The 72,089-nt window shown below is 42.9% G+C and overlaps 2 protein-coding genes, 1 long non-coding RNA gene and 1 pseudogene across 3 annotated transcripts; 3 read left to right on the forward strand and 1 right to left on the reverse strand.

The window, feature by feature from the left end:
- Window positions 1-19,048: 19,048 nt before the first annotated feature.
- On the forward strand, window positions 19,049-23,287 carry LOC136944557 (metalloreductase STEAP4-like). The gene is made up of 10 exons (XM_067238365.1): window positions 19,049-19,611; window positions 19,870-19,977; window positions 20,113-20,183; window positions 20,269-20,356; window positions 20,699-20,977; window positions 21,062-21,156; window positions 21,260-21,370; window positions 21,587-21,629; window positions 21,899-22,063; window positions 22,564-23,287. The coding sequence occupies exons 1-10, from the start codon at window positions 19,411-19,413 to the stop codon at window positions 22,828-22,830; spliced, it is 1,428 nt and encodes a 475-aa protein (XP_067094466.1). The 5' UTR covers window positions 19,049-19,410; the 3' UTR covers window positions 22,831-23,287.
- A 671-nt stretch (window positions 23,288-23,958) lies between these two features.
- Window positions 23,959-34,561, forward strand: LOC136944768 (serum amyloid P-component-like). Its single transcript, XM_067238661.1, has 5 exons — window positions 23,959-24,092; window positions 24,302-24,359; window positions 32,663-32,765; window positions 32,902-33,196; window positions 33,763-34,561. Exons 2-5 carry the CDS (start codon window positions 24,302-24,304, stop codon window positions 33,982-33,984), a joined length of 678 nt encoding a protein of 225 aa, XP_067094762.1. The 5' UTR covers window positions 23,959-24,092; the 3' UTR covers window positions 33,985-34,561.
- Window positions 34,562-35,288: 727 nt separating this feature from the next.
- Window positions 35,289-59,777, reverse strand: LOC136944362 (metalloreductase STEAP4-like; annotated as a pseudogene).
- Window positions 59,778-65,325: 5,548 nt separating this feature from the next.
- Window positions 65,326-65,914, forward strand: LOC136944769 (uncharacterized). Its single transcript, XR_010876786.1, has 3 exons — window positions 65,326-65,460; window positions 65,547-65,649; window positions 65,850-65,914. It is a non-coding gene; the product is annotated as an uncharacterized lncRNA (long non-coding RNA).
- The last annotated feature ends 6,175 nt before the right edge of the window (window positions 65,915-72,089 follow it).

Genomic DNA, 72,089 nt, shown 5'->3' on the forward strand with positions numbered 1-72,089 from the left:
AGAAACTAACAAGTTCAGTAGATAGGAAAGTGTCTGAATACAAGCGCAATTGATTATTAGGAACAACACACAGTAATTGACAGCAAACAAATAAAACACACAGCAGCAGCAGTCAATATAACAAACCTTTGCCATAAGGTGTTCAGCACTAAATGTCAAATTGTTGAATGTTTCAGGCTGTGGACGAGCATGGCATTCCAGGCATGGATCGAGTGGATAGACTGGCAGAGTGCTTAGTGGAGCTGAGGCATCAGACCAACATGACCCTCCATAACCAGCAGGGCAGCAAGACATGCATTGTACAACAGATATTTGTTTATGTATTTATAATATATAAACATATATAATATATGTTTTCTTTCCTTCTTAGGTCAGCAACATTGTGGGGCTGTGGCAAGACCTGCTGGATTATGACAAGCAGAGGGTGGTGTTTGCTGCGCGGCACCTGGATAGGCTCATCAAGGGGCGGTTCCGCCACAAAAAAAAGGTGGAGTTCACGCCAGGTGTGGAGAGTGTGGAGAGGTGTGTCCTGGGGTCCACTGGTTCGCCTGCTCAGTGGCCAGACTGCTGCCGCCTTGTGGAGGCCATCTTCGTCCGGCTCTCGGACATCCACAAGAGTCCCAGGAAGCAGGGGAAGAACTGCATGTCCAGGTGGACTCTGATCCTGCAGGACTACCGCAAGGTCCGGCAGCTCATCCTGGGCAATGGGGCCATCATGCAGGGCACCACCCTGCAGCTGGTGGAGGTGAACCAGTCGACCCTCTCCCAGTGGTACAACCGCAGGATGAAGAAGCAGGATCTGGCTGTGTTGCAGCAGGGCATAAACTTGCCAGGTCCTCTGTCTGTGGCTGACGAGCCTCTCCTGCCTGCCAACGTCCGCCCTGCTGTTGCTCCACCTCAACCCCAGGGAGCAGCCCACACCTACCACCTGCCGCAGAGCACAGCAGGGCAGGCAAAAACCAAGAGGCGGCCAACATGTGCAGCCCCAGCACCACCTCCAGCGGTCCGACCCAGGCTGGCAGCCCAGAGGCAGCTCTTCCCTGGTCCTTCAGCCGCCCTTGGAGGCCCCACTCCCATCCCTATCATGCCCCGCCCTACCCCCATTGCCCCTCGCCCTACCCATATCGCCCCTCGCCCTGCTGCCCACCCTACTGTGCTGTTTGTCTCCCGAGCACCTGGTATAAGGCCACCCTCTGCCCCCTCTCCATTGATGGTCCCCCAAGCCCTGCGTTTTGTCCCACCCTCTTCCTGCACCACCCACCTTCCCCAGCTTCGTCCTGCTCCTGGTCCAGCTCCCCATGCCTACCAGAGGAGAGTGGAGGCCAACAAATGCTGGAGGTGTGGCCAGAACAGAACGGCAGAGACTGGCCACAGCCAGTATAAGGGGACTGTTTACTGCCCCTCTGCAGAGACTCTTTCCAGAGAGCAGTGGCTGGAGGAGCAAAAAAAAAAAGATTCTTTGGGCCTTTGTATATAGTTTTCATTGTTTAGATATAGTTAATGCTTAGATTTCCCCTGTGTATATAGTTTTCATTGTGTAAATATTGTAATTTAGCATATCATTTGCCTGTGTATATATATAGTTTTAATTGAAGTTGTTGTTCATATTTCTATTTTTACACTTGTGGATAAATGTTTCTATTTATCAACTATCTGTTGGTCAGTCCGTCGTTATTTCCCAATCACTACTCTTTCTAACCAAATACGGCAAGTCTACAAGAAGTAAGAGCAGCAAAAAGTGATTAACTTTACGCTTGCTTGCGCACATTGTTTTAAAATATTTTATATATGGATCATGCAAGTGTTGAAATGGTAAGTGCCGAAACCAAAAAGACAGAGCTTCAGATAAGAGCACACAAGCTCAGAAGCCACACAGTTTGAGCGATAGATAGATGGATGGATAGAGAGATAGATCTAACTATGAGTCAGGTGGCTGAGCGGTGAGGGAATCGGGCTAGTAATCCGAAGGTTGCCAGTTCGATTCCCGGTCATGCCAACTGACGTTGTGTCCTTGGGCAAGGCACTTCACCCTACTTGCCTCGGGGGAATGTCCCTGTACTTGCTGTAAGTCGCTCTGGATAAGAGCGTCTGCTAAATGACTAAATGTAAATGTAATGTAAACTAAAACGAACTAAAAACAGTACTCCTGTGCGGAGTGAATAAAAATAAAGGCAAATAGTGTAGATAACTACGTAAAATATAAATAATGCACTCTAGTGGATACAAATGTTTTTCAAATTACACTAAATTAGGATAACATAATGTTTTGATAACATACACACTTGGAAACTCAAGTGGTTGTTTATTAGAAATAGTCAAAGGTGCCGTAGGTGGGACGCGAACCGCGGACCTTCGGTTCCATTCTACATCTTCCCCAAACGATGTAAAATTCGTCATTTTGGGTGTTTTTTCGAATTATCTTAAAATGTAACGGGTTAAAAATGTTTAAACTATGAATGGGGACTTTTGAGTTTCCCCTTTCCTCTCTTTTTTCTCCCTTTTTCCTCCCTTTTTCTTCCCCCTCCATTCTCCCCCTTCTTCCCCCCTCAAACAGGCGATTGTTCCCCAGATTTAGCGGAGTAGGCTAAGACAGTGCACTGCAAGGAGCAAGGTCACAGGTTCAAATCCAGCCACAGTCTTTTGGCCTGTCATAATTGTTGGAATGCTGCTGAAGCATTCGAACAATTCATAATATTTTTAACATGGTTTTCCAATGGAGTTTTCTTTCAAATTCTCTCAAACTTCTTAAAACTTCCTCAACTTCCAAATCCTTCTTCTTCCTCAATCTTTCAGCTGGAGCCACCATTTAAACTTTAAAATGTTGACAAAATCTTAAACTATTTTTTAAATATTCATCTTTTTGATATCTATTCAACTTTTTTCTATTATCACTGATTATGTTTCATGAGTTTTTCAAACCGTTTCTGAGATTTACATGGGTTTCTATGTAGAGAGCTAGAGTGAGGCATTGGAATGTTGTGCAAATTCAGAGTGACAGCAGAGTCCGAAACCGTTTTTTTTTTTTATGGCACTTTTGCCCTCACGGCCACAATATTAACTTTTCAAGCTTCATTTTGGATCAAAACGATGCCGTGCTTGTGCTGGTCGGACTCATATGGGTATGGAAACCCACAGTTATTTACTTTTTGCGTGAGGAGCCCGAGAGTGAGACAAAGTCTGTCTCAAGCCCCATAGAGACCAATGCAAATGTTGGGACAAATTTGTCAGAGAAAGCAGAAAGTAGACGTTTTTAAAACTGCCGGTAGAGTCGTATTTCTGACCGCACAGACATATAAAGGACATCTCTGGTTTCGGCAGTCTTGGGTCTCGGAAAATATCCTTATTTTTTGGATTGGACGTATAGTTTTGCGTCTAGGTTAACTTGTTTGAGGTGTGGATTCTAGCTACATTTCTGTTATTCTCTGCCCTCATCGCGTTAGCAATCATAGCTGCACCATCACCGTGGCAACGACAGACACACACCACTCAGTCTCTCACACAGGTGATTTGTATTAGCTGATTAGTGGAGTCACAAGACAGAGCTATTCAGTCAACTCGTCTCATTAAAAGACTAAGAGCACTATAATTTCAGCTACTAAAATGAATATACTACTTCTACAGTTTAACAGTTCAGCTTTCAGCTTCTCCCGCATTGTAGGCTATTTAAGCTCTTAGCTTTGTTAGATGATGCAGTTCAGCTTCCACACTGCCTCTTGAAATTCTACTATTTCTTCGATTGCTTCGCAACGTTCAAACTTATTCTCCCGCATTGTATTTAAGCACTTAGCTTTGTTAGATGATGCAGTTTAGCTTTTTCAGCAATTTAAAAACAAATAATTCATCTTTCAGCATTCCAACGGATTTTCTGGAGGAAATGCACTTTCTAGTTTTGATTATCTGTTTAGTTAAACAGGATGACATCATTCTGAAATACCATGTGCAATTTCACCTTGAAATGTCAACCGTTTCTTAACATTTGTCCCAAAGCTAATACTCAAATCACAGTCGGAGCACAGCTAGATAATCAGCGTCAGCGCCCCTTAGGTACCCAGCATGCAGTGCGGTATGTCAAATAGGCAAAGACTTGTGGAAAATAGTGCGGTTACAACAGCCGTGCGAGGGGATTTCAGTTGTTGTGTTTGTTCAGTTAGATGTTTGTAATGTTATTGTTTCTCAGTTAATATAATCTTGTTGGTCACCCTGATTGTGCATGTTGTGTATTTTAATGGGACCAGAGAGTCGGCTGCTGTACTGCCATAGGCTATTCTCGCAAGGAGCTGGACATGAGTTCTGCCCCAGCCCAGTTGTCCACATGACTATTGTTAATTGTGCATTGACTGAAAGAGAACAACTCAAGGAGAGTTACAATATCTGTGGTTATTCAGCCATCTTGGGGAAAGTTTGAAAAGAGTACCGTAGTTAAAATGTGTCAATTGTGGGAGGCCTGCCTTGGCATGACCTGCGCTGGGAAAGAGGGAAACAGCATGGATGGAAGTTGTGTGTGGGCAGATGTGTCTTTATATAGGGTGAAATGGAATAAGAAATGCAATACAAAATGGCTGAAAGGGGTGTATTTATGTAAATGTCCACATTGCCTCAATATGTTTGTGTCAATAAAGCAAATATAATTTTGACTGATGGTTTTTCAAACCTTATTGGCTTCGAGATGACATCATTGGGAAGTAGTATAATATGCAATTTCATGCAATTTGACATTGAAAGGTTAAGAAACGGTTGACCTTTGTCCCAAAGCTGACCAAAGGTAATACCCTGCCATTTCTATTCATCAAATCTCAACAGTTGGTGTGTAGCAGAGAGGATAGACAGACTGACTTGTAACCTTATGCTCATGAGTTCAAATCCCCATTCAGCCTATTGTTGTTGGCCAAACATGAAGTAGTTTTGCTCTCTTGTTGTCCAAGTCTCAATCTTCTACAGTGTACATGTTTATAATATTTTGCCATTTTGCGGAGGAACCCGCATCGCTGCTTGCAGCTATATTTATTATTATTATTTTTCTTCTTCTCCGCTAAATGGCTCAATAGCTCAAAAAGTCCTTGGCCCGATTTTTTCCAATTTGGCCCAATGATACAACAGGTCACTCACTACTCCCAGACCGCTAATGGCCCATGTACGCCCATAGGTGGCGCTATAAAACACGCTCAAAGTCTACGTGATTTCTCCAGTGCCCCATTAGCCCAAAATGCCTGTAAATTGGTAGACATGCTTTATTTCTCATGGGGAACAGAAAAGCCTCAAGGACCCATATTGTCAGACTTATGAATTTTCTTGTACTGTCCAAATTTGGTACAACCTTCAAAACCCTTCTCCTCATGAACCATAGATCCAATCAAATTTCAAATCATCATTTATTTGTATAGTCCTTTTTACACGCAAGCATGTCACAGAGGGCTTCACATACGCCCATAGAACTGCCCCTCAACCAACCTAAACCCTCAAGGAAGACAAGGAAAAACTCCCAGAAAAACTCAACAGGAGAAAAAATGGAAGAACCCTTGGGAGGAGCAATTCAGAGAGGGATGCCCTCCTCCAGAGACGGTTGGTGAGAGAGAGGAGCAGAACACAGGCTAAACATAGTCATACAGTGTCGATGGGTTTTGAAACACCAAAATCCATTGTTCAACTTTATAGATGTAGGACAGGACCAGGAGACTCGCGACCAGGTCCAGCGTTGGCTGACCGACGACCAGGCAGGTGCTGACAACTCAAACCCCCCACACCACAAGGGATGTGTGTGGGGGGGACAGAGAGAGGAGAGCAGGGATTAGAGAATGCCAGGAGCAGCTAACAGTTAGTCATAATAGAATGAGATCCCCACCAGTCAAGTGTGGACTGGTGCAGCAATTTAACAGAGCAAAAAAGGGGTATTTGATGCAGCCCCACACACCAAGACAGCGACAGCCCCCCTCGGTTGGAACATGAAATCTGTTCCAGGGGAAGAGAACTCTAAAATAAGTTATACTTATAGAATAAGGATGGAAACAACCCGTCCCCCGTTGCCTCCAACTAGTAACATACTTACCTTTTAACAGTCGTAGAATTGACTAAACAATAACGTTTTTAACCTAATTTTAAATGTCGAAACAGTATCAGACTCCTTAATTGAGACAGGTAATTTGTTCCAGAGAAGAGGTACTTTATATATGAGAACGCCCTACCTGCAGCTGTTTTTTTCTTATTTTGGGAACCACCAGATAGCCGGTATCTTGAGATCTAAGTGTCCTTGCGGGGCAATAGGGTGCAAGGAGACCGGAGAGGTACAGTGGTGCCAATCCATGCAGAGATTTGTAGGTTAGTAGTATAACTTTGAAGTCCGCTCTGGCTTGGATAGGGAGCCAGTGTAGAGAGACGAGTAGATGTTATGTGATCAAACTTTCTTGTTCTGGTCAATAGTCTACCAGGAATAGTCCAATCGGGACGTAACAAATGCATGTATTCGTTTTTCAGCATCATCCTTTGAGAGAAATTTTAGTATTTTGGCAATATTACGTAGATGGAAAAATGCAGTTCTGGTCATTTGCTTAACCTTTTAACGAGTGAATTCAAAATATTACCGATGCTTCCACCAGAGTGAGTTATTTTTCCAAAACGGAAGCTAGCTAGCTTTAGTTAGCTTCCGTTACCTAGCAACCTAGCATAATACTCGTAGCAATGCTACTACCTGCTAGTGTTACTTGTTAGCCTCCTAAGTGTAAATTTTGAAACCATGCTATAGCGTTTGTCATATAGTTTTTGTGTATCGGAAAATAGTCGGTTGGAATGTTCAGAATCACACGTGTGATGGTACTCTGTGGGGCCCGCTTTCGAACGATCACATATATGTGACGCTACTCCTTAACGGGTTAATATGGTACTCAAACGAAAGGTCTGGATCCATTGTGACTCCTACATTTTTTACCAACTGGCTTTTTGAGACTTTGACGGCGTCTAGGTCTAAGGTCAGATTGGAAAAATTATTTCTATATTTTTTAGGACCGAAAATTTTAACCTCGGTTTTATCAGAATTTAGAAGAAGGAAATTTGAAGTCATCCAAGCTCTCAACCTAGAAACACATTTTTCCATAGCATGTGGAAATTCTCCAGACTTTATAGACATATATAGCTGAGTATCATCTGCATAACAGTGAAAATTTACCCCAGAGCTTCTAATTATGTTTCCTAAAGGCAGCATATAGAGTGAAAATAACAGAGGGCCTAGAACTGAACCCTGTGGTACTCCGTATTTTACAGTGGAGCTCCTGGATGAGCAGCCATCATAGTGGACATATTGTGATCTATCAGATAGATACGATCTAAACCACTGAAGTGACGTACCCGAAATCCCAACATAGTTCTCCATAAGTTCCAAGAGAATCTCATGATCCAACGTGTCAAAAGCTGCACTTAGGTCTAGAAGAACCAGGACAGAGATAGAACCCGCGTCAGAGGCTAACAGTAGATCATTGACTACTTTGGCTAATGCAGTTTCAGTGCTGTGGTGGAGACGAAATCCAGACTGGAGAGGTTCATAAAGCTGATTTGAGGAGAGGTGCTCAGTGAGCTGTTGTGCCACAGCCTTTTCTAAAATTTTGGAGAGAAATGGCAACAGAGACAATGCAGAGACAATGCTGAGTTTAGAAAGGAAAAAAAAACTGTCCTTTACTGCTTTTTATAATGACAGAAACGATTTCAGACAAAGGAAGAGATATCATATTATTCAGCAATATGCTCATTACCAAGCATTCAGGGTAAGACACAAACAACTAATGAGACAACAAATGGAAGCCAGATATAAAAGCAATACTACATATCGGAGTATGCAGAACATGAGATGTGCCATGAAAATAAAAAGGAAATACAGAGGGATAAATAGACAAACAGAAGAAAGTGACAACAGTTTGATCAAAGAGGCCATATCTGTTTTCAGATCTCAAATAAAAGCCGGCCCCCCTTATGTGTGCACCGTTTGTCATAAAGCATCATTTCCAAACCAAGTGAAAACTTGTAAAAGGTTAAACTATGTAAAAAATCCACACATGGTTGCAGCATGCCTGACAGGAAAGTACGTCCATGTTTGTGATAATGAGTGCAGAGATGAACAACAGTGCAATGTGCCCGATGAGAGAAGGGAAGAGTGGATTTGTCACACCTGCCATAATCATCTTAAAGATGGAGTCATACCAACACTTGCTGTAGCTAACAACTTGGAGCTCGCTGACATTCCACCTGAACTGTGTCCAGCATGACAATACAGTTGAGGAAAGGAAAGCCAATGACTCGAGATGGACGAAAAATAACTTCTGGCATGCTGCAAAATAAACGAGAGGTTGAGAAACTGGTGAGGAACAAAGATGCAGTCAGATTCATGCAGCCACTAAGAGGGACACCAGCCTATTGGGAGAAAACCACAAGAGATCTTTTTGCCATGATCAGACAGTTGGGAACTCCCACATTCTTTTGTACATTTTCAGCAGCTGAGATGCGTTGGCCTGAAGTGATTGAAGCAATAAAGAGACAACAAGGTAAAGAGGTACATTTTGAAGGGCTTGACTGGTCAGCAAAGTGTGACATTCTGAGAAGCAATCCTGTAACAACAATGCGCATGTTTGATAAGCGTGTTGAGGCCTTATTCAGAGATCTGCTCTTATCTCCTGCACAGCCTCTTGGCAAAGTTGTTGACTACTTTTACCGAGTTGAGTTTCAGCACAGAGGAAGCCCACACATTCACTGTCTCATATGGGTAGAAGGTGCACCTGTGTTTGAGGAGGAGGATGATGATCAGACTGTGTCAGATTTTGTGTCCAAATACATCACTGCTCAGCTGCCTGACCCACGCACACAACCTGAACTACAAAAGAAGGTCACAGAAGTGCAAATACACAGCAAAAAACACTCAAGGACATTTTTCAGAAGTCCCAGCTCTGGTTGCAGATTTGGATTTCCTAAACCACCTTCCACAAAGACAATCATATCAAGACATGGTCAAGACATTGATCCACTGCAAGTGCAAATAGCAAAGTCAAAGCTCCAACCACTGAACTTGTTGCTGAATGAACCTGAAACCGCCTCACTAAGTTTGCAGCAGCTCCTAGCTCAATGCAACTTAACACTCGAAGAGTATGAAGGATGCCTCAATGTTATCAACAAATCCAGTGCGGTGATCCTGAAACGTGAGCCAAAAGACTGCTGGGTAAATGGATACAATCCGAATCTTCTTGAAGCCTGGGATGCCAATATTGATGTTAGTTATATTCTCAATGCAGACTCGTGCATCATGTATCTCAGCAGCTACATAACCAAAAAGGAAGCTGGACTTTCTGAGTACCTCAAAACAGTCATTGACAATTCCACTAGAGACCACGTCAATGAATGTGATGAAATGAGGGAAATCATGCAGGCTTACTCTAAAAAGAGAGAGGTCAGTGCTCAGGAGTGTGTGACTCATGCATGTGGAATAAACATGAAGAAGTGTTCACGTGATGTCATATTCGTACCAACAGATAACAACGCACTGAAAATGAGTCGCCCCATGTCTTACCTGGAGAACACAACATCAGAAAGTGTAAATGTGTGGATGACATCTTTGACTGACAAATACAAAGCCAGACCAGAAACACCATAGTTTGAGCAGATTTGTTTGGCTGATTTTGCAGCTACTTGCAGAATTGTCTATGGCCAGCAGAAAAAAGGTAGGGATGTGTTGCCCCTCCTCAATGAGATGGGATTTGTGCAAAAGCGTAAAAACGATAAGCCTGCTATCATCAGATTTTACCGCTGCTCACAGGAAAAATGTCCTGAGAAGTTCTATAGCACATTACTGAAACTGTACATTCCTCACCGATCAGACCAGGAACTTAAAAGACTGCATTTCCCCACATACGAGTCCTTCTATAAATGTCGTTGTGTTCAACTACCAGGTTCTAACCATCATGAGTATGTCAAACACATAGTGAAACGAAACAAAGACAAATATGAGAAAAACAGCAAGGAGATTGAGAAAGCAGTCGAAGAATTTGAACAGAACAGAGGAGTAATTGATGGATGGTGTAATCTGGCTCCAGAATCTGAAGTGGACAGGTTGGAATGTATAGAAGAACTGGAGGCAAGAGAGCCAGATCATGAAAATGTACAAGAAAATGTTCCAGAATACACTAATCAGGCTAATGTTGCAACAGAAGCCAGAGCCATCAGAGAGCCTCCTGTGTTTGACCCCACACTGTTACGGCAGATGTATCAGAACCTGAACCAGAAACAAGTATGTGTATTCTATGCAGTTAGAGATTGGTGCGTAAAGCGTGTCTGTGGGCTAAATCCTGAGCAGTTTTTCTTTTACATCAATGGTGGTGCCGGAACAGGAAAGTCACATCTCATTAAATGCATCTACTCAGAGGCATCTAAGATACTGTGCAAATTGCATTCTGAGGAGGTTGACATATCAAACCCCACTGTCCTGTTGACAGCTTTCACTGGAACTGCAGCCTTTAATATATCAGGATCAACACTGCACTCTCTGCTCAAGCTTCCACAAAGTCTGAAACCTCCATTTCAAGGACTTGGTAACCAACTGGATGAAGTCCGATCAGAACTTTTAAATGCTGAAATCCTCATCATTGATGAAGTGTCCATGGTGTCAAAGCCCCTGTTTGCTTATGTGGATGCGAGACTGAAACAGATCAAAGGTAGCCCCAGACCCTTTGGAGGAATGTCAGTAATAGCTGTTGGAGACTTATCAGCTACCACCAGTTCGACAGTCCAAGACCCTCTGTGTGTACGAGCCGTGTGAGATTGATCTATGGCAGGAGCACTTTCAGACAATCACCCTGACTGAGATCATGCGGCAGAAGGATGATGTTGCCTTTGTAGAGATGTTGAACTGGATCCGTGTGAAAGGAAAGTCAGATGAGTTGTCTCAAGCAGACAGAGCCTTGTTGTCACAGACTATCACTGAACCATCACTTTGGCCACCTGATGTCCATCACATCTTTGCAACTAATAAACTGGTTGATTCACACAACTCAGTAACATTAGCTCTGCTCCATTCTAATATCACCAAGATCGATGCAGATGACTACAAGAAGGACCCACGAACTGGAATAATGGCTCGACAAGCCCAACCATACAAAGGAAACAGAACTGAGTTACCCGATACACTAAACCTAGCTGAAGGTGCTCGAGTCATGCTCACCAGAAACATAGACATGTCTCAAGGATTGGTTAATGGATCTTTTTTTTTGCTACACTTGTCAGGGTGATAACCTCAGAACAGAGTGGTGTTGCACATGTCACTATGCTCGGGCTTAAGATGGATGATCAAACGGCTGGAAGGAATTACCGTAATAGAGCATCAGGCGGCCCTGATGACGTGGTGTACATAGAGAGAGCGGAGGATAATCTGAAACAGAAAGGAGTGGTACGCAGCCAGTTTCCTGTTAGACTTGCATTTGCCTGTACGATACACAAGGTTCAGGGTATGACAAGGACATCAGCTTTAGTGTCACTGAATCACATTTTTGAACCTGGCATGGCTTACGTAGCTATCAGTAGAGTGACCTCTCTCAGTGGACTGAACATGCTGGATTTGGATGAGAGTAAAATCTATGCCAACCCAGAAATCACTGGAGCCCTCGAGACCATGAGACAAGTCAACTTGGACGACATGATGCCTCTTCTTCGTATTACACAGACATCGAGCAGACGTGACACTCTGACCATTGTTCACCATAACACGGAAGGTTTGCCTTCTCACATCAATGACATCAGGAGCCATCATGAACTGTGTCTTGCAGATGTTTTGTGTCTCACAGAAACTCACCTTCAAGGTTCCTTTGTTGCAGAGTCTCAATTTAGAGGGCTACAACATGTTCAAACGCAACAGACACCTTTCCTACACAAATGTTCAACAAATAGCCAACAGAGGTGGTGGTGGAGTTGGACACAGTTCTATGTGTCCTCTGTAAAGATACTTTCTTTACAGAGAATGACGCCGTTTAGTTTGAGAGCTTTTGTCTGAGAATGACAGAGGTTTTTCTGAGACTGAAGCCGTTTTGCCGGCTCAGACCAAAAGTCGTCAGAACTTTTGGTCTGAGCCGGCAAAACGGCTTGACGCCTTTTCGTTTGAGTCTGACACTTGAGTCTGAGATCTGAGGATGTCCTAAAATGAACACCGTACTACGGTGTTAATACAGTCTGTAAAAATACCACTTTGACACACTTGCAAGATGATCCGCTGGTTAGATGTAGCATGATCTTATTTACTACCCACAATAGTTCAACTTTTTTGCAGCAGCAGCATTTTAATCAGTTAGCTCCAGGTCCTCTCTAAAATACATTTCAGACCTTTTGAAACCTGAGCAAATGACTTTCTACTAAATCTTCAAATTCTTCTGAATTATTTCTCTTTTTGCATTGTTCTCTTTTCTGTAGTTTTATGCCTTCGTCCAGCTCCTGCCCCTTTCAAAAATACCTTTGGGGCGCTTTGAAGCTTCAGCTTATAACTTTCTACTAAATTTTCACTATTTTCAGCCTTTTTAGCATGGTCAGCTATCCCCATTCAGGTTTTCAGCATTCTCACTGCTGTTTTGCAGGAACAGCCTTTTATAGTTCTAGTTGGGTGTGCTCAAGCCTTCGGCGAGAGCACAATCTTTGTTCTCTCACATATATGTTTATTATTATTTATTTTTGCCCCCCTAAGCCTCAGTCAATATTTGGACTACATAGACAACCTAGGTGTCAAAAGTTTCGTCTTGGTAGCGATTGAGTTGCTTGTATTTTTATTTACACTCCGTTGCACAGTTTAGGAGGTTACGTTTTTGTGGCAAAAAGTTTCTTCTGTCAACGAAGGGTACCAGTGCTAGCCTACGTCACTACGTCAGCACACGTTAGCAACAACGCATGGATACAACGTGATAGAGACGTTCTAGCACGCAAATTGGAGCTTGGATTATGAGTGAAAAATGCCAACCACCAAAATTACCAACCATTGGGTTTTGTTGAGAAAGCAATTTCGAGTGGAACGGCCATCTCAGATTTTTTCTTTAGGTCGTGAAAGTCTTTGTAATTTGAGCGAGTGCGCGTCGCCGGTGAGACTGCCTAGGCGGCAGCCATGCAGCGTCATAGTAGTTAAGTATTTTCGTAATTTTATAGTTCGGTCAATTCTACACCAAAAAACAGAAGGAAGGCAATGTTATGACGATATGACTATTGTGAAGACAGCCAGGTGGTGAGATTTTAATGTAGGTTGCTGTAAAAACTTTGGTTTGCTTCGTGAGAGCCCCGTCAGCCTCCGTTGACGATTGTGTCAGCTGTTGTCGATCTCTGATGAGTATTTTCTTAATTTTGTACCAGGGTCAATTCTACATCAAAAATCAGAAGGAGGGCAGTGTTTTAAAGATATGGCGATTGCGAAGATAGCCAGCGGGTCAGCATATTTTTGTGATTTGTGTAAAACTTGGAATTTGAGTGACACCGCGGCTTGTTTTGACGTTAGCCTCAGTCAGACTCGGCTCGCCCACTGGCAGTGTGTCGTACTGTCTTCAAAGCCACAGCTAAACTTTATGTCAAAAGAAACGTTCTCATTTCCGGTGCTTTCAAACAATCAGTGAAATGTGGAGCAACAGCAGCTAGCTTGCCTCTAGCAAACTTATTTTGAATTAGCCATTTCCCCCTACATTAATGTCAAACTTATTTACGTTTTGGGGGGCATATTTTCAGTTAGCAGACGGTACTGTTTGAATCGCGATTCCACACTGCCAGTGACAACGTTGTTACAGTAGCTTGTTTCAAAGGTGGTTCGCAGCTGTTTCAAAGGGTGTTCTTAATGAAATATGCAATATGAGTAGGCTAAATGCTTGAAAATATCACTAGAAGGGAAAAACTTAGAGGACGGACCCACCTGCAACCGACGCAAGCAAGCACACCCTACAATTTCCCCAGAAATTGTACCCTCTCTAGTTAGCTTAGTCATACGTCAGGAGAGGATTATAAAACCGCGATTCGATGTGCTTTTATTCCCGGATGAATACCTAAGTTAACGTTAACGTTTCCCGTCACACTCCGTTATTTATTTTAGCAACATTCTCAGCCCTTACATCGCTAATGTTACACACGTGCACTCAGAACCGACCAAATGCTTTTTGGCACTGACAAAAAGACAAATTATTGAAATTTAATTTGGTCTTCTACAAATATAAATTCAACAACGAGTATTAAAGGACTGAAATATTGTGTGTCTATTCCAATATGTAATGATAGTATTCAATGACACAAATCTGTGTTCTAGAAAGAGTGGTCTGGAGTCGCAGAGGTCCGGTAATATCAGCTTTAATGCAGCAGTTGGAAATCAACAAGTACAGAGCTCTGGGGTTGTTTACGTTTCCCTACCCGCAACAGAGTTTGGGCTGGTTCACAAAGTCCAACTGGCTATCTGTCCCTCCCCAGCATATATTTATACAGTGCAATTAAAACAGAAAGATGAAAAAGGGTTGAGCTTGTTCTCTCGTGCATCAGGGAGTTGTTCTTGCCTACGCGTCCTACCTGCTCGGGTGCCGTCTCCACCCGGTTTCAAGGTTGTTTCTGAAAATGAAGCGATAGAGACACAAAGAACAGCCTGCTTCCCACACCCAGTGTGAGACCCAATGTTTAAGCCTGAGCACACTAAGTTCATAAGACAGAACTTTAATAAGCACAACGCATAACTTTACTAAGCACAATATATTCTTTAATCTCTCTTTTGATCTCTGAAAACACCAGAGATCAATCAACATAGCCCGGACCCAACCACCGCCTCCTCGTCCTGGTCAGCCAGCCCCAGCAACGGCATTTGGAACCCCGTCTTTGGGTTCTCCACAGCCGAGACAATGATCCAGTTGCACAGGGACATGTTACACGGGATACAGCAACAATCATGTTGATATTGATATAGCACACTCTTAAGTAAAATAGCGGAAACATTCTTAGTCCAGTACTATTCTAGTGTGGTCAAGCAGTATCACTCTTGACCTAGTCGTAACCCTCTTTTCCGGACTCTCACATTCGTAGCAATAGCAAAAGGTTCACTGGCCCTTCTGTATTTATATAGGCTATTGTTCCTACAATTAACATTATTCACCTGTGACCATGCACCCTCCTGTAAATGAGCGAAGCAAGTTCAGTCATGGCACTCGGGCAGCGCGCTTCATATCACCCATCGCCGTGTTCTTAGCCCATAGGCTTAGCTCGATAGGCGGCGCTATAAAGTCGCACACATGCACGCACACACATCCTTGATTACCTCGAGATGCGTGTCCACTACAGTGGAGCGGGCGGCGCATTGACGTCAGCTTCCAATTAATTTTCAATGAAACCGGGGGTTGGCGCTCCAATTGCCAATGCTCTACGCGAGCGTCAACCCCCGGTTTCATTGAAAATTTATTGGAAGCCGACGCGCCGCCCACTCCGCTGTAGTGGACACGCACCGTTAAAGGCCAAATTATACTACTCCGTTTTCACGGAGACGGACACAGGGAACACCCTGTCCGATGGGGAACCCCTCGGAGAGCTCTACGTGCACCTCCTGATTTTCCTGACTATCCGTCCGCTAGTCCGTAATTTTACGGATACCCATGGCTGTGATTGGTCCGCAATTGGTTCCACACAAAAAATACGTCATGTGCAGGCTTCTCTAAGGTTCAAATACGTTGCTCCACCGACTTTTCTGGCGGTGAATTGTTTTCAGCACTCACAGCCTTTGGAGTACTAAAATTCAACGAATTCGTCCGACTCCATTTGTCCGTCTGTCCGTAACGGAGTCAGATTAGTATAATTCGGCCTTTAGTGTTCTGAGCTGCTGCCACCCACCACCATCCCCTTCTCCCCATGTTTGTCTGTCTGTACTCCCCGTGGGGGATTTAAGTCGTTGCTCCCTGCCTCATGTCATGCATCTATGCTGCAGTGAAGGCAGGGAGAGATTCCCCATGTACATCCATTCCGCCAGTGTTAAACCTATTTTTCATGTAGGCTATATGAATAAATGGTGATATCAATCACGTGAGTGTCTTGACTGAACTGGTGTTCCAGCAAATCTATTTCAAGATTAGCCTTTATTCTTCTGCCCAAGTAGGCCTACACAATCTTTTGGTCAGTTTTTGGCACTTGCTTCATGAGATGTATTTTGTACAACTCATTTACTGGTAACTGGGAATACATGAGATTACATTAAGTTCCACATGCAGAATTAACCTGCAATTACGTAAATGAACATCTCACTGGTACAGCATCCATGCTCTGTTCAACAGGATCAGAATGTGCAAATCGTTTTTCTATTCATTATTCTCTTAATGTCAGTGTAACTGACAATTCCACAAAAGTCTATAAATAAAAGGACATGGGGAGAGAACTACCAGTAGCTCCCATACATAGGCTTCTCTGCAACCATTTCTATGGCAGCAGTCAACGTCCCTTTATCATCTTAATCATCATCATTATCCTGTGATGAAAAGCATTATCTTGGGGGTTGCTGCTACTACAATAGGCACCAACTGATATTTAATTTGTATCATGTCGAATATGATTAAAACCAAGGTGACGTAAAGGCTACAATCACAAACTTATAGGCCTAAGCAAAATATGCCTCACCTGTTCATAGTATGTTTTTATATTTAATATAACAGTGCGGTTAAATGTTCAATGTATGGGCTACTGCATTCAAATGAATGCATTGACTCGGCCAGCAATTGCCTCCCACGCCAATTGTCTCTACGCTGCTACAGCCGTATTGCTTTTTTTCGGAATATGTGCTCAGACACGTATTAACACTTCTATCTGAAGTGTTGTGAAGTACGACAACGTTTTTGCGTCGACAGGTGCCATGGTGAATCCTAGTATCGGAGCACTCCATTGATGTTGGCTTTCAATAGCTCTCAAGCCCGGGTTTAACTCAGAGTGGACGTACTCCGAGTTGATTTAACACATTCAATTTAGGTTTTCTGGAACCGAAAAGTCGTAGTTTCCCATTTTAGGGTAAATCAACTCAGAGTTCAGGGTTAGGTTCACAGTTTGTTGAACCCACTTTCTGGAGGCCTCAAGTAAACAAGCAAGAAAGATAACTCTGAAACATAAACAACATGGTCAGCTGCACAGTAAACACAAAGGAGACGTCAACAACAGAAAATTGAATCTTCACCCTTGGTTCACAGATTTGCCAAATACCAATCAATGTTGTGAACTTTTTTTCTCAGGTCTTGGGTTGTTGTGTAGAGTTTGGTTTCAGCTGATATGGACAGAGGAACCCACGTTGACATGCCCTGGTAGCCAGCAGGGCATGATGGGAAGGAGAGGGTTGCAGGTACTGGTTGCTAAGCAGCAGATTATAGTTATTACCACAGAGGGTCAGGACCTATCAGAGAGATTTTAAAAGTGTTTTGGCAATGAAATATTTGCATTCAGGAGTTTGTGTGTTCTTGTGTGTGTGTGTGCATGTGTGGGAACAACTAACGACTTTAACCTGAGGGTGTCACATACAAGAAAGACTCAATTCAGTGCACACACAAACACAAAGCATGCCACCGATAAAAAACAAGCCTTAAATGATTATACATCGGTGGAATTGTGACTGACCTAAACCAAACCACCAGAACTCTTAATGACAGTGCTCTGGGGAGGCTAGGGAGGGGTGCGTCCAGGCAGGAAACAGACTGGCTATATTAAGAGGTGAAGCGTGACCTGAGGGAGAGCATCTGCAGGCCCTAGATTAGCATCTGATTGGTGGGTCTGCCTGTGCACCTCATGAATCAGACAAAAGCGGTCACCTAGTCAAACATAGCCCACACATACTGTACACGCATGCATGCACACACATGCACACGCGCACACAGACATGCACACTCAGATGCAAGAGTATGCACACACACAGACATGCACACACACTTTAAACATAACTGCGCTGATATTTTTTTGTTTACATTTTACATTTTAACCCTCGTGCTGCCTTCGGGTCACATGACCCAAAGGTTCATAACGAACCATTGTTGTGTTTACCCAATTTTACCCAATACAAATACAAATAATTTTCTTTTAACCATTCCAATGTGGGGGGTCTGAGACAGCCCGACAGTTAAAAGAAAATGCTTCACTTTGTTTTTGTATGAGGTAAATTTGTCGCAATACGACGGTGGGTCACAATGACTGATGGGTCAGAATGACCCGAAGATAACACAAGGGTTAAGGAGCAAAGATGGTTTGTTTGGTAAACATGTATTGATAATTTAAATTAAAGGGCATTCCACTCCAGTTTGTCTTCACATGAACAACATTAGGTCCAGCGTTTAAACACAATGTTAATTGGCTTTCCACAGCAGAATACACTGAAGCAAATCTTGGCAAGTAAAAATATTGTAACTCTAACTCGGCAAGAAAAAGTATTGTAAGTTAGAAAAACATGATCAGCCATTGACAGTGTTGTCCAGTGTAGACTTAACGTTAAAACTTCTATGTTTCGATTTTTCACTTTAACTTAAAGGTTTCAAGAGTGTGGAATGATTGTATGAATGAAAATTTTGCTTGACTGGAACAATTACGTCCCAATTTGATACGTTTCATAACATTTTCTTAAAGTATTTATTCAACCTTTTGGAGTTCCCTGTTTGCTGACCAAAGCAATACAAAAAAAATGCCCATGGCCCATCACGACCCCAGCAGGAACCATCCTGTTCCCTCCGTCTGGGGTGATGAAATCCAGATGGAGGGTTGGGGGGGTTGTCATGGCCATGCACTGGGACAGCAGCTGTAGCATTTTATAGCTAACTTTTCAAATGTAGTTCCTAACCATTTGTTGATCTAACAAAGCATGTGGGCAGATGGCTCTTTTTGATTCTCATTTTATGTGTGTGTGTGTGTGTATGAAGACAGTTGCAGTTGTTGGTGGGTATAGCACAGATTCCCCTAATCCTGGAAACCCCCAGTGGATTTGGCAGGTCGCCGTGGCATTCCGCAGTTGCACAATAGCACACTCCTTCCCAGAACTGCATGTCCTCTGAGACACTGGCTCATAGCAACAGAGGGGGAGCACACACACGCACAAACACTCCCTTTTCTTCTTAACCTGAAAGACTTCCCTCACCCATTTTAATGGGCTCAAATACTTGCCAGACAGTGAGAAGAGAGAGAGATAAAAGAGAGAGACACACACACACAAGCTCCATAGACGCAGGACATCTTCAGACCTCTGGAAAAACTACAGGAGACCTGCAGGAGCTGACAGGACTCTGAGGACTATCATTTGGGAACTCCGGACTTGTCATTTTGGGACTAACTAAGCTTTGCTTTTAAGATTCAGTCCCACCTGAATTTCCCTGTCAGACTGTCGAGTGTCAACACTAACATTAGCAGACATCTGCCCTGTCTGTCTCTCTCTCTGAAGACATCACACCTGCCAGCATGCACATGGAGGAGAAGACCGAGTGTGTGTCACTGTCTCCGCTGGGCCACCCGACCCCCTCTGAATGTGAGCTGGTGTGCATCTTTGGGACGGGGGACCTGGGCCGTTCTCTGGGCCAACGTCTTCTCCAGGCAGGCTACAGGGTGGTTTTTGGTAGCAGGAGACCCCACAACTGCGGCCCTCTGCCCCAAGGAGCACAGGTACCTGTCTGTCTGTCTGACTGTCTGCATGTCGGTCTTCCTGGCTGTATGTCTGACTGTTGGTCTGTCTCTGCCTGTCTGTTGGTGTGTCTGTCTTTCTGTCTGCCTGTTTGTCAACCTCTCTGTATGTTTGTCCTGAATGCCAGACTGTCTGTTTATTTGTTTGTCTGTCTCTGCCTGTCTGCCTGTTTGCATGTCTGTCGGCTCACTGGTTTTGTACTTTGCGTTTATGTCGACATGTTACTGATGTACTTACAGGTTAAGGGTCATGCAGCAGCTGCCCAGTCAGCCCAGCTGGTCTTCATAGCTGTCCACAGAGAACACTATGACTTCCTGGAGTCTCTGGGACCACAGCTAAAGGGGAAGGTCAGCCCTCAATATCCTCATGTCCTCCTCATGAATATTCATTGACTGATATTATATATATACCTCATTATATTGATGAAGATCATCTTTTTTTGATTTGGTTATCTGATGATTGATATCCTGATTGGATGGCAGGTGTTGGTGGATGTCAGTAACAACCAGAAGAAGGACCTATACCCCGAGGCTAACGCTGAGTACCTGCAGAGGTGCGGAACACACCAGTGTTTTAACTAAAGAACGGTGTGCAGAGTAAAGTTTGCTGACTGAGAGTGTGTTGACGTATCTCACCAGACTGGTCCCTGGAGCTTCTGTGGTCAAAGGCTTTAACACCCTGTCTGCCTGGTCTCTGCAGAATGGATCCACGGACGCCAACAGACAGGTAGCACATGCGTGTTGTACCCACACACACAAACACACACACTCATGTGCAAGAACACAAACATTGACGTATATTTTAGTTTTATTTTCAGATCCAGTAAAATCATAGAGGAAAGTGAAAACACATAGGAACGTTTTTAGAGCACCATCAGCAAATGTATCACACACACGTGGATCACACACACATGGATCACACACATACACACATTGCTGGTTTCCCACTAAAATTAGAACCCCTAATTCAGTTCGAAAGGGGTTCTAGAAACTGTGCATGTGTGTGTGTTTTCCAGAAGTATACAGTGATTGCGTAGCTGACGCCCAGCGTCTGTGTGTGTGTCGTCAGGTGTTAGTGTGTGGGGACAGTGCGGAGGCCAAGCAGGGCGTGGTGGAGCTAGCCACCAGGCTGGGCCTCAGCTCACTGGACCGGGGCTGCCTTTCCTCAGCCAGGGAGCTGGAAGACATCCCCCTGCAGCTGTTCCCTCAGTGGAGGCTCCCCCTGCGCCTGGCCATCGGCCTCACTGCCTCCTTCTTCTTCTACCTGCTCACCAGAGATGTCATCTACACATACGCCACCCAGGGCAAAGACGTCTCCTTCAGAATCATGGTCTCCCTGGCAAACAAGGTACCATGCAGCTACATTCTGATTTAGCTGACTGTTTTCCAACTTGGTGATCTAATCCATGTGTGTGTGTGTGTGTGCGAGCAGGTGTTCCCCATCGTGTCTCTGATCATGCTGACTCTGTGTTACCTCCCTGGGGTTTTGGCAGGGTTCCTACAGCTCTACAGAGGGACCAAATACAGGTCAGACACCTGCTGGATGCTCAGTATTGATAGGCTGTAGGCCAGAGGGGAGGGGCACTTTTCAGACAGGGTATTGTTTAGAAAGTCTGTGATGTATTTGCAGGCAATTCCCTGATTGGCTGGATCACTGGATGTTGTGCAGGAAGCAGCTGGGTCTGCTGGCGTTGTGCTTTGCCTTCCTGCATGCCATTTATACCCTGATCATACCCATTCGGTAAGTGATGTTCACACAGATCAGGCAAGACTCAAACTGGCACACCAGTCATACTGGGGATAATATAGCTCAGTGGTGGAGCATTTTAATGCAGATAAAGAGGTTGCAGGTTCAAATCCCACTCCTCAACATTGCTTTGGTAGAAAATGTCTGCTAAATTAACACATTGTTATTTTGAGCATAGTCCATGTTTCAGAATTGTTGATTGTTTTTCAGGTATTATGTGAGATTCTGGATTGGTGCAAATATTGTCACCCAGGTAGGACAGACATTCCTTGAACTGAGACTCAGCATGGTCATCAGGGAAACACACCACTAGCAGTACAGTACACAGCTGCTACTAGTGTCTTGTCAACAAAACAGCATGACTGCATATATACTGTGTGAATAACATTGATGAACACTGTCATTGTGGACAGGAGGGAAGGCAGACAAACTTTTTGGTTTCTCTCTCCCCCCCTTTATCTCTCCCACTTTCTCTCTTTATTTCTCTCATTCACTCCCTTCCTCTCTCTTCCTCTTTCTCAGTTAAAGGAGAACAGGACAAGTGAGTTTGACAATACTGTAGCATGGCGTTCTGACTCCTACTACTCCCTTGGAATTCTGGGACTTGGCCTGTTCGTGTTGTTGGGGATAACATCCCTCCCATCAGTTAGCAACACCCTCAGCTGGAGAGAGTTCAGCTTCATACAGGTGTGTGTATACGTATGTGTGTATGTGTGTGAGAAATTGCTTACTTTTTAGAGTTTGTTTTTCACAGTCTGTGGATGTGTAGAAGAGTATATCACCATCACCATAGGGAACACACTCATTCATAAATGTAACTAGGTCACATCAAGCTCATTTTCTAATTCATTCACTCTCCCTCCTTCCTCACCACCAGCCCCCCTCCCTATCGTCTTCCCCAAATTGGAGCTGTATTTTAAATGTTAAGTTATTCATTAGCTGTAATTTAGGAAGCATGCATTGAGTAAAGCCAGGAACTGTGTGTGCGTTTGCAAACGAGTGTGCGTCTGAGAGTGTGTGTATGTGTTAATTTAGGTCAAATTCTTGTCTCTGCAAAGGTCAGACTGTCTCCTATCTGATCATTAAGCGTTACATGGCAATTACGTTTTGTGCCATTATGTGTAAGTGTGTGTGTGTACGCAAGTGTGACACCCACAATACTCACACCTCTGTCTCCTCCCCTGCAGTCCAAGTTGGGCCACCTGACCTTGCTGCTCTGCACAGCCCACACCTACCTGTATGGCTGGGACAGGTTCCTGCGTTCCTCCTCCTACAGGTGGTGGACCCCTCCAGGCTACATGCTGTGTCTGGTGCTGCCCACCATGGTGCTGTTGCTCAAGCTGCTGCTCATCAGCCCCTGTGTGGATCGCAGCCTCAGTCGCATACGGCAGGGCTGGGAGAGGGGGCAGTCTGGGGGGCCGGCAGGGGCCGTAGGGACGCCCCTGTTGCTTTAGACACAGATGGTCACACAGCTCTGACTGCATGCACACAAGCCTGTCTTGGTGGTTTTGGCTGATAGCTCTAAGAGTTGTCAGGTCAAAGACTCAGATCTGCTGCTGAGTGTGCTGTACTGTATATTGGGAAATCATTTCCTGTTTTGTCTTCAAAGAGGAAACACATTTTAACTTTGAACTTTAAGCAGCTGCAAAGTTTACTGATCATTTGACAATGCAAATATTGCTCAACCAAGTCAGTTCTAACTAATTTCACCTTGGGTCACAGAACACAGCACCGGCAAATATTATTTTATTTCTCTTTGTTGAAAGCATGCTTGAAATAAACTTTCTGGAACCTATATTACCCACCCACCTTCCAGCCTGTCTCAGCACTTATCAAAGTAAATCACACCTTTTCCATTCTCATTTTATAATTTGCTTTTTAAAATGTACTTGAATAAACAGTATTGAAGACAATTCATTTATGCTGTGTTTTCTGTGCCCACCTCACCCTTACCATGTATCACACCATTTCCCTTCAGAGAGACAAAAAGCCCTATTTAATTTGTCATTTCAGACCAATCTTCAGGGCTGGCCAGAAATGTTGCTGTTATTTCAAGAAAGCTTCACTCGTTCTCACTAATGTGAATGCTGTTCAATGATGCTGAAGCCAAAAGCCTCTCCTAAGTGAAAGCTCTTCTGTCAAAAGACAGATGTTGTCTGGGGATGGAACTCTACTGGTAGGACAGGAAGCTAGGGGGGCCAAGCAGGCAGATAGACTCAGGTTTTAGCATAACGCCCAAATAATGCCCACAAACTCAGCTGTGTGTGGTGCTATCTGGCAGAAAGGATACCAATAACTTGGACAATGTTGTAACCTTCGAGCAATCTATGGCACGAGACTTTCCTTTTGGATTAATAATGTTTTATCTTATCTATTTATGTTAATCAACAGGTCTGGGAGAGGTTTTGCATGTGTTAGCAGCCTATTGTCTGAGGGCCTGATCTGGACAGGTTGTGACAGACTCCTTTGACAGGAAGGAGAAGGATGTGAGGCTGCTTTGCTAAATACTGGAGAGAAAGGAGGAAGTGACCAGATTAATCAGCAACACGTGTGAAGTTTCGTACACACATGAACACACATTCACACGCACCAGACATTCAACAATACAGACACATGCTGACACAGACTCACACACAGATAATAAATTTGAGTTTAAATTTGAACGAACCACTCTCACACTATCTCATAATTTCCAGATGAGAACACAGTCGACAAGGTAGGAACGAGACATAATATTCTTGTGATTAGTGTGAGTAGTGTCTCACTACTGTTAAACAACATCTTGATACAACAAAACTTGGATAATCTGAACAACATGGCACCGTTTTCTACGGTTTTCAAATGTTTGCATAATGTAAAGTGAAATAAATGTGTTTAAATATTTTTTTGAAATATATTATAAATCTTTTTTTTTCTATACTGTAGATGAAGAAGCTTATTCTTACACTTCTGATGTTCTCATCCGGCTATTCTGAGCCTCGAGGTATTACTATGTAACTATCTATTAACCACTCTGTTACTACTCTATTACCTATTTACTACTCTGTTACTTCCATTTTACTACCTATAATACTACTCTTCCCTGTTACTACCTATTTACTACCATGATACTGCTCTGTTACTGCCTATTTACTACTATGTTACCACTCTGTTAGTACTCATTTACTACTGTTACTACCAGTGTGCGAAATACCTGTCAATATTCGGGGGGGGGGGGGGGGTCCCCATCTCTCGATTGTTGCGCAATACCGATCAAAATTTGCTCAATGTGCAGAGGGCAGGAACGGACTGGAAGTAAAAATAGGCCTTGGACTTTGATCCAGACCGGCCCTCCAGAACCGGCCCCGTATACGCCACCAAAGTGCCCTGCTAATGTATGCACATTCTGGGTTTGATGTGATGCTAGTAGGGAGTTCTACAGTTAATGCGAGCAAAATATTTTGGCTGATTTGAGCGGAAAAAAAATTTGGGAGCTTTATGTAAAATAAACATGGCAATACCGATGGTCAGTCCGCTACTGGCAGTAGGTATAACATTACAGTAACTATTTTATGGATGCAAGCCAAGACAATCAGTCTATAGCCTACATGACAACACACACGCACACACTTAACCATTTTTGATAATCCGATATGCTATTATTCTAGTATTCTACTATTATTCTATATGGTAGGCTAGTATTCGTAAAGCAACACTGACATAAGAGGTTGCATTGGCTAAAGTTGTTAGAATGCACGTTGTTTCATAACAAGGAGGCAAAATTGTGCATTACAATGCAGACATGACAATGATTGGCACCAATCTGGCGCATTTACAAGAGCAACTAGAGAGGGTACAATTTCTGGGGAAATTGTGAGGGTGTGCTTGCTTGCGTCGGTTGCACAGGGGTCCATTTTTTAATGACATTTTTTCAACTGATATTTCTGTATATTTTATATAAAAATGCATACTTGTTATTTATAAAGATTACATAGATTTAAAAGCATCTTTTTTGCTGCTCATTTACAACTCAAAATACGAGTGAAGTGTAGAATGAAATAGATGTCTTCTCATTTCCCCTGCAAGAGGCAGCCTCATAGCTGAATCAAAACGAATACATTTGGCAGACCGGTGTAAAAATTGACCTAATCTCTATGACTTAAACGTCATTTTAAGTTTTTCCCTTCTCGTGATCTGTTCAGGCATTTAGCCTACTCATATTGCATTCATTCATTAATAAAGAACCCCCTCTGAAGATTATTCTACGACGTTACCAGCAGTAGAAGACGGAATCGCGATTCAAACAGTACCATCTGCTAACTGAAAATATGCCCCCAAAAACGTAAATAAGCTTGACATTTATTTAGTGGAAAATCGCTCATTCATAAAAAGATCACTAGTAGCGATCATTGTCAGTAACAACGCAAAATGCGATATAGCCCTGTGTGGAGAAGCTGCCCCGGTAAATCGTACTACTACAGTACACTAGACTACTGCTGTGTTCGTCTTGGTAGCGATTGTGTTGGTTGAATTGGATTTAACGTTCCTTTGTACGGTTTAGGCTGACATTAATTATTTTCATGAACTGATTGACAAAGTTTAGGCTGTGGCAATGAAGTTCAGGTTAGTAGTTAGATAGACTGATTTAGTAAGGGGAGTGCCGAACATGTTCTGTCGCCGTTTGACTTCCTAAACAGCTGTGTAGATGTAGTTTGTAGTGTGTCTCGCGTAAGCTACAGCGTTGCAGTGAGCAACACTGGTTTGAAACCACAGGTAATGATAATTTCACCAACAAATCGTTTACTTGTAATGTCATAATAAATCCTACAACGAATGTTGACAAATGTATTTGTCATATGTATTTGTCATATGTATTATGACAAATGTATTTGTCATATGTATTATGACAAATGTATTTGTCATATTATCACAAATGTATTTGTGAGAAATGTTTATTTTAACGATTGAAAACAGATAGACCACTGTGGTATGTATTGCCCGGGCAACAGAGGCTAATGTCATGCTAATGCTTCAGTGAAATAGTAGACTACTGTTTCCGAAAGTAGATGTGGGCCTACTTCCTTAATAATATCAGCTAATATTGTACATTACATTTCACAATTGTGTTTCACATCACAAAGTAAAGTGAGTAAATAGTTTTCACCCAGCTGGCCTCTTTGCTTGTGGCGTTTCTGCAGCTGCCTTGCAGTAAAACTATAGTTAGCCTAGCTATCCCCCAAGTTAACAGATGCGAAACTAATGTTCTGCTACAGGTAGTCACGCGTGTTTTCGTGACGTTAGTGACGTAGTGACGTTAGTAACGTCAGTGACTGTGGCTAGCAAATTAGCCACCGTTAGCTTCACATTTCGCCACAAAAACTTAACTTGAGCCTAAACCATGCAACGGAACGTAAATCCCAATAGAAGCAACTCAATCGCTACCAAGACAAAACTTTTGACACCTAGGTTGTCTATGTAGGACAAATATTGACTGAGTTTTAGGGGGGCAAAAATAATAATAACTAGAAACGGCTGTTCCTGCGAAACAGCAGTGAGAATGCTGAAAACCTGAATGGGGATAGCTGACCATGCTAAAAAAGCGGAAAATTGTGAACATTTAGTAGAAAGTTATAAGCTGAAGCTTCAAAGCAACCGAAAGGTATTTTTGAAAGGGGCTGGAGCAGCATTCCAACAATGATTTGAAAGGATTTACCATTACTTTTAAAGGGAGAATAATTTGCACAAAAACCTTAATATTTAAAAAAGTATAAAAGTGATAAATGAGAAAATACCCGCAAGCTGAAAGCTGAAATTAATTTTAAAAATGTGTGAGTCACACAAAAGAGGCAGTGTGGAATCTGAACTGCATCATCTAACAACGCTAACAGCTAAAATAGCCTACAATGCGGGAGAAGCTGAAAGCTGAACTGTTAAACAGAAGAAGTAGGCTAGCTAGTCGTAAAAAGAATATTATCGTTTTAACAGCTGAAATTATAGTTGGGATAGTAATAGCAGTAGCAGATGTAGCCTACCATTGAGTGTGTTTACTCGGCTTTCTTAGTAGGATTCAATGTGTTGATGGAATGAAACATACAGCAGTAGAGCCGATACAGGAAGACACGGCGCCACTTTGTTGCAGAAGGATGATGGTGCAAGTTTTGGCCGTGGAGCATACAACGATTAATAAAAAAGAATCATGTAGACGCGTTTATTGAGTAATCGCATAACTAATTACACATGTAAACGGAGTAATCGTATTATTGGTATAAACCGACAATTGCTAGTAATCGGGTTTCTCATGGTCAAGTAAACGTACCAATCACCTGTGTGAGAGACTGAGTGGTGCGTGTCTGTCGTTACGGTGATGGTGCAGCTATGATTGCTAACGCTCTGAGGGCAGAGAATAAGAGAAATGTAGCTAGAATCCACACCTCAAACAAGATAACCTAGACGCAAAACTGTACGTCCAATCCAAAATATAAGGATATTTTCCGAGACCCAAGACTCTGCCGAAACCAGAGATATTCTTTATATGTCTGTGCAGTCAGAAATACGACTCTACCTGCAGTTTCAAAAACGTGTTCCTTTTGCTTTCCTGGTGCGTGTTTGTTTGGTTGCCACGGCGATGGAGCAGCTGTGATCACTAACGAGCTAGGCAGAGAGAAAAACGAACATTTACCTAGCATCCACACCTCAAACAAGATGAGCTGCAGGAAATGTGAAAACTTAGCAGAAAAACAGTTGCTGAAGTCTGGGTTGAACGAACTTGAAGGTAAAAGGACAACACTGGAATGACTTGAACTTGCTGGAAAAACGTAGCAACCGTTGGTCATTGGCAACAGACTGCCAACATTTCTAACCTAGAATCTAGGTTTCAGGTTCAAGAAGGAGGAGAAACTAATCACGTGTGCCTGCACACCCAGTCCTGTTCAGACACTTAATTTAAGATGACATCAAAATAATAATTCATAGTAGGGTTGCCAATGTTGTCGTTGTCCCTGGTGAGTTTTTTTAATACTTAAATAATAAGATCATGCTACATCTAACCAACGGATCATTTCTTGCAAGTGTGTCAAAGTGGTATTTTTACAGACTGTATTAACACCGTAGGCTTGAATAATAACCGAAGGCGTGAAGCTAGAGAGAGGATGCAATGGAAAATTTCCTACATAAGCTAGATCTACTGCTTCAAATTGAAAACGGAGACCATCTTTTGATTAAAGACAAGTTTCTTAACAACTGTTCTCAATATCGCCAATAAAAAGTAAATACTCTTCAGTTACGAAGCATTTGTTACATGTTACATTTACATTTAGCAGACGCTCTTATCCAGAGCGACTTACAGTAAGTACAGGGACATTCCCCCGAGGCAAGTAGGGTGAAGTGCCTTGCCCGAGGACACAACGTCATGTGGCACGGACGAGAATCGAACTGGCAACCTTCAGATTACTATCCCGCTTCCCTAACCGCTCAGCCACCTGACTCCCTGACTGTTTGTAGCTAGATAATGAATGATAGTTATTAGACCGTATGTGACCTGGTTTCGCCGTTCTATTAGCAGCCATGATGACAGTAGCGTCACTAGAATGGCCATATAACTAACAAAAAATCAAATATCGAATCTGTCCGCTGTTCTACATTGGCCACATAATTACGTATATTTCATTCCAAGAAACCATAGATATCCTTTATGTGTCTGTGCGGTCAGAAATACAACTCCTTTGGCAGTTTCAAAAACGTTCATGGTGCGTGTCTGTTTGGTTGCCACGGTGATGGCGCAGTTGTGATAGCTAACGAGCTAGGCAGAGAGAAAAACTAACATTTACCTAGCATCCACACCTCAAACAAGTTGACCTAGACGCAAAACTACACGTCCAATCAATAAAATTAGGATATTTTCCGAGACCCAAGACTAGAGATGTCCTTTATATGTCTGTGCGGTCAGAAATATGTCTCTACCGGCAGTTTCGAAATCGTCTTCCTTCTTGCTTTCTCTGACGGATTTTACCCACCTCTCCATTGAAGTTAGTGAGAGAATTTGAAAGGCTGCTCTCACTTCAAGGCTCATAGCTGAAAATCTGTAAATGTGAGCTCTTTAGTAGTTACATTGGCTGAAAGAGGACAATATTTCCTACATTTTAAGGTATACCTTGTTTCTGTAAGTTAAACTATATGAAAGTTAGAGGAATTTGTTTGACAATTTAGTTGAATATCAGAAAAAGAGCAGGCAGCAGTGTGCCACTCTGCTTGCTGCTCATTCATAAAAATCAAGAAGGAGCAAACATTTTAATGTATTTCAAATTGTCATAATTCAAAATTGGCTGAATATTTGAAAAAACTGAATCATTTGGGAATAGCTGAATGTCTTGTGAACATTTTAAAGGTTGAATGGTGTCTCTAGCTGAAAGTATGCTGAAGTAGTTACGTTTGAAAGAGGAGGAAGCTTTTTAATGATTTGAAAGGATTTACCATTACTTTTAATGGGAGAATAATTTGCACGAAAACCTTAATGTCTTAAAAAGTATAAAAGTGAGAAATACCAAAAGTCATAGCCAACATCTCCTGAAGGAGCTGAACGTTTTGATAAAAAAATTGTAGGAATCGATGAAAGTATGCAGGACTAGTTGAAGGACAAAAAACGGCGGAAGAACTAAGAAGTTGGAAAAATAATAGTGAGACTCTGCCGAAACCAGAGATGTCCTTTATATGTCTGTGCGGTCAGACTCTACCGGCAGTTTCAAAATCTTGTTCTTTTTGCTTTCTCTGACGATTTTGTCACCAGATTTGCATTGGTCTCTATGGGGCGAGAGTTGAACTTTGTCTCGCTTTCGTGGGGCTCTGAACAAATGTGTACGTCTGTTGGATTCAACAGACAACTGTCTACGACCAGCACAAAATTAGCTATTTATTGATCCAAAAATGAAGCATGAAGAGCGAAAATTGTGGCAATGCTGGCAAACTAGAAATATTTTTTCAACGACATCCGAAGCTCAGGCCACCACTCTAAGCGTTTCACTCTGCACTCTGGGCTTTCACGTACACACCCATGTAAATCTCAGAAACGGCTTGAAAAAGTCATGAAACATAATCAGTGATATTGAAAAAAGTTGAATAGATATCAAAAATCTGAATTATTTAAAAATAGTTTAGGGTTTTGTCAACATTTTAAAGTTTAAATGGTGGCTCTAGCTGAAAGATTGAGGAAGAAGAAGAATTTGGAAGTTGAAGTAGTTTAAAGAAGTTTGAGAGGATTTGAAAGAAAACTCCATTGGAAACCCATGTTAAAAATATTATGAATATTGATTTATATTAATTCAAGCATAAGAGGTACAAAGCTGAAAAGTCATAGCACCCATGGCCTGAAACTGCTGAATTTTTTGATAGCTGAACGGTTTTAATAGCTGAAGATTTGAAGGCGCTGAAAGGTGCCACGGAAGAAATAGAATAAGAAGAATATGAAGTTGTTGGAAGTTGTTGGAAGTTGTTGGAAGTTGTTGGAAATTAAAAAATAAAGAGAAACAGGAAAACAACAGCATTCTCACAATACACTCTGGTTAGCTTTCGCTTGCTAGCCATTGACTTCTCAACGTTTCTGTTTGGCGCACAGGACTGGCTGGCTCCGCTTGGCAAAAAAATGATGAATAAAAGTTTTGATTTCTGAATACTTTAGAGATACTTAAGAACATTTTAGTGACCATTAGTGACAATATTAATTTATTTAATTTGAAAAAAAATATGAGACCCCCTTCAAATTTTGCTTTTGAGGCTTTCAGGGGGGCTCATGGGTTAATCAGGGGGTTGTGTCAAGAATATTAATCTATCAAGCATTGCAGTCAGTCGGTGAACAAGTTTAAGAAAGCTTTATTGCTTGCGGCCGGCCCACAAGGAGACAAAAACATCACACGCCATTGTGCTACAAAGTTTGTCTGCTAGCATGTTGCGCTAGCTACCTATTTAAGCAGCCCCGCTCTTTACAGTCATTGGTTAAGACAAAGGCATACAAATGTGCCATGGCTCTTCTTCATTGGCTCCTTGCATAGACCTGGCGCACGTGTGTGCGTGCGTGTTTACGTGTGTGCGTGTTTACGACATCAACCCTGATTGAAACACAACAACAGGATCTCCGGTCCTGGGGTCGTAAAAGCTCCTTCACATAGGTGTCGAGCAAATGGTCACCAGACCTTGTGTCTCCACCTATAGTCTTTGTCACACAGTATCTCCTTAAAACAACCAAAACCCCCCTCTTCTTAGTCCTCAGCCCCAAGATAAGGGTCTTGTATGTTTACCCAGAGTTCAGATTTGGGGTTAGGCCTCTCTTTGCACCCAAGGAATACTGAACACAGAATCATTCTTATACAGAATAAATGTGTTCCATCTTCAATTTTTCCAACAGGTCGATCCCCCCCCGGAACCCCCCGTATTTCGCACACTGGTTACTACCTATTTACTACTCTGTTACTACCTATTTACTACTCTCTTCGTATTCTGTTTCAGAATCTGATACTTCTCCAGTGTCTATTTACCGCTCTGTTGTTACGACCAGTGTGCGAATTATGGGGGGACTTGGGGGGGTCTGACCCCTCCGATTAAGGCTCGGACCCCCCCAAAAGAGGTAAAAACCACAGGTCGGGGGGGTCGATACATTATATATCGTTCTTACCTGTAATCGTAAATATCACAATATAATTACCATATTCATTCAATAACAGGTTGGCGATACACATAAATGTTGACTTTATGGCAGGGAATATCACACACTATTACACTGACTGCCATAGTCAAAATTCACTCAATAAACTCAGCGCGAGTGACCAGTGCCCAATAAAACTCAAGAAACACCGCGCGCGAGTGACCAGGCAGTGTGCAATACAGAAGCTTGTTGAATCACCTCAGTGTAGCGGTGCGTTCTGCGTCGTGATAAAGTGAAAGAAATGCAAGTTTGCTATCTAATACCCCAACAATCTTTCACGAATGTATTTGTAATGGCAATTAGCTGTAGAATATTCACAAGAATGTTAATGATAGAAACATGGTTAACCACCAACTTAAAAGATAGCTATCGCTAGCTCTATATCAAGCAAGATAGCTTCATTTGTCTGTATCATTGCTTTTCAGAATCTGGAGAGATTTCCAACAACCTTATTTTGTGATGAACAGTCAGATATGTTACTCTGCAAATTTTGAATTAAGTATACTGAAAACAGACACATCTACCAGGTTTAATGTGTGAGCTTGAAACGAACAATAAAAACTGTGAGACATGATGTTTTCTAACGATTCACTGGGATTGACGTCTGGCTTGTCTAGACCTATCAGGTAAAGTGTTCACTTTTCCTCTGGAGACCAACACAGCACACGTGAGACTGACAACGTCCAAAGAGACTTTCACCTCCATGACCGTGTGTTTCAGGTGGGCTTTTTTACAGTAATAGGTGGGATTCTTTAAGAAACATCAAATAGACACTTAACATCCAGATATTGTTGCAGTAGTATGAATAGTGTAGGGTATGAATACCTCCCTCTCCCTCCATCTCCTACACCTACAGGTTTTTCACAGACCTCTCCAGGAACCATGCCCTCTTCTCCATGGCCACGCGCTCCAGCGACAATGCCTTCCTGGTCTTCAAGAGCGCAGCTGATGGCCGGATCCTTCACTATGTCCAGAACAAAGAGGCCCGGTTTGACGGGCTTGACTTCTTCTCCAACATCTGGCAACCATTCTGCTCCACCTGGGCCTCTGACAGCGGGCTGGTTCAGCTGTGGTTGAACGGCAAGCCGAGCTCCCGCAAGTTCACAGAGTCAGTTCCACTCAAAGGGACGCCCATAGTGGTCCTGGGACAGGTAAGGTTGAAATATACTTCACGTGTAGTACGTGTAGGCATACGCTGAAGGGCTGCGTTTGTTTGGCGTGTACATTGTGCACGTCTCTCTGGCCATTAAATGCACGCATATGCAAGGTGCAATGCCAACAAAAATCGTGGGGCAGTATGCCAAAGATTCTCTGACGTGCTGCGAGATAAAATTAGGAAACAGCGAAGAAGTAGTAGTACACAAAATTTTTAAGAGCAAATATGTGAGCTGTTTCGCAGTTAGACATAAAGACATACCTCCTCCTATGTCGCCATGGTTATTGCTGTTGTACAAAATCTGAAGTATTTGTCAACGTATTTAGTCACAAAATGTTTTGCCGCTGACCTGCCTCCTAGTGGACACAGCTTTCTATGTTGACATAAAGAACGCAGGAAAATCATTCTTATGAGTTGGACAGTAATTCCACGTCCTGTGCCATTGTTTGTCAATCTGTAGATTATTTATAAATAATCTATATATTCTAAATAAAGCATCAATAAAATGGCTAAATTACTGTCAACCAACCCTTACCCTGACCAGTACCACCTCTCCTTTAGGAGCAGGATTCCCATGGCAGTGGTTTTGCAGCCGACCAGTCTTTCGTGGGCATGATTTCCAACGTTCACATGTGGGACTATGTCCTCTCGCACTGTGAGATTCAACAATTCTCCAGCGAAATGAGCTTCACCCCTGGGAACGTGATCAACTGGAGAGCCCTGGAGTACCAGGTGTCTGGGAAAGTTCTGGTGGAGGACAAACACCAGAGCTGTTCCAATTAATGAACCCTGAAACATCAACATAGTAATACGGATTGTCCTGTGTACAACATACAATCATCCTAGCTACATACCCTGTCCTGTGTACAACACACACCTAGTAACACGAGTCAGAAGTGTGGTCAAATCAATTGTTTCATAATTCTGGAACTAAGACTAGAAATCTGTTATTCATTCAACACTTGGGACCAGTGTTTCAAACACAGTATACTACGACTGTTCTGGTACTGAGTCATACGACAGTCTCAAATACCTTGTCATATTTTTACATGCGTAAACACCAATTGTTTCAGTCGTGCGTCTCTGCTGCCAGTGGATTCTGTTAGGCAGGACTAATATAATCTGGTTATGGGTGTCAGAACTCCTTTTGTGTGTGAAATTAAACATGACGAGAAACATGATTGTGAGGCTGCTTGTTTCACAGTATTTTGCAACTTAAAACTATCCCATAGCTACTCAGTGATGCCTCAGTGCCTATATTGGTATCCAGTCACTCCCCACTGCACCATGCAGCATGAAATGGGCCCAAATCATCATCTGCTGTAACAAAAATGAGACCAACTCTTGGTGCAAGAGTAAGTGAGAGACTGTAGATCATCTGTGTAGATCATGTTAATAATAAATAATAATAAATAATATTTATAATGCACTCAATATTTAGACAATCTCTGAGTGCTAAATTTTAGTCAGAAGCTGGATAATACGGTGTCTCTGATATTCAGCTTGAGACGAGACACTGCATAGTTAACTATGCTAGCACCAGAATGTTAGTGTGTGTGCGTCTGTGAGAGAGCCCAATGATCCCAAAAGTTAGTTGATGTACGGTTACTGGGGGTCTTTGCCATGTAATGAGGCATATTTCTGACTGTGTGCATTTCACCTTGATAGTTTAAAAACACAGATGTCTTTGGTATGCCATGACAACTTTTATTTATAATTAAACACATAGTATAAAATATGTTATTATAATTCCATCGAACTATGACACGTGATTTAATGTATTTCCATATATAAGAAGAAATAATCAGAAACTGATAAGATCAATGTTTCTTGTTTACACACAGTGGATATGGTTGTGTGTTGTATGTGAGTGTGTGGATGTGTGTGTGTGTAGGGGGGGTAAAGGATAGCGCACCAAAGATGATGCATTCCTCCCTTGTCCAGTTGAAACCCACAAAATCTCACTGGAAATGTCCCTGTTCAGTGTTTCCCATACCATTATATTAGGGGGGCGCCCCAGCTATAGCTGGGGCTAAGCTGTAAACCTAGGGGAAACACTGCTGTTACTGGGAATGGAGGCTGGTGTCTTAGAGATGAATGCTCTTCCCCGGCCCTCCAGCAACCTCCCTGGGCACCCCCCCAGACTGCCCCCTCTCCCAGCCCTGCTGTATGCGACTGAGGTTGCGATCCACACAGGGGCTGATGAGCAGCAGCTTGAGCAACAGCACCACGGTGGGCAGCACCAGTCACAGCATGTAGCCTGGAGGGGTCCACCACTTGTAGGTGGAGGAACGCAAGAACTTGTCCCATCCATACAGGTAGGTGTGGGCTGTGCAGAGCAGCAAGGTAAGGTGCCCCAACTTGGACTGCAGGGGAGGAGACAGAAGTGTGTTTCACAAATAACTCACACAGGTATATGTCACAAACACACACACAAACACACATGCACGCAAGCATGCACATACACTCAAATGCATGCACACACACATGCACATGCACACACAAACACAAATACCCACATGCACACACACTTCTCCCAACCTTTTCTCAGTGGAACTGACCTTCAAAATAGTGGAACATGTGACCTGAGTGAACAGTCTCATGATCTGATTTTTCCAGGTACCATAATTCTGCTTAATGAATGAATAACTTAGCATTTAAAGTACAAAGCTACAGTTGGCAGACATTTCCCATCCTGTCTGAATTATAGTTAACTGGTCACTGGGGATAGTGAATGTCAATTACGTATTTGCTTTCACTGTGGTTTAGATCAAACTTGACTCACTTTATTGACGCTAGCGCCAGCCATCTGCATTGGAGTTGTTGATAAATGGAAGTAGCGTTGGGGTTCAATTAAGAAGCTTAAAATCACATACACTATTTGCTAATGAGATAACTGTTTCAATATTGTATTCCTCCAACAGATATAGGTTTTCATCTGGTTTAAATGTATCAATCTCTTGCTGTTAAGTGTCGCTGTTTTGTCCGCCATTTTTCTTTTTTCGCTGTCTTATTTTACCCACAATGCAAAGCGCAACAGGCTATCTAAGTCAGTCTTATGTTAGTCACTGATAGTGAAGCTTTATGCAACAGGTAAATTATAGTGTCTATGGCAATTCTAACATAAACTTACATTTAGTCTGAGACTAGGTCTATTTTTATGCAACTGGCCCCAGTGGCGGGCTGTCAGTTAATTCAACTCGGAGTACGGCAACTCAGAGTTTAGCGCGTGCATGAATACTACCAAAAGCCAACATCTATGGAGCTCCGATACTAGGATTCACCATGGCACCCAACGACAAAAAACGTTGTCCTACTTCACCACACTTTAGATAGGCTATAAGTTGTATTTCGTGTTTATCCCTGTAAGACCCCTTGTTGTAATATTACAACGTCACCTTTAGCTCTCCAAAAAAACACGTTTTCCCCAATTTGTTTTTGTTGAAAGACCACATTTTCATAGACATTGGCTCTTATTGTATTGCCTTGCAATGCCCTTGGATACTAAATGTGTATATAGATCTGGCTATAAGGCCATGAATCAATCCACCAGCCAACTTTCCTGGAAGCGAATCTCCTTGTTTAATTTGACTGGATATATCAACATTGAAGTATGTAAATTCCATTAAATAATTTTTTGGGTGATTGTTAGAATATGTAGTTAATGTAAATACTAAGTTATTGTGGAATTCATGCATCACATTTGATTTTCAGCTTGTTTTGTCTTTGTTGTAATTTTACAACGTTGGGTCAAAATGGTAGCTAAAATAGCAATTGCACCTTGCACTCATAACACATAGACAAGACATAACACTTTTTGAATGTTCAGATACAGGATAAATACTTACAGAAATATAATGTATTTGATGATTAACACTTTACAAATGGGTTATTTGTTATCATTTTCAGTTTAGACCAGATTTGAAGATTTCTAAATCAATGTTATTTCTATGTTAGCAGTGAAATATAGTCAACTGTTTTTTTAAATCTGGACTTGTTGTTGGACTGCTTGTTTGACCAAATATCTGCTTGATGAACAAAGCAGATACTGTTTGTGGAATGCTTTGGAGGATGGTTGTTCAGGGACAAGTGTAAATGTTTTGGAATGTGGGGGTTGCATGTATGGTGCATTGTTCTGGGACAGGTGTAAATGGTCAGCAATATGGGGATGTAAGAGATCTGGGCTGCGTTTCCCGAAAGCGTCGTAAGCCTAAGTTGATCCATCGTACGATGGATCTTAGTTGTACGGGCCGTTTCCCAAAACCATCGTAGCTAAAGAGGCATTTGAAAATCCTCGTAGATTAACGAGAGCTCCAGAGCAGTCGTAGATCGCTAAGTGCATCGTAGCATAACTCAGTGGAGACACACGTAGGCAGACCATGAAAACCACATTAGACTAATGCTGAAAATTACTTCCGATGGAAAATAACATTACTTTGGTTCTCTTTTTACACCAGTTGCGATGGAACTGGGATATTTGTTAGTGAACCATACAAGTTTAAGTGCCAAAACAATATCAGAATCCGGTTTATTCTCAAGTAAATTTAGGTTACACAAAATAATTTGATTTGGTGGGTTTGGCGCATGCAATAAACGAAGGTAGATTTAACAAACAAATGTCAGTCTTATTCAAAATACTATAACATTGAAATATGGTTGTAATGTGCAATAGTAACTAGAAATGCATTAACGTAACGCTTTTACGAGTGCAATAACACAACAACAATTGAACATTGAAGATGTTTATTAGAATTATAGGGCTGGTAGCACGCCAAACCCGGTGGATGAAGAGGCTGGTGGCAAAGCCGAGCCTGAAGTTGGGGAGCCTAGGAGCCTAGCGTCCTGTGAAGACAAGAGTGTCATTCTCTAGAATATGATCAAGACTGAATGAAATGGGTAAGGATGAGATAGTTACCGGGCTGGAGGTGTGGTGGAAGAGTCCTTGAGGGTCACGACTGAGCAGAAGCACGAGCAGATCCCCCTGGCGTGCCTGAGAGAAGCAGAGGGTGGGAGGGCAAAAAAACATGTAAGCATGCAGACAGGAGGAATAGTGTGTATATGCGGGAAACAATAGCCTACCTGGGAAGAGGGAGGTGCAGTCCAATTCTCCCGTACTTCATTTGGCCTGATGTGGTATTCTTTTCCTGGATTCAAGTTATGCCTAATTCAATTTAGACATGAGCCAGTGAGAGTTGGAAGAAACTGTTCCTTGGGCGAGAGGTTCTTGTCCGGGTAGACCGCAGCCTCCTGCCCGAGGGGAGTGGCTGGAACAGTGTGTCCAAGGCAGGGTACCATATGGGGATGAAGGGAGGTGAAGATGCACTCAAATATGGTACCCATCATTGTAAGTACCCAATACTGCACCATCATTGTCTTTGACAGATCAACTTCTTCAGTTGACACAGGAAGTACATCCTGTTATGCCTTCTTGGTGAGGGAGCTGATGTTACATTTACATGTATAAGTTTCTCAGATGCTTTTATCCAAAGCGCCTCTAAGAGAGAGATTTACAAAAAGTGCTGGGAGATGGTAGTGCCCAGGAAATGGAAGGATTCCACAGTGTTGACTGGGAAGTCACACAGGGTGAAGAGGCTGGGAGGGAGTGAAAACTCATACAAAAATCATAAAAGCCATTGAAGAAAGCCTAAGTCCTGCACCGCTGACTTGTCCCCTCTGGATGTGGGGAGTTGGATGTGGTCTGGGATGTGGCAAAGTAATGCAGTGGTGACAGCCTGCACAGATCTTGACACTGAGGCCTTGGAGAGCCTATGTCCATCTCCAAGAACCTCCAGAAAACATCCAGTGGCCTAGAACTTTAACACTGCCAGTAGGGTTGCAGGGGTCAGTGCAAAGGACCTCCTTGTTAGCCTCTGCAGGTCTGCTTGTATGAGGTTCAGGAGCATCATGATATCATGATGTCATCTGACATATCTTACACTCATAATGAGTATAATTGATCAACCATCAGTTAAAGTAGAGTTGATTATTCATGTCAGAAACAATGATTCCATGTTGAAGACGTGGGGTACTCATTACTTATGTGTTTGTCATTTGTCACAATGCCATTTGTGGCCAATATGTGAGAATCATGAGATTGCAAACATGGTCTTGGAAAATTGTTGGCCTATGCAAGATTGTAGATATAGTCAACACTAGAAAATAAGACAGTAAACATGTTGAATTGAGATGCTTGTATTTGTACATTGAATTATTTAGGCTGCTAGCTGGGACATGCCATGTGTGATAGCATTTATATGCATGGTTTTTAACCTTGTAGTTCAATCAAGTAGTAAATATAGGACTCATATATATATATATATATATACCTATGAGAAGTGGAGTACCAAGAAGAGTTAAAAACCAAGGCACAAGTAATTTGAGAAATAGTTGTTTTATGGGAGTTTGTTCTACCTGCTCCTGCTCCTCACATGGATCTATAAAGTAAACTGTAAGGATGTAAAAATGTAAGGATTGGACAGGCAACACTGAATATATGATCCATCCATCCATCATCTTCCGCTTGTCCGGGGGTCGGGTCGCGGGTGCAGCAACCTAAGCAGGGAGGCCCAGACTTTCTTCTCCCCGGCCACGTCCACCAGCTCTTCCTGGGGGACCCCGAGGCGTTCCCAGGCCAGCCGAGAGACATAGTCCCTCCAGCGTGTCCTGGGTCTTCCCCGGGGCCTCTTCCCAGTGGGACGTGTCCAGAACACCTCACCAGGGAGGCGTCCAGGAGGCATCCTTATCAGATGCCCGAGCCACCTCAACTGGCCCCTCTCGACGCGGAGGAGCAGCGGTTCTACTCTGAGCCCCTCCCGGATGACCGAGCTTCTCACCCTATCTCTAAGGGAGAGCCCGGACACCCTGCGGAGAAAACTCATTTCGGCCGCTTGTATTCGCGATCTCGTTCTTTCGGTCACTACCCACAGTTCGTGACCATAGGTGAGGGTAGGAACGTAGATCGACTGGTAAATAGAGAGCTTCGCCTTTCGACTCAGCTCCTTCTTCACCACAACGGACCGATGCAGAGCCCGCATCACTGCGGACGCCGCACCGATCCGCCTGTCGATCTCGCGCTCCATCCTTCCCTCACTCGTGAACAAGACCCCGAGATACTTGAACTCCTCCGCTTGGGACAAGATCTCCTCCCCGACCCGGAGATTGCACTCCACCTTTTTCCGGTCGATAACCATGGCCTCAGATTTGGAGGTGCTGATTCCCATCCCAGCCGCTTCGCATTCGGTTGCGAACCGCTCCAGTGAGAGCTGGAGGTCACGGCCCGATGAAGCCAACAGGACCACATCATCCGCAAAAAGCAGCGACCCGATCCTGAGGTCCCCAAACCGGACCCCCTCAACGCCCTGGCTGCGCCTAGAAATTCTGTCCATATAAGTTATGAACAGAATCGGTGACAAAGGGCAGCCCTGGCGGAGTCCAACCCTCACCGGGAACAAGTTCGACTTACTACCGGCAATGCGGACCAAACTCTGGCACCGGTTGTACAGGGACCGAACATCCCCGATCAGGGAGTCCGGTACCCTGTACTCCCGGAGCACCCCCCACATGAGCCCCCGAGGGACACGGTCGAACGCCTTTTCCAAATCCACAAAACATGTGTAGGCTGGTTGGGCGAACTCCCATGCACCCTCCAGAACCCTGCCGAGGGTATAGAGCTGGTCCACAGTTCCACGGCCAGGACGAAAACCACATTGCTCCTCCTGAATCCAAGGTTCGACAATCCGACGGACCCTCCTATCCAGCACCCCTGAATAGACTTTCCCAGGGAGGCTGAGGAGTGTGATCCCCCTAAAGTTGGAGCACACCCTCCGGTCCCCCTTTTTAAAGAGGGGAACCACCACCCCGGTCTGCCAGTCCAGAGGCACTGTCCCTGATGTCCACGCGATGTTGCAGAGTCGTGCCAACCAAGACAGCCCTACAACATCCAGAGCCTTAAGGAACTCCGGGCGGAACTCATCCACCCCAGGGGCCTTGCCACCGCGGAGCTTTTCAACCACCTCGGCGACCTCAGCCCCAGAGATAGAAGGGCCCCCCCCAATGTCCCCAGACTCTGCCTCCACGTCGGAACGCGTGTTGGTGGGATTAAGGAGGTCTTCAAAGTCTTTTCGAAGCCGTTCGGAAGTCATTCTCCATGGCCTTGCCAAACTCCTCCCACGCCCGGGTTTTTGCCTCCGCGACCGCCAAAGCCGCATTCTGCTTGGCCTGCCGGTACACATCAGCTGCCTCTGGAGTCCTACCAGCCAACAAAGTCCGATAGGCCTCCTTCTTCAGCTTGACGGCTTCCCTCACCTCCGGCGTCCACCACCGAGTCCGAGGGTTACCGCCGCGACATGCACCGACCGCCTTGCGTCCGCAGCTCAGGTCAGCCGCCTCAACAATGGAGGCCCGGAACATGGCCCATTCGGACTCAATGTCCCCGGCCTCCCCCGAGACATGGTCGAAGCTCTCCCGGAGGTGGGAGTTGAAGCTCCTTCTGACAGGGGATTCTGCCAGCCGTTCCCAGCAGACCCTCACATTACGTTTGGGCCTGCCAGGCCTGACCGGCGTCTTCCCCCACCATCGTAGCCAACTCACCACCAGGTGGTGATCAGTTGACAGCTCCGCCCCTCTCCTCACCCGAGTGTCCAAGACATTCGGCCTCAGATCCGACGACACGACTACAAAGTCTATCATCGAACTGAATATATGATACAATACACAATTCAGCCTTTACTTAATTTAAATATACATTGTATGCTTAGGCTATAAGGTAGCCTACATTTGACACTACCTTGTTGATTGGGCAGAAGAATAGGCACAGAAATGGAGGGCCTTGTGAACTTCATCTCTTCAAACAAAAGCTTCCTCACCTCAATTTGGAGACGAGCCCACTTAATTTCCAAGACCTCCTCTTGGTATTTAGCATCCTGTGTCGCTGATTGCAGGGTCCTGACACCGGTGTAAAACTCAGATGCAACATAGGTTGCACGTTCACCTTGTCTTTGCATCATACAATTTAGCCTACATTGAAAAGTACTAAAATAAGTAGCTTATAATAAATGTAAAGTTTTCTGTAGCGAGAGAAAATATTTTTGGTGTACCGTAATTCGTCAATTATTTTGGTTGACGTTTTAATTTTAAAGTCTTAAAGTTGGGTCAGAAGAATCACATTTCAGTACAATGGACAGCGTCTTGTTAAGTGCAACTTAAGAGACACGTATGATGGTTCTCCTTACGAGCATGTTCGGGAAACGCACGTAAGAAATAACGATGGATCGTTATTTTGATCGTAGAGAACCCTCGTAACAGCTACGATCCATCGTTATCGGGAAACGCAGCCCTGGGGGGTTGTATCTTCCTTTTGGAATTAGAAGTAGAAAGCACATTAGGCTAGCCAGACAGTATTGTGTGCCTTCAGTGGAATGTACTGCATGAATAAGATTCATTTGCATTGGAATTAGGTATACTTGAACATACTATAACTATTATTTCCATTTCAGAATGACACCAGCAAGGAGAGTTTACTTCAGTATGCCTGATGTCATTGATGCTATCCAAAATGGAGAAAGTGATGTTGACATGGAATCAGACACAAGTGATTCGACAACCTGCCCCCACCTCTCATATGGTAAAATATGGAGTTACTGGATGGAGTCTCAACTTGATGGCTCTCACATATCATTGTGTAACTTACTGTAGCATTGCTAGTCATGTTCATAAGTAAGGGTCAAGATTGTGGTGTGATTGTAGTTGTTCTTGGGTATAAAAGGAATTGTGAAGCATTGTTCTTTGGATTCTTGATCACCTGAGACCTTCTCCTCAGCTCTGGCTTGTCCTACTCCTTCTTCCTCACCTCTTGCTTTCTATCTCTGGTTTACAATAATCATGGTAAAGTAGGTAAAAGTTAACCTTCATTGATTTCATTCATTTGCAATATGATTAAATGATTATATCATTTAACCATAATTTGACAATTCTTGCTCTGATTTAACCCATAGTGTCAAATAACTGTAATTCCATTAGTATTGGCATTATTTGGTTAATGTTAATACACTGTTCAGTTTCCCATCTTCCTTCAAACCATAGGGGAATTAGTTTCGGTTGTTTGGCCAATATTGACCCCCTACAATCTTGAAATAGATTTGCTGAAACACCAGTGACAGGACGGTAGATGGTGAATCATGTAAATTGTAGGAACAATAGCCAATAAAAATACTCATTAGATTTCTATTTGTAGGCAATGAAGAAGACCAAAAGTGTAGTTGTGTCCTTGGGCAAGACACTTCACCCTACTTGCCTCGGGGGGAATGTCCCTGTACTTACTGTAAGTCGCTCTGGATAAGCGCGTCTGCTAAATGACTAAATGTAAATGTAACAAAACGGTTTCAACAGATATGTAGTTATGCATTCAACTAACTGTCTGTACATGATCAGCTGCATTTCAAGTGTTGATCTACAGATTTTACAAAATGTCTGCTGAATTTAAAAGTTTTTTAACCAACATTCAACTAATTGTCCGTTAACTGATATATTTACTATCTGTTGATAATGTATTGATTCTCAACTAAAGATAATGTGCTTCTCTTCTTGATTATTTACTAACTATTAATAGGCATTCTCCACTAAATGTTTGTAGACGTGTTTTAGGACCATCCAATTAAAGTGAAAAACCGTTGAGTGTAGTAGAATGGGGGGGGGCACATTTGGGCCGGGGTGCCGGTCCAAATGTGCTAGGACTGGCACTGATTATATCCACTTGCTGACAGTGTTGTATATTATGGTTGAGTTTTTATCCAATCATAATTCAGCCTGCTTGTGTTGTCAGGTTCTATGAAATCTGCCTGAGGCCTTCAGAATCAACAGAGCAGGCTCCTGTGCGCTATTAGTGTAACAGGGGCAAATGTCATCACAGTGAACATATGTTTGGGGGTGGGACAGCCTATCTCTTTATGTATTTTTAGTGTCTGTGCTTGTGAGACATCCCTCTACAGGTGTTCCCTATAAGCTGGCTGATTGACAACCTACGGGATTGGTTGCGTCAACGCATAAAAACCGAGATTTCCTCTCAACGACAGACTTGCTACGGACAACGACAAACCCCACGCACGAGGCGAGATCCGGAGCCAACTGGAATCCCGAGCGATCGGCCAGCACGGCGACTCAACAATTGTTTCAACGCACTCAACTCCACACTATAGAGCTCCAGAAGAAGCAGACGCCGCCAGCAGTGTGAACGGCTACCCCGAGTTTTATCAACGCACACTACTTCCTCGTCCTAAGGGAAGTAACCACAGCAAACATTATCACTGAGCGATTGGGCTGCGGTCCGAATTGTTGTTAGTGCTGATTATTGCTTCCTTGTCCCCCAGCCTGGGTGGAGTGGCTAGCGCATGGGAGAACGACATCAGTGCCACGTAGGCATGGCCAAACGGATCGCATCTGTCACTCAAAACCTCCTCCTGGACTTGTGTTGGCTAGGCCGTGGGTTGGGTCGTGAGTAACACTGGACTGTGATTGGCCTTTGAGCCGTCCCTCCGTCAGGGTAGTAAATAGTGTCAGAATCAGAATGGGTTTTATTCGCCATAAAAGTTTGCACAAACAAGGAATTTGCTTTGGCAGGAAGGTGCAAACATTAAACATATAGGAATCAAACATTTAAATATGAGGACTAACTATACTAAGGGTAGATAACTAGCAATACTAAGTGGAATTAGATTAAAATAAACTATACATTTAGACATTTTAGCAGACGCTCTTATCCAGAGCGACTTACAGTAAGTACAGGGACATTCCCCCGAGGCAAGTAGGGTGAAGTGCTTTGCCCAAGGACACAACGTCATTTGGTTGGCATAGCCGGGAATCGAACTAGCCAACCTTCTGATTACTAGCCCGATTCCCTGACCACTCAGCCATCTGACTCCCTATACAATAAAAATGACTATACAATAAAATTTAAAATATAAGTTGCAGTAATTTACAATATAAAAACAAAAAAAATACAAATGGTACAAGATTGTATTGTGCAGTGCAAAAAGCAGTGTGTTTTAAGGCCATTGAGTCATGAAGTCAGTGTGAACCGTTGACTCAATTGTTTGTATGTTACACATACGATTGCAGTGTCAAATTGATTGCACCTTTGCACATACGATTGCAGTGTCAAATTGATTGCACCTTTGCACATACGATTGCAGTGTTAATTTGCTGGTATTGATTTTGCACATAGTGATGCTTTGTTCTGGCCCCTGTGGTTGGTTTGAGTTCATATTTTTAGTTAATTCCATTTAGCCAATAGCTGGCGCTGTTTCTAATAAGGTCTGTTGTTTGCTTAAGTTTCTACAACCTGTAAAGAAGAATCCTGGTTAGCACACAAATGGTGACACCCACTGTGAAGCTGCAGATCAGAGTTATCAAACTCCATCCTTCTTGCAATTATTTTGTAGAAGCATTGTCTGTAAGTAGAATCAATAAGAACATACTTACCTTTCCATTCATGATTACTAGGGATGGGCGAACGATGCCTTGTGATGCTTTGGTGGTTTCTTCCGGATTGTGCCGGCCCAAAGAGCCGAACTATCGGCGCATTGAAAATGAACAGCGTAATCTAGCAGCCGTTTAAACTGGCTGAAAGAGGCGTAGTGGTTGTCTCTGACGGTAGCCTACCCTACGTTATTTAACCCTTGTGTTATCTTCGGGTCATTCTGACCCATCAGTCATTGTGACCCACCGTCGTATTGCGACAACTTTACCGCAAACAAAAACAAAGTGAGGGATTTTCTTTTAACCGTCGGGCTGTCTCAGACCCCCCACATTGCGAAAGTTAAAAGAAAATGCTATTTATTTGTTTTTGTATTGGGTAAATTTGGGTAAACACAATGATGGTTCGTTGTGAACCTTTGGGTCATGTGACCCGAAGGCAGCACAAGGGTTAATATTTTAATTAAGGCTACATGTGTTCATTTTGATCTGATATTAGTGCTCACACATTAAAATGTTGTGATACATCTGTAGGCCGTTAGAATTATGTCATTTTCTCACAGTAAAAGTTAAAGAATATCTTCTGAAGTTCCCTGCACTGGGGCGCAAACTTGGGTAACCATACTCACATTAACAATATACATTGTCGTACAACGCTTTAACCAGCTACACCACCGAAAAAGCAGTTACTTGTCGATGCGGGTGGACAGAGTTTATACGATACGGTATTTCTATCAATTAAACTAGATTACATTGATCTTTTCTTTCTAACATTTGTGATATGTAGGCCTATTGTGAACTGGGGGGACTTCAACTAACTGTCTAACTAAGAGCTCTACGTGCACCTCCTGATTTTCCTGACTATCCATCTGTCCGTCCGTCATTTTACGGATACCCCTTGGCTGTGATTGGACCGTATTAAGAACCGCTTGCGTCAGGGGCGGGGTTGCCGTGATAAACAGGACGAACAGAATCCTTTGACTGCCATTGCTGTAAGTTTTTACAATTCATATTTCAGCTAAACAGTACATGTAAATCAGCATCTGAATAAAAATGTGACGAGAAATGGGCAGTGTAGTTGCTGAAAATGTGCGTATTTTATTGATGAAACGGCTAATTTGTACATTTGCTCCGACTTCTCGATAACCTAGGTAAATAAACACTCGACGACGACTTACAAAAAACCGTTGCGCCACCTACTCTTCTGCCGGTGAATTGTTTTCAGCAGCCACAGCCTTCGGAGTACTATAAATTCAACCAATCCGTCCGACTCTGTCCGTCCGTTTGTCCGTAACGGAGTCGGAGAAGTATAATTCGGCCTTTAGAGGCAGCCAAAGATGAAGGTTACTTACCCGGCCTGTCCTACCTGGACACTACAAGGGGCATCAAGCCTATTCTGGAGAAGCTCCCCTTCAGCTTGCAGGAGAAGTGGATGTCACAGGGAACCAGATACAAAGAGGAGCATGGTGTCAGCTTCCGACCCCTCTCATTCTTCTCCCGTTTAATCCATGCAGAAGCTAAAATGAGGAACGACCCAAGCTTCATCACTTCTACTTCCAGCTCAGCACCTCCTAAAGGAGAGACATTCTCAATGAGAACATCCAAAGCTCCTATCACAGTGCACAATACAGAAGTGGATATTCTCAGAGACTAAAGGCCGGCGAGCAAGAGGCTTCATTGTGGAATCAGCTGATGAAAAGACCTGTTTACCTCTTCCCACACTTATCGAGTGCAACGAGCTCCCAGACAATAGGAATTCCTAAATTCCTACACCCGCTGTTACCAGGTACCACCCTCACCTCAAGTTCTTAGTCACCAAGATACCTCCTCTGAACCCCCAGGCAGAGATCCTGCTACTTCTAGGGAGAGACATCATCCAGGTGCACAAGGTGCTAGAGCAGCACAACGGGTCCCTGCACGCTCCCTTCGCACACCGCCTCGCCCTCGGCTGGGTGATAGTGGGAAATGTCTGTCTCGGAGGAGCACACAAGCCTTCACCAGTTAACACCTTCAAGACAAACATTCTGGAGAACGGACGCCCCAGCTGAGCCCTTGTCTCAGCAGCTTCCATGTTAACCCTTGTGTTATCTTCGGGTCATTCTGACCCATCAGTCATTGTGACCCACCGTTGTATTGCGACAACTTTACCGCATACAAAAACAAAGTGAAGCATTTTCTTTTAACCGGTGGGCTGTCTCAGACCCCCCACATTGCGAAGGTTAAAAGAGAATTATTTTTATTTGTTTTTGTATTGGGTAAAATTGGGTAAACACAACAATGGTTCGTTATGAACCTTTGGGTCATGTGACCCGAAGGCAGCACAAGGGTTAAGGAAAACTTCAACCACACCCACCAGCCTCAAGGTCCTGGTACCATGTCCCTGAAGCAGAGATGCACGCCAGCCGACGCGGCAAGCCTCATGGGCGAGTCTGTCTTCTGCTACACAAAGGATGATGACAAACCAGCTCCCTCAATGGAGGATCTTGCCTTCCTGAAGATGATGGAAAAAGAGTTCCATCAGGATGCATCTAACAGCTGCTCCGCTCCCTTTCCGTAGCCCACGGAAACGTCTCCCCAAAAACCGCGAACAGGCCAGCAATCGCCTCTCCTCACTCACATGCACGCTCAAAAAACGTCCAGAGATGAAAGACCACTTCATTGAGTTCATGTGCAAAATCTTTGAGAATAGGCACGCTGAAATCGCTACACTTCTACAAGCAGAAGAAGAGTGCTGGTGTAGGGCTGTTTTGGCAGCCCCTTTGTCACTGGTCACCCAGACATTTGTCTGGGACAGTCGTTGATTTGCATGAATGCTAAAATGACAATCACACCTTAATGACACACCTCTGGAAAGGTGGTCTCAACAGTTGAAGAGGAAGGTGGACAGAGGAAGACTCTGAAATTATCATTAAAAGTTGTGTTCTTGTAAATATTGTTCTAAACAGATTTTAATGTCATGTTTGATATGATTGTGTTTCTTATTTTATGTATTACATTCTAGTAATAATTCTAATACTGTAACATGTACATTTACAGGGTTTAGAGTTTGTGCTTGCAGCAGACCAACGTGTGTTTAACATATTCCCTTGTCTTGCAAGGGCACCACTTGGTCTACTGCAGCCTTGATTAATGATCCAATTTGAATTTGTATGCGTTAGACAACTTTTCAGTCATATGGCCGGTGTCCCCATTTTAGTCAGGTTTGGGTGTATATAGGAAGAAGTTTTTACCAATAACTTTGAGTTCTGTTTACGATACAGCTCCAGTGCGTTAGGCGCCTAGTCTTCATTGTGAATAGCTTTTGTTAACCATTGCTCTGAAGGTATGTTTTGTATTTGATGATATTTCATAATCATTGTATTGATTATCTTACTAATTAGATAATAAACTATTATTATGCATTTTAAGTTACTTGTTCTCCTTGAAACGTATCTATCAGCTACGGCGGTGAAAACTTTGATCTAGTCTGGTTGATGTGGCTAATACTGATTATAAACATTTGACTTTTGAAGTAGGTTTTAACTTAAGGCCTCTGAGTCACTTACGGTGGATCTCCACGCTCCGAAGGAATTTACCGGAGCCTCGGAGTGATTGGTTTACATACTATGTCTACTATGGTTAAAATCCATATTATAGTAATGATAAACGACTGATTAGTGAACACGTATACTTTAGGGTCGATGCTCTGATCAAGCAGACGATTTTTACCTACGCCAGAGTTTCATGTCATTAACTGTTTAGCGCTCAAGGTTACAGGTAACGCACTTGTGCACATTTCTAAAATTGGAGTCAGATATTAACGAGTCAATTATCTCCCTGAACATCTAACCAGAATTGAATTGGGTTTCCCAAGCCGGGGACAAACACCGAGCGTCTCCGGCCTTACGAGATCTTCCTAAACCTACACTGGTATCTTCTGATCTTCATGGTGTATCATCCACAAAAACCCGGACAGATAAGAGTGGTATTCGACTCCAGCGCGAAGCACCATGGGGTATCTCTGCTTACTGGTCCCAATATGAACAACCGCCTGCTTGGGGTATTGCTGCGGTTCAGAAAGGAACCAGTAGCTGTGACAGCAGACGTGCAACAGATGTTCGATTGCTTCGTTGTCCGTGAAGACCATCGGAACTACCTGCGATTCCTTTGGTACCGCAACAACGACCTGGATGATGAAGTCGTGGAGTACAGGATGCGGGTCCACGTTTTTGGAAATAGCCCGTCTCCAGCAGTGGCCATGTATGGCCTCAAGAGAGCTGCCTTAGAGGGCGAGAGGGATTATGGAGCAGAGGCAAGACACTTCATCAAGAGGAACTTTTACGTCGATGACGGTCTCATATCCCTCCCCACAGAGAAGGAAGCCATCACTCTTCTTCAGAACACTCAAGAGATGTTGGCCCCTCTCCAACTTGCGCCTGCACAAGATCGCCTCTAACAAGGCAGAGGTCATGAGAGCCTTTCCTCCAGACGACCTAGGCTGAAGGATCTGAATCTGAGTGTCAACTTCCCTCCCATGCAGAGAAGTCTCGGGGTGAGCTGGGACATCGCAGAGGACGTCTTCACATTTCAGGTGTCTTGAGCAGAGAAACCATACACTAGACGTGGAGTCTTGTCGACGATCAAAAGCCTGTTTGAGCTGCTTGGATTTGCCGCCCCAGTAAGCATTCGAGGAAGGTCTCTACTCGGAGAGCTCACCATGGGGGCTTGTGACTGGGATGCCCCTCTCCCAGAAGAGAACATCAAGGAATGGAAGATGTGGAGAGACTCACTTAAGGAGCTTGAGCAGGTCAAGATCTCTCGCACATACACCTCTACCTCTCTCAGCCAAGCACACAAGAAAGAGATGTGCGTCTTCTGTGATGCATCTACGAACGCCATCGCAGCAGTAGCTTACCTGAAGACAACTGATGCCAGTGGGAATGTGGATGTTGGCTTCATTTTCGGTAAGGCTAAGCTCGCTCCACGTCCTGAGATCACCGTTCCAAGACTCGAGCTGTTCGCTGCTGTTCTAGCTGTGGAAATAGCAGAAGCAATCGTCGATGACATTGACATCCAACACGATGTTTTCACATTCTACTCTGATAGTAAAGTGGTCCTGGGTTACATTCACAACTCCACACGATTCTACGTGTATGTGAATAATGGGGTGCAACTTATCAGGAGATCTACCAGCCCAGAGCAGTGGACGTTCCTACTGACCAAAACCCTGCTGATTATGGCTCAAGATCGGTCCCAGCAGGCAGCCTTACTCATAGCACATGGTAGACAGGACCAGCTTTCTTGTTCAGGTCAGCAGAGCCAGGAACCCTTCGCACACCTTTTGACTTGGTTGATCCTGGATCTGACTTCGAGATCCATCCCCAAGTTTCTTGTCACACCACCAATGTCTCCAACAACAAGTTAGACCCCAAGCGCTTCGAGAGGTTCTCAAGCTGACCAGCACTGACACGCAACAGCAAGGCTTGTGCATGTTGCTCAGTCTTTCAAGGTAGGCAGCAGCTGCAAAAAACCCTGCTCCAGTGAAGATCTGGAACAAGCCAAGAATGTCATCATCCGCAGTTCGCAACACGATGCCTTTCAAGAGGAAATGGAATGCATCAGAGAAGGGAAATCCATTTCTAAGCGGGCCCACTCTTTAGTCTGTGCCCCTGCATTGATGATTCAGGCCTACTGAGGATTGGAGGATGCCTGTCCCAAGCAAGCCTAGGAAGAAACTAAATCTACCCTCTCATCCTACTTTGACGGAGCCACATCGCGACTCTACTCATCCGTCACCACCACGAGCAGGTCCACCATCAAGGGCGCCACTTTACGGAGGGTACCTTGAGAGCAGCTGGTCTGTGGGTCGTCGGTGGAAAACGGCACGTCAGCAGCATACTCCAACATTGTGTCATCTGCCGAAAACTACGTGGGAGGATGGAGACTCAGAAGATTTACCTGTGGATCGCCTCAGCACTGGCCCTCCCTTCTCTTTTGTTGGTTTAGATGTATTTGGGCCATGGATGGTAACAGCACGTCGCACCAGAGGTGGACTAGCAAGCAGTAAGCGCTGGGCTGTGCTGTTCACATGTATGAGCACCAAGGCTATACACATCGAAGTCAAACAAATCAGGTCCGACTGTGGTACCAACTTTATTGGTGCTTGCAGAGAGCTGAAGATGGAGGCCGTTCAGAGCAATAAGGAGGTCTGAGAGTACCTGAACCACAAAGGGTGTACTTGGGTCTTCAACCCACCGCACTCATCTCATATGGGAGGCAGCTGGGAGAGAATGATTGGCATCACAAGGCGCATCCTGGATTCCATGATGCTGAAGGTGGGCTCATCCAAGCTTACTCACAAAGTCCTGACTACGTTCATGGCGGAAGTCTCAGTCATCGTGAATGCTCGTCCATTGGTTCCTGTGTCGACGGATCCGGACTCCCCCTTCATTTTGATGCCAGCGACACTGCTCACCCAAAAGGTTGCTGTAGTTCTTCCTCCCCAAGGTGAATTCGACGATAAAGACCTCTTCAGACGGCAGTGGAGGCAGGTTCAAAGCCTTGCCAACACCTTCTGGCACCGCTGGAGAAAGGAGTATCTTCCTATCTTGCAGAGCCGTAGGAAGTGGCAGGAAGAGAAGCCCAACCGCAGGAGGGAGACATTGTGATGCAGAAAGACAGTCAAGTGAAAAGGAATGACTGGCCCATGGGCATCATGATGAAGACCTTTCCTGGCAGAGATGGGAAAGTGAGAAAGGTTGAAGTCAAGACCGCAAGTTTTCATGCAAGATCTTTCTGCGTCCATTTTCGGAGACTGCTCTACTGCTCTCTCCAGATTGATAAGTGACTTTGAGTTATGGTGCTAATGTTGGCATCTTTACAGATACCAGACGGGGAGTGTTCTGGCCCATGTGGTTGGTTTGAGTTCATATTTTTATTTAGCCAATTTAATTCCATTTAGCCAATAGGTGGCGCTGTTTCTGATAAGGTCTGTTGTTTGCTTAAGTTTATACAACCTGTAAAGAAGAATCCTGGTTAGCACAAAATGGTGACACCCACTGTGAAGCTGCAGATCAGAGTTATCAAACTCCATCCTTTTTGCAATTATTTTGTAGAAGCATTGTCTGTAAGTAGAATCAATAAGAACATGCTTACCTTTCAATTCATGATTACATTTGATATGGATAATCGTTTATGTGATAGATTTACGTATTTTCTTGATTGTTTGGAGATATCTGTCCTATGTAACTGATCTTGCCATGTTTGGGGAATTGTTTTGTATACGGCAGCATATTTCTGAGTTTCTGAAAATACATGCTGTGCTATTATTGAGAATTAAGCTTAGTATTCAGCATACTCATACTCATGGTGGTTTTCCTTATTTATTTCAGTTTTACTAATTTCCTAACGCTGTACCTACAAACTGGTGACAATAAATCATCATTCAATTCTACGGTGACTGGAAAGAGTTTATCTATCTGTTGAGCTTAAGAAGGGGACTCTTTTGCAAGGGCAGAATACGCTTACCAATAGAAGGTTGCTACATGGTCATTTAGGTTACTGTAGCCCTCTCTGCAGACTTGCACATAATATTCATTGCCACTGCCAGCACCTAGTCTAGCCACCTTGTTTTATTTGTGAATTGCTTCCTCTGCTATATTTTATAGTATGATAGTTTTCCTGTTTTAAACCTTCACTCACAGAAATGAATCATGGCATATTTTATAAGTATTTACATCTATTTGATTTTAATTAGTCATTGTCTCAAAATGTTTTCATAAAAATTCCTTAGAATTAGCATAAGTCTATTAATTCTTAAATTTATTAAACATAATCAATTAAAACATACTAAAATGTTTTAAATATGGTTAACTGTGAAACAAGCAAGATTCAAGTGGTTAAAACGTATGAGATTGGTTTACATGCAATTTTCGGGAAGTGAAATCGTTTTGAGGTGGAAATTACGTCAGATTTCGCGCTTTCCCAACCGTTTTTCGTTTCCACCATTTCAACTCAGCTCTGCCTGCCGCGATCGTGACTTTTGCTCTGTAACGGTAAAATAATTGCAGTCATCCAATTTATCTGCTAGTAATCCGTGTGCGTACTTATGTTTTACTTGTGCAGTTAATACCGTACTATATTATTTTGAATAATCAAATCCAGTAAATCCGTCATGATACCAAACATTTTCGTCTAGTTTGATAGCTAGCTCTAAGTCTCACATGGTCGAAGCTAGAACCTTCAGATAGGGTGGCTAATTTGCGGTTGGCGTCAGTAAAATAGGAACATAGAGTATGTTGCCTGAGCTAGAGACTCGTAGCAAGTACTGTTCAAATTATATATACAAATGTGTAGGTTTTCCCGGCTCCAAATTTAGTATTAACTATTAGCTAACTCAGCTGTGGGTCAGGCGAATGCAAATTTTTATACGTAAGTATTAACATTGGAGTGAACTAGTGTTGCACAGTAAACCTGTACTAAAGAGACACTTGCATAGCTTCATGCTATGCATACATAGGAGACGATCACTGCAAAAGAGCTGCAGTTCCTGTGCAGACAGGAGAACCTAGCAGAACGCTATCTCTGTAGCACTCCATCCAGTCCAGAACCCGGGGTCCTGAAGTCTCAACTTTTACGATACTCAAACGATGCGATGCTAATATACCTCTCTGATCTAACGAGTCTGGCTAGCTGTCGTGACCTCTCAGGTGGGCTTTGGCTACGATGGAGAGTTGGAGAGATGGTTGTTCTGCTAGGTTCTCCTGTCTGCACAGGAACTGCAGCTCTTTTGCAGTGATGTTAAGGAGCCTAATGACGAATCATGGTCATAATTATGTTGGCCCATGCTACAGCCCTTCACCAGATAGATATATATAGATACATTGTTCAAAGATTTAGGCACATTGTTTTTATATGGATTTTTTTATAGTTTTTAGCAACAAGTCTCATTAGATTTTCTTTCCTTCATCAAAGAATGACTTGAGTAGTGCAATACATTTACATTTAGCAGACACTCTTATCCAGAGTGACTTACAGAAAGTACAGGGACATTCCCCCGCTTCCCTAACCGCTCAGCCACCTGACCCCCCAATACTCAACTCTCTCTTTCTCTTGGCTTCAGATTCCCACAGTGAAGACATGTTTTTATGTATTTTATGGTTTTCTTCATTCCTTATAGTACCATACCATTAGTAGAATAGGATATCTTTATTGTCATTGTACAAAAAATGTAACTTACAAAATATATTCTATTCTATAGTACTAATGGTATGGTATTTGAGCAGCCAACAGATACATACGTGCGTCAGATGTTACCTCTGGCCTTGACCACACAACAAACAACCATCAACACCCAGAACATCAGTTGGGGTGAAGATGCATAAAAATATGTTTAGCCCGAGAATATATCACTGTTATAAGTTATAGCATATTGTGTGTCCTAAATGCTTTTACAGCAGGCTGTTTATCGTAAGCCTGTAAACTCAATAGGTTGGAATGGGCCTGGGTTTTCCTTTATATTGCAGTGTTTGGTTTAGAAAAGGATGGCTATAGCAATAGTTATGTTTATATGTGTACTTATGCAGTGTTTCCTATAAATAATGCAGTGGGGGCAGGTCTGTCCGAACCCACCACCCCCTGCCCAAAACAAAGTTCTAACCCTAACCCAAGAATTTGGTTCATTAATCCATTCTGTAGAATGCGTTGTCTTAAGGTTATTGAATTTGTGGCTTTCTGGTAAAGATTGCAATTATTCAAAATGTTTGTTCTGCAAACTGAAGCCAATGTCCAAAGTATGTCTTGACTTTTGTGGCTTTCTGGTAAAGATTTGCAATTATTCAAAATGTTTGTTCTGCAAGCTGAAGCCAATGTCCAAAGTATGTATTGACTTTGTGGTATTTAAATAATGAATAAATGTAAATAAAGTATTTTCTTTTCATACCAGTTTTGAATGTTTTTTTGTAGCAACCAAAACTGCAAGTTTTTACTGTAAATGTTACAGTTCACTTAAGTATACTGTTAACAGAAGAACATTTCGACCATATTTTTTACAGTAGATTTCAGGCAACCACAGCTGCCAATTTTTTACCGTAAATTTTATGGGATTTAAAATCCATTTTGAATAAATAGGGTTTATCCTGAAAACCTGCCTATAATGCATTTCAAACAAATAGTCTTTATTAACATAAACCTGCTTTTACGCATTTCAAACTAATACATGTTATTACATTGACAAATACAAATCATATTAAGTTTATTAGTTTGTTTAAATTCAATCTATGTAATGTAAATGAATGGAAATTCTATATGCAATTAAATTACATAAATATAAAATATTAGGCTTAAATATTTCTGTGAGTGTTGTTAATAAAAATCAAACCTTTTACAAGATATTTTGGTATTGTTGTTTATCCAAGGGTCAAACATTTCAACCTGTTACGGTTACATAAGTGCACAGAGACGGTCAATTGCGATAGCCAATCAGATCTCAAGTCTGCGATACCAAGGCCAGCTAGAAGGCCTTACGCTGAACTTGACATGTACGCGTCCTGTGATTGGATAAGCACTTGTGAGAGCCAGAAAGAGGGCAATCCGTCAGCGAGAGTTAGGCTACTAAAAATGAAAACAATTAGGATCATCTGCAATTTATTATGTAAATAACGTGGCGCATAACATGTTAAATTGTTTTGCTGTTGCATATTCTCAGAAACAAATGCAAATCAGTTTACTTTGATTTTCAATGAATAGTTTGTCTAGTTATCGTCTCGTTGACTTGTATGAAATGGCGACAATGCACAGTTTATTGGACAAACTTGTTTGTGCTCACATAGCGTACTTTTAGTGGACTTTGGTGGACAAACTTTGACTCATCTCTTAAAATCGCCTTTTATTTTTGAGTTTTGACAGTATCCGTGATCTTAGTTCCCTATACTCTTAATTGTGAATGCGAGCTAATTAATTTGAAATGCTCTGTAAATTATGTGTTGCACAACTACCCTATATTAAGGTGATGTAAGTGTGATTCTGTATGGATTCTCGAGCTGTGATTTTATATTGATTCTATTATGAGGTGTATTAATTTAGGTAGGACTAAGTATGACGTCACTGAAGGCCTAGGCGTGAAATGGCCCGCCACTGAGACAGACAAATACAGAGAAAGATTGAGAGAGAGACAGAGATAGGTGGATGGATGGTCAGATAGATCTTTAAGCAGCAGACCTACTACCAGGTGAACATGATTTGCACCATTGCGTATCTTGCCAGTAGTCTCCTACTGTACCTCGTTGACCACCCGGAAGATGAGTGTGTCTGACAGAGTAGCGAATGGGGATGATTAGAGTGTGGATGACGTGTAGGAAGGCAAAGCCCAACGCCAGCAGACCCAGCTGCTTCCTGCACAGCATCCATCGGTCCAGCCAATCAGGGAATCGCCTGTAAACACATCACAGTATGTCTAACCCAGTGGCTCTCAATCCTGGTCCTTGTGCCCCCCTGCCCTGCATGTTTTAGATGTTTCCCTGCTCCAACAGACCTTATTCTGCTGAGCTTGATAATGACCCATTCATTTGAATCAGGTGTGTTGGAGCAGTGAAACATCTAAAACATGTGGCAGCGGGGCACGAGGACTGGGATATAGAGTCACAGGTCTAACCAATACCCTGTCTGAAAAGAGCCTCTCTCCTCCGGCCTACAGCCTATCAGCGCTGAGTATCAAGCAGGTGTCTGACCTGTACTTGGTCCCTCTATAGAGCTGCAGGATCCCTGCTAGAACACCAGGCAGGTAACACAAGGACAGCATGATCAGAGACACGATGGGGAACACCTGCTCGCGCACACACACACACACACACGGATTAGATCACCAAGCTGGAATACAGTCATCTAAATAAGACTGTAGCTGTGTGCTACCTTGTTGGCCAGGGAGACTATGATTCTGAAGGAGACATATTTTCCCTGGGTGGTGTATGTGTAGATGACGTCTCTGGTGAGCAGGTAGAAGAAGAAGGAGGCGGTGAGGCCGATGGCCAGGCGCAGCCTCCACTGAGGGAACAGCTGCAGGGGGATGTCTTCCAGCTCCCTGGCTGAGGAAAGGCAGCCCCGGTCCAGTGAGCTGAGGCCCAGCCTGGTGGCTAGCTCCACCACGCCCTGCTTGGCCTCCGCACTGTCCCCACACACTTACACCTGAAGAAACACACAGGGCATCAGCTATGCAATTGGTGTATACTTCTGGAACACATACACATGCACACTCTCACCCACAAACACACACACTGGGTGTCAGCTATACAATTGATGAATACCTCTGGAAGACACACACGCAAGCACACACACACACACACAAACACACACACAGTCACTGGGCATAAGTTACACTGTGCATCTACAATTGATGCATCCTTCACATACCCATACACCCACAAATACAAAACAGAAAAAGGCATTCAAATGGAGTATTGATCTGATTTTTTAACATATTTAGAAACATTTGCACAACTTGAAGAAATTAAATCACTTTCAATTCTGGAAAAGATAATTGACCCCAATCCGGGCATTTCAGAACCTGCTAACATACTGACAGACCAGGTTTTTTTACCCACACACTAAACTCTAGATAAACTGAAGATTGTGAAAAAAAAGTTCTTTAGACTATGTATTTATGTAAATCTACTGTCTTTTTTTTTCTGGGTGTGAATGTGTGTTTGTGTGTGTGTACAGTTTGATTGGCAGATCTTTCAGGCAGAGGAATAGCACAAGTTTTCCCCAGATGTGTGTAAGTGGACTAGGCAGGCAGCCATGTCCTACTCTATTATGGTGGCAGACACAGCAGAGGATGAGGAGACAGACAAGACCACAATCTGAATGTGAATGTGACGCAAGCACAACCCCACTGTGGATCTAATCAAATTGCCTGCCAGGGAGTAACACACACGCGTGTGCACACACACACATTTACACGCAAACAACAGCCTTGTACAGTAGGATGTGAGTGATAATGTGTGTGTGCTTGTGTGTGCGTATGTTTAAGTGTGTGTGCGTGTGTATCTGTGATCAGTGTGTATGTGCCTATGATGAGTGTATGTGTGTGTGATGAGAATGTGAGGGTGTGTATGTTTTAAAAGAATGCGAGGCAGAATCAGGTTTGCTCTCAGGAGGGTTGAATGTGTTTGTGTTTCTCTCTGAAGTTCTGGAACTGAGGCTGGAATGTTGGTCTCATCTCAACACAAAGTTTGTGTGAGTATGTGTATACTATACTTACGTGTGCCTTGGGGTGTGCATATGTGTGTGTCAGTGTGTGCACATGCGTGTTTACCTACAATGTGTGTGTGTGTAGTTAGTATTCATGCTATCCTTGCTTCATCATACATTGCGGCACTCGAAATGTAAATGGTTCCGTAGGTCCTACATCCCCTCTGCCATCAGACTGTTAACCAACATGTGCAATAATGTGTACACTGTCATTAATCATTGTAAACTGCATTACTAGGAAACACAGTTTTTTAATTATACAAGGCTGGAATTTTTTTAAATGCAATCTTGACCAAATTGCGCAAATTGCGAAACAAATACGCGTGAAGTGGGCACAACAGCGTTAGTACATGAGGCCCTCTGTTTTTCTCTCTCTCTTCTCTCAGCCCCTCCCTCTCCTACACACCTATTTCCCCTCCAGTGGTCCATTCTGCAGAGACCAGGAAGACAGGGTGTTGAAGCCTTTGACCACAGATGCTCCAGGGACCAGTCTGGTGAGAAACGTCAACACACACACAAAAATACACACACATAGAAAAGCACACAGGAAAACATACATATCCACAAACACACACATCACCTCTTAGAAATTTGTCTATACAGAGTCAAAGTACATTGTATATTACTTTTGTGTGTGTTCCTCAACTCTGCATTGGCCTCGAGGTATTGGTCTTTCTTCTGGTTGTTACTGATGTCCACCAACACCTGCCATCCAATCAGGACATCCATTATCAGCTAACTCAATCACAAACAGCTCACAAACATGTTCGCCAATAAGATTATCAAAGATTATAAATTTTCATGAGGAGGACATGAGGATATTGAGAGCTGACCTTCCCCTTTAGCTGTGCTCCTAGAGACTCCAGGAAGTCATAGGGCCTCATGTACGTACATTTGCAAACGTAGCGTTATTAGCGCCATGGCCAACCCACAGATTGCGCACTCTGTGATAGTTTACGTCGTATTTACGAAACCTGCAGATCATCAGGTAATCAGCGCCTTTCTCCGACCACTATACCGTACATTGCGAGCATTTAAACGAGCAATTGAATGGGCCTCCTTCTTTCTCTCTATCATGGATCAGCCACCAAAGTCAAAACAGAAATGACTGTTTGAAGTGATCCTGATGCCAATATTTGTAATGTAGCGAAGAGTTTAACAACTGCTGGAATGGAATGTGAACGCTGAGTCGGAGATTCGATGTAATCTTTGATTTCTTCCAGTAACTGTAATATTGCATGGCTGCTTAAAGGATGGCTGTCGATTTTTGTCACAGGAAAGAGTGAACAGCATTAAGGACATCGTACGACCAAGGAACAAAACTGAGATGTTGTCTTTCCTAGGACTGGTGAACTATTGCAGAAATTGGATAGCTGAGTATGCAGTCCATGACGCAGAATTGCGCAAAGCCACACTCAAAGACTCTTGAAGTCATTCAATGGAATGAGGAAATGAAACATGCCTTCCGTCATATCAAATATCTCTTGTGTACTGCTCCTGCACTGGGATTACCTGACTACAAACTAACTTTTCATCTGTACGTTGCAGACAATGGTGAAATAGTATCCGCAGTTCTGGGACAGGAACATGGAAATGGAGTTAGGCCAGTAGCCTATTACGGTAAAATGTTGCCACTAATCGTCAAGGGCATGGTTCCCTGTTTAAGAGCTGTTGCATCCGCTTCTTTAATGGTGGAAAAGGCACAAATAATAGTTATTGGACATCCAATGATATTACACACTTCACATACTGTGAACATTATCTTAGTACATATTACGACGCAACACATGACAAGCCAGAGACGTAGTAATCACGAACACAGTTTGACAGGAACTCAAACAAAATTTGACTATTTCCACGGCCACATACACTAATCCAGATGTGCACTTAAAGATTTATAGAAACTGACTCAGATGATGTCGATTCTCATGATTGCATGGATATTATTGATTGTACATCCAGATCCAGCGTAAGGACGGATTTGTAACAAACAGCTTTGGAATATAGTGATTTTGTCCTATTTTGTGATGGTTCAGCAATGCGACCAAATGATAAAACTATTCTTTCTGGATATTCCATAGTGGATAATTTAGGTAATTGTATCAAAGCCCATAGATCTGTGTATGCTACTTAGGCTACAGAGTTGATAGATTTGACCATAACTTGTATAGCACAAATAATGTTTAATGGAACATGTTATTCCTCGCTTTGGAATACCAAATGGAATAGATTCTGACAATGGAACTCCTTATACTTCTAGAGTAACCAAACAATTAGCAGCAGCATTAGGGATTAATTGGACATTTCACATTCCTTATAATCCTCAAAGCTCAGCACAAGTGGAAAGGACAAATAGGACCATTAAGAAAAATAAACTGGTGAAAATACATCAGACAAAACAGACAACTTGGATATACGCCCTTCTACAGGTGCTTCTATCAATCAGAGCGATGGCAAATTCAGGCACAGGATTTGCTCCTCATGAAGTTTTGATGGCTAGACCTTTTCCTCTAGGAGTGCTGATGGACAAGACACCAGCAAATGATTTAACTTTGTTGCAGGAAACTCAACAACAGTATGTGAAACAGTTGTGGTCTTTTGTGTCTGACATTAACCAACAAGTAACAGATTCTCTTCCTACTCCAGGTGATCAGAGTATTCATAATTTTCAGCCGGGTGATTATGTTTTGGTACGCAGTTTAAAAACATTGGCTCAGCAGGACCAGCCAAGATTTGGACCTCCGACTCAGGTTCTTTTGGCAACCAGAACAGCTGTTAAGGTTACAGGTCAACCCCAATGGATTCATGCATCTCGACTTCGAAAAGCACCTCCTATAGCGAATGCAGTATAGGACGTATAGGATACAGTAGACAGAACATCAAAGGATGGGTGATATTTCTCGCCTCCATATTAATATTTCATTATCATGAGTGTGGATATGGTGTTGTTCTTCTCTCTTTGTTTCATGATCTATAGAAGTGAAGACATTGGCAGTGACAGAACCGTGAGAGAGATCATGAGACCAGAAAAAAGGATGGGGGATACTCCACAGAGAACCCGAACCAAATTCGTGGTCGTGCGGAGCATCATCTCTCTTCTGGCGTTGATTACGGTCAATTATGCGGTCATGCTCGAACACCCTACTAATTCGGATGATGATTCATGGGATGATACCAAGGCAGGGATAGTGGTTCAAAAAGAATTAAGTGAACATTCTAACTCTTATGATCAGCATGTTAGTACACATGTACGACGTAATGTTCCAACACCTGCAAGCATTCTTGGAGTTGAAGTACAGAATCATATTCCTATGAATGAATCAGACATGATTTGTTTAATTTATCCATTGATGACAACAGGAAGAAAACCATTCTATGTTCAGAAAGTGGAATACCTTAACATGACGGAAACAACGCTAGCAATTAAGGCAGAGTACGAATCACTTGACGGTGAAGACGTGTTAATACTAAGTCAAGCACTTATGTTTACCGAGCCCAGCACAGTTACTGTTGAGTACTGTAATGCATTCTGGAAGAAGCTCACTCCTAAGTTTCTAGTCCAGAGAGATTTAGATGCTTATGACAATATTCAACCAATAGTTATTAAAGCTACACGAATGAAGGCATTGTAACTTGTCTAAGTTATACTCAAGGCGTTAAAACAGTGCATGAGATGGGTTTTACTCAAGGTTGTCCAGATAAGAGGATCTTCCTGGGAACACTTCATCCATGGCCTGCTACTGATCTCATGATTTGGCTTTGTGATAACAACCTTTACACTTATCTTCCACTTTATTGGAAAGGTAGATGTGCTCCCTATTGGATACCACCTAGTACTGTATTTGGGAGAGTTCCAATTCCCACATCATGGCCAGACATTTCACCTAATGATATATCTGGACCCTTCAAAGAAAATGATGAAGTAAAATACACAGATGAGGATATGCCAGTCAATAAAGACCATCCTTTTGCATCTAATTTATGGTATAGCGCTCTCAAAAGTAGAGTTCGGAAACTGACTCCTAATTCTTGCTAAGCGTGTTCCATGTTACCGCAATCAACTGAAGAATTGTTTCCTTATTGGACAGTTCCACTTCAAGGTTCTGAAGGATTACCATCCATGTGCCTTCTCGCGTATCAGTACGTATTGCAAAGACATCCTTTGCTAGGTGAACAACCTAATTCAAAGATTCCATTGCGACCGATTATTTTGCTGAATAACATCTATGTGGCCAAAGCTAGCAATATGGTAGTCAAAGCCAAAGGATTTTTAAACATGATGTCACAATATATTATCTATTCCAATATTTCCATAAGTCAGGGAAGCAAACCAGAATTTACATCTTATCAGTAAACTGCAACGTTACCTTTTGGCAACGTCATAGCAACGTTATAAAGGGAATGTTGCCAGTTGGTCCCATGGACAATGTTGCCACAATGTCGTACCTTGGTCGGCTGGTTACGTTATTTTTAGACCCGTGGACAACGTTGCCGCGACGTCGTACCTTGGTCGGTTGGTTACCTTATTTTTAGACCCGTGGACAACGTTGCCGCGATGTCGTACCTTGGTCGGCTGGTTACGTTATTTTTTGGTCCCGTGGACAACGTTGCCATGATGTTGTACCTTGGTCGGCTGGATACATTAATTTTGGTACCATGGGTTAAGTTGCCGTTAGTCGCTCTTTGGTCGCAGGACAATGGATCTCGGGTGCAATATAGTGGTTTATCCAGAGATGGAGAGATCACACTGGACTGCTCTCAGTTCTGACACTTTTGCAATGTAGCCATAGTCTACATGAATTTCAATCACACACAATATTAAATGTTGCACCCAGCACGTATAAATGTAGACAATTCATGTAATTCATGTGCAGCTCAGCCCCAGCATGTCATTGGTCATCAATTTTCTCATATGCAGAAACATAACTTTAATAAATAAATGACTGAATTTGGAATATAATTTAGTCTTTCATTCTTTACTATAAACATGTACAAAAGCAATCAATGTGTGATGTGTAACATGATTAAGCAAATATTCTTTGTATAGCACACCAAAGCTGTATGACACACAATGCAAATTTGTGCTCCAATAATTTTGTAATACAAAATTGTTAAATGTGACCAAAAGGTAAGGTACTCTTAAGAGTTTCATTTTCCAAAGACAAGTCATCACAGAATATAAAAATTCTTCCTTAGCAAACCTGCCCCTCAGTCTGCCCCTGAGCAACAACTTAGCGCATGCCCATTTCAACGCATCGCTGAAGCTGGGGTTTCAGAAGCAACCGTCTTGTACAACCGTCAACCGTCTTGTACGCATTGGATTTCAACTGGAAATTAGCTACCTCAAAGGTGAGTTTCTTTACAGAAATAGTTTTAAATATATAAACATATTTTCAGAAATTGGATGGGGCATGCTATTACGTATATGTTTTAAATTGAGGCTATTTAGCCTGTGCATGTGCTATCAGATTCACATTGTTTACGTTAGGATTTTGCTAGCTAGAGGTTAAACCCTCCAGAATGTTATGTTGAAATACTGAAAATGCATAGGCCTACATGTTATCAAAGTTTAGCGTCTCACAAATCACCCACAAAAGAATCAGTGAAAATAAACGTTAAGAACTGTTAGAAAACCTTGTCCAAAAATAGTTTATTTAGCCCGGAATTTTCCCTCTGGATAAGAGCGTCTGATAAATGACTAAATGTAAATAGTTTTTGTCTATCGGAAAATAGTCGGTTGGAATGTTCAGAATCACACATGTGCGACGCTACACTGTGGGGCCCTGCTTTCGAACGATCACATATGTGCGGTGCTACTCCTTTAATATCAATATGCTAATACTATGTACATGAACTACATTCCACTTTCATTTCTGTACAGATGATCCTACCACCATCACTAGCACTGTGTCCCTTGGAAATTATGGTAAAGTAATGAATGACCGTTTATAATAGTGACAATAGTTGTATGAGCCATGGCAACCCTAAAGGCTATGTTTTGAAGCAAAAGCATGACTGAAAACTTTTGCATCACCAGATGCCATACCCCTAGGTGTCAACTGTGGTCTGGTGGAGGAGAATCCATAGGGGGCCCAGGAAAACAGCTGGCAGCCAGGCAAGTGCTAATATAAGACACTCAAAAAAAATACTCAAACCATTGTTAACTCATTGTAAGGCATACGTAAGTTGTTCTGATTGTGGGAGGAAACATGTCAAAACAACAAATGTTGTCATACTAATGCTTTGTATACCCCATTCAGCTGTACCATCTTGGGCAAAGACCATTCAAGATAACATTTGTTATGTACATCAATGTTACAGCTAATCTAGAAGAACCACAGTGTATGCCAATCATGCAAACTCTTGTTTTACTTGTCCTTAATTACAGACATATGTTATGCTCCGGAAGATGGAGACATTGGAGGAGAACCAGCTCTCCTATTCAGGCGACTACAGGGCAGACACACTGAAGAGGTGCCAGTGATGGACCTACAGGTGGCCCAAACACAGGCTGAACTCCAAGACCTTGAGGAGCGCCTTAAGGTGCTGGAGTTCCGAAAGAGAGTGGTAGGTGTTTGGAGATGCCATGAACTATGGCTTATACGCAGCGTTCAAATTGGTGCTGACAATAAGTTCATGACTTCTAATTGCAGACGCTGTGATGAAGTGGAAGACGGGACTGGGAGAGAAGGCTGTGGAGCTCGTCATAGCGGAGACACTCAAACACGCCCCGGCAGCCCATTCAAAACAAGCCAGGTGAATGAATCATGATTGCAGCTTCCATATCCAACCTTTCACATGGCTATGTGACAAAAAAATTGAATCCCATAATATTTTTTTGATGATGTATATTATTTTAGATGTGATTTTTTTATGACTTGTATAGCCCCTTTCACACATGCAATTATGTTGATAGGACACTAACTTATTTTGTGCTTCATTGTCAGGACCAACAGACAGGACCTGTAGCGGGGACTGGCAGAAGATTTTAATTCACTGTTTGGCACTTTGTTTGAAATAAAATGACTGAATGTTACATGGTAATGCTGCCTCGTTTATAATTAGCTTGAGTTAGGCTACACATCACACAAACAAAGTCCTCCTAAAGTTGGCTACTATGTAGCCTATTATACAAGAACAAGTAGCATTTTGGTAAAATGAGGTCTGCATATGAACCGCCCCAATATAAGCAGTAGAATTGAGAAATATAGGTTACTTAATTAACGTTGCAGTTACGGACTGGCAACGTCACAAAATTACGTTGCTAGGAGGTCACGGTTACGGACTGGCAACGTCGGAAAATAACGTCAGGTGGAGTCAGGTGGCTGAGCGGTGAGGGAGTCGGGCTAGTAATCTGAAGGTTGCCAGTTCGATTCCCGGTCATGCCAACTGACGTTGTGTCCTTGGGCAAGGCACTTCACCCTACTTGCCTCGGGGGAATGTCCCTGTACTTACTGTAAGTCGCTCTGGATAAGAGCGTCTGCTAAATGACTAAATGTAAATGTAAATAACGTTGCCACGACGTCGCGGTTACGGACTGGTAACGTCACAAGATAACGTTGCGGTTACCTTCTGGCGTCCCACAGATGCACGGTCCCGCAACGTCGCCAAAGACGTTGCGGCAACGTAAGGGCAACGTAACTGTGTTAGCTGGGATGGTGCGATTAACTGGATTAATTTCACGTTAGCTAAGTGCATTTCAGATGGTAGACACTCAAGTCGCCTTGTCAGATAAGGAACACAACTACTGCATTGCTAGCTTCTCTCAGTCACTGACTCTAATTCAAACAGCTGGTGATGTTACTTAGCTAGCTAGTTAACATAGTTACCAATGCAGGGAAATGGTGACAGTTGTGAATGTTTAATTGCATTGAGTGGTTACTTTATAGATGTAGGACAGGACCGGGAGACTCGCGACCAGGTCCAGCGTTGGCCGACCGACGACCGGGCAGGTGCTGACAGCTCAAACCCCCCACAGCACAAGGGATGTGTGTGTGTGGGGGGGGGGGGGCAGAGAGAGGAGAGCAGTGATTAGAGAATGCCAGGAGCAGCTAACAGTTACAGGCATAATAGAATGAGATCCCCACCGGTCAAGTGTGGACTAGTGCAGCAATTTAACACAGCAAAAAGGGGTATTTGATGCAGCCCCACACACCAAGACAGCGACAGTCCCCCTCGGTTGGAACATGAAATCTGTTCCAGGGGAAATAACTATAAAATAAGTTATACTTATAGAATAAGGATTAAAGAAACCCGTCCCCCGTTGCCTCCAACTAATAACAGAAACAGTAACAGTATACAGCAACAGAAACTATAACAGTAGCAATATACAGTAACAGATTTACTTTATTTGTAACATCTAGATGTAACATCCCGATGGGGCAATGTTAACATATAAGCTATATTTACAATTTAAAAGTTACATGTGATACACACATAGGCAAACACACCCCAGATTTTTGCAGCTATAGTTCTTCGAGTTCTGATTTATCTGGATTAAGAGTTGCTGGATATTCATCATTATTCTTCTGAGATTTAATGAAGGACAGGAGATCTTCCAAGTATTGCAAAACCTGTTCGGTCTCTTCACCCTCTTCAATTTCCTCTAAAGTCTTCTCTGCTAGCCTGATAAGAGCACGTCTTGAAAGGCTCTCGAACCCTCCCCTCTCTGGCTCCTTACACTTTAGATGCTGGCATACTAAAACTAGCTGAGGCTTCTCAAGAGTGAGCAATGCTTTACTGACTTGATCCTGTAAATCCTCCATTATTCTCTGTTTAGGTCTTCAATTTCTCTTCTAGGTTCGTCTTTTAATATGAAGCTGAACGTGGATAACTATCACGCTGCTTCTCCTGGCTGGCTCGCCAAATATGCAACACCCTCAAAGAATGAGAGTTGGGTTTGTCTTGATCCACAGCAGGTAAACTGTGCTAGCAAGACTAGTTGTGCGTTTAAAGCATAACATTACATAACATTCATCTCTGTGGAACCCAACGTCTACAAAAGAAACAAATGTTCTTACATCTGTAATGACCCCCAAATTTTACATCCCGTCCAACATGACAGTTTAACACACTGTTTGGTCATTGTCTCTGGACAATAGATGCTAGATTAGGAGGAGGTTATCTTGACTTCCAACTGCAGTTGTTTACATTTACATTTAGTCATTTAGCAGACACTCTTATCCAGAGCGACTTACAGTAAGTAAAGGGACATTCTCCCTGAGGCAAGTAGGGTGAAGTGCCTTGCCCAAGGACACAACATAATTTTGCATGGCCGGGAACCGAACCAACAACCTTCTGATTAATATCCCGACTCCCTAACCGCTCAGCCATCTACCCCCAAGTTGTTCTGTGTTCTAATCCACATGCCATTTTGCCTGCAAGACACAGCCAAACTCTGTCACACATGCAAAGACACACTCAGTATGCTCCCACACACACGTAGACAGCCATAATCTACAGTACATACAGGAAGCAGTTTGCTACTTCTTCTATGAGAACTCTGATTTGTGAACTTTGATTTGCTGTATGACAACATATCTTACCATCGCATTCGAATGAATTCTGGCTCTCTTTATTAGATCAGTCAATAACGTTGGTCTAAAATGATTAGCTGTCAGTGTAATTTGCCTCAAATAGCTGCAAAGATCAATACGTACAGAAATCATCAATGACTTGATGCGTTTGTTTTTCTCTTTCTCTCCCTCTCTCTCTCCTACACACACACACATGCACACGTGATAAAACATAAGGATGTGTATTCAATGCAGTCAACACATTGCTGATGAGTTTTATCTTGTGGAAGGATGTCTCGGAAGGACAAGGTCAAGGATCACATGGTGTAACTGGATGGAACAGGGTTTGGCTCGGGAACAGACATCCACCCAGCCCTCTCACTAACCCTCAGCTCACTTGCCAGCATGTACATGGAGGAGAAGACCGAGTGTGTGTTCCTGTCTCCACGGGGCCCCTGGGCCCCCCAAAGTTTGAGCTGGTGTGCATATTTGGGACAGGGGACCTGGGCCGTTCTTTGGGCAGGAGACCCCACACCTGTGGCCGTCTACGGAGCACAGGTACCTGTCTGTCTGACTTTCTGCCTGTTGGTCTGTCTGTGTGGCTGGCTCCCTGCCTGACAGTCTCTGCCTGCCTGTTGGTCTGTCAGTCTGACTGTTGATCTGTTGGGCTCTCTGTCTGACTGCCTGTCTTTTCCTGTCTGTCTGTTTACATGCATGTCTGCTTACAGGTGTTGTCATGTTAATGATGCATGAACTTGTGTGAACTTGAACATGTGTTGCTGTAAATTTACAGGTCAAAGTTCATGCAGCAGCTGCCCAGTCAGCCCAGCTGGTCTTCATAGCTGTTCACAGAGACCACTATGGGCCTCATGTACTAGAACGCTTTTGCGCCCACTTCAGGCGTATTTGTTTCGCAATTTGTGCGTAAAAGCATGGCGAGGTATGTACAAACATGCCGCACTGAGGTAAAAGTGCAGACTGCCTGTCGCGGGAACTGAAAATGGCAAATTGCGCTTTTCCGTGTCATGCATATGCATTCACGGGAGGGTCAAGGCGAAAGTGAGAGTTTCCCATAAAGAGATGGGAGGGAATGCGTAAAGTGCGCCTAATTATGTATTCCGCGGTATGTACAAAACCCGCTTGTGAAAGCGCAACTCTATTTTGCGGTGAAAATTCTCCGCCTGTTAAAAGCAGGCGTAAACCAGGATGCGCATATGCCTCCTAGTGAAATGGCAGCCGTAACCCGAGCAAGACAAAGACATAGGCAAAATAATTGTTGCCACAAGGATCACACTTTTTGAGTTGAGTGAACACGAAATCATTACGCGTTACAGAATAACCCATTGGAAGGCGTGTCCAAATATACTGTTGTTGTTGAAATGTGAATGCAAATAATGGTTGGGTGTTTTTATGTATTGGAATTGAAAAATATGCTGATGAGAGATCAACAATTGTGTACCATTTAGAGTCAGCTGGTAATGCTGTTAGTATTGAATTAATATCAGGTTCTATAGGTGAGATAGGGATGACTGCTTCATTAATCTTCCTCAAATCCTGTGTAAAACGATACTTGTTAGTGCCTGGTTTCAAGATTGGATTAATAGGAGTGTTATTTGGGGACTGAGCTTTACATATAACACCTTACTGTAATAAACTGTCAATAACAGCTTTGATCCCCTCTTCTTTTCTTTGGATAAAGGATATTGTTTGATGTAAACCGGATATTTACTCATGTTAACCTTAGCTTCATAAGGTGGTACATCCAATAGTCCTACATGGTTTGCATGTAGTGCCCATAAAGTAGAAGGCACCTCACGTAACACAGATGGTGCACATAATGATATCTTAAAAGTACCATCATTACGAATCTGTGGTTTCAGGTTAGTTTGTAAGTTTTTTATGAAGAAATGCGTATGTTCCAAGCCATACGTCCAGATGATACAACTCTTATATGATTCCTCAGTATCAGGGGATTTCACTAAATATTGCTTGTATGTATCCATCAACTGAGGGACATCTGAAAAATCATTCCTGACTGCACACACAAAGGGCTCGATGTTATTAGAAACTGTCTTCCACAATAACAGAATCCCATGTGGTGAGATAAAGATGTTCCTTGGAACTTCTTGTAAAACTTCAGGATCTATAAGTTTATCTGAAAAAGGAAAATCTACTGATTTCAGATTAACAATCCTAGCAGCTGCAGCTACATTACAAGAGGCCAATTTCTTTATACCACTAATGGTGAACAACATTTTCACAAATTCCACATCCCCTAAAATAGATTTAGCTATGTGGCTCATCTGTCTAGTACTGGAGAATAGTTGATAAGCCTTATTCGGGGGTATGTGGACCTCGATCCCATCCTGCGAACATAAGATGGTTGCATTTAATTTACTCAACAAGTCTCTTCCCAATAATGCCATTGGAGAAGTTGCGCTGACAATGAAAGAATGTTGTAATTTATAATCATCTATATCAATTTGTAATGGGAGTGAAATAGGATCTATCTGAGGCTTACCACTGATGCCGACAGACTGGACAGTCTTTTTAATCAACGGACAGTCAATATCTGTTTTCCTTAAGCAGGATATGGTGGCTCCTGTGTCAACCAAAAAAGGAATTTGTTTTCCTGCAATACTCAAACTTAATTGTGGTATTTCAGATGGTGTATCTGAAACATGAAATTGTGGGGCATTCATGATACATTTAACATTGTCCAGATCCATCGCTACACAGCGTCACTTATCCCACATGAAGTCGACAATTGTGTCAGTCTGGTGTGTGGCCTGTGGTGCCATGTTTGGTCTTGGAGGGGTCGTGTGAGGAGGGGCGAGTCTCTACTTGAGCATATCTCCCTTCCCTCATCTTTCCTCCTAAAGGGACACCTTCGGAACAAATGACTTGCGAATAAAATTTATAGTTAGAACTTGTTTTAAATGTAGATCCATTTTTAGTGACTCTGACATGGTATTTTTCTCCTTGCGTGGTCTCTGTCCTGAATTTAATTACCATAGGCACATTCGGTTTACTAGATTGGCTCCCCATTTTTTGCATGCACGTTTATAATTTTCTTTTAGTAAAAACTAATATCCAAAGTCAGTTTCTTATATATATTTTTTGATTCATAGGTCATTTATCTTTTAAGTGTTAATTATCTTTTAAGAAGATATCTCTTTACGTATGAATTTAGCACTTGAATGACTGTAATTCATCATAATACGTTTTTAGTTCTTGGGAAACATTGCTAGAGTCTTACACTTCAATTTAACGTGTCTTTCAACGTTTTACTAATCACGTGCGTATCTACAACCATTAACCGAAGTTTTCATATCGTTCGAACCAGCAACGAGACTTGTTAACGGACTTTACAGTACTGGGAATCCTGCCCTTAAATTACTGACCTTCTAACCAAGTTTTGTAGGTTTTTACGGTCCATACGTCTTACCATGACACATCATTTCATATGTCCTACGCAGATACAAAACTTTTTAACCAATTATACGTCAAGCGGTCCAGCCCTTGCTCATGGTGTCTGTTCGCATCTGTACCGTAGATTATCGCTTCCCAAGAAACTGTTAGGCCTTCTCGTATTTATCATTAATTAACAGTCATCGAGTGAAATAAGATACATTTTGCCAATTCCCTATTAATTTACTAGACTACTTCAAAGTCGTGCCT

The sequence above is a fragment of the Osmerus mordax genome, chromosome 6 (assembly GCF_038355195.1).
Source record: "Osmerus mordax isolate fOsmMor3 chromosome 6, fOsmMor3.pri, whole genome shotgun sequence".
In the NCBI taxonomy this organism is placed as follows: Eukaryota; Metazoa; Chordata; class Actinopteri; order Osmeriformes; family Osmeridae; genus Osmerus; species Osmerus mordax.

What these genes read in the sequence shown, in the direction of transcription:
- LOC136944557 (XM_067238365.1), top strand. Translation starts at nt 19,411, where the DNA reads ATGCACATGGAGGAGAAGACCGAGTGTGTGTCACTGTCTCCGCTGGGC. An exon ending in CTCTGCCCCAAGGAGCACAG is followed by an intron (nt 19,612 to 19,869) that starts GTACCTGTCTGT and finishes ATGTACTTACAG; the next exon opens with GTTAAGGGTCATGCAGCAGC. An exon ending in TGGTCTCCCTGGCAAACAAG is followed by an intron (nt 20,978 to 21,061) that starts GTACCATGCAGC and finishes GTGTGCGAGCAG; the next exon opens with GTGTTCCCCATCGTGTCTCT.
- LOC136944768 (XM_067238661.1), top strand. Translation starts at nt 24,302, where the DNA reads ATGAAGAAGCTTATTCTTACACTTCTGATGTTCTCATCCGGCTATTCT. An exon ending in CGGCTATTCTGAGCCTCGAG is followed by an intron (nt 24,360 to 32,662) that starts GTATTACTATGT and finishes TGGCTTGTCTAG; the next exon opens with ACCTATCAGGTAAAGTGTTC. An exon ending in CCATAGTGGTCCTGGGACAG is followed by an intron (nt 33,197 to 33,762) that starts GTAAGGTTGAAA and finishes CCTCTCCTTTAG; the next exon opens with GAGCAGGATTCCCATGGCAG.